Source organism: Peromyscus maniculatus, chromosome 17 (assembly GCF_049852395.1).
Source record: "Peromyscus maniculatus bairdii isolate BWxNUB_F1_BW_parent chromosome 17, HU_Pman_BW_mat_3.1, whole genome shotgun sequence".
In the NCBI taxonomy this organism is placed as follows: Eukaryota; Metazoa; Chordata; class Mammalia; order Rodentia; family Cricetidae; genus Peromyscus; species Peromyscus maniculatus.
The window spans coordinates 51,079,709-51,151,797 of NC_134868.1; positions in this window are offsets into that span (position 1 = coordinate 51,079,709).

Sequence of the window (72,089 nt, forward strand, 5' to 3'; positions counted from 1 at the left end):
ATGACTTTGGGCTTTGGGTCAGAATCTTTGTGCTCTGGGTTAGGCATCAGGGAAGACTGTACAGACCTGCCTTTAAGCAAGGAGAATGGTATTATTAGCAGCCTGGCAGGGTATGTGCTGTGTGGTCTCTATTACGGTGGATCACTGAGCCTATCTCAGGGTGAGCTTTGAAGCACAGACACCACATTCTGGCTTGACATACTTCATTTAAGAGAAAGCAGTAAGTCCTAAGCAAGGGCAAGTGGAGTCCATTTACCGGCCGTCCCGGAACTATGGACTTGGAAGGATTAAATCTTGGCTTATACTTTATTGGTGCATCTCATAGTGGTTTACAATTCATCTGTACCTTTGTTTGGATTGATTGGTTTTTCTTCATTTACATTTTATTTGTCTCTATTTGGTCACCCGGTAGCGTCAATTGGCTGAGTGCTGTGGCCTGAATTGGTGTTTCCAATGCAGTCAGTTATGCTGATATCTGGGGGTCATGTGTGGTCTCCAGCCCTGTCCCTCTTCCATTTGTCCCATTGATCTGTGACCCTGACCAGGGCAGAGAGGCAGGCTAGGGGACCTACAGGGAGAGACCGGGAAGTAGGTGAGCTCCTCTTCCACAGGAGTGGTCCTCTGGCTGAGAGAGGACTCACTCTCATCACCCCTGCACGTCTCGTGGATGCTTGACCATTGCAGGTTCAAAGAAACAACTGTTTTGGTGTTGAAAGCCACTCTGTGGTGTGTGTCTCCTCTCCAGAGAGGATCCTGAAGGGCATTCAGACCTTGAGAAGCCCTGAGGATTCAGAGGTCCCCGCGTCCCTATTGGGACTCACTGATTTCTCCTTTGTCACTCACAGGTGAAATGCAGAGACTGTGGGGCCTTTGGCCACAGATCGAGGAGCTCAAGGTGCCCCGTCAAGTGTGGCTCTGGACTCCTAGTGCCACAGCCTCTGGAGGCCCGGGAGGAGAAAGAGAACCAGGATCCTCACAGGGCCCCGGCCCTCCGGAACCCAGGGACCATAAGGCAGACTGAGAGAGACAAGAAACGGAGGCAGCACACTGCCATCCACGAGGACAGACAGATCCCAACCGTCAGCCTCTGGGCCCCAGGGAAGAAACCTCCCCAGGGCCCCACACAGACTGGTCCCAATCCCCCAAAGAAACCAAGGCTCGCTCTCTCAAAAACACCAGCGGACTGCAATACGAGGACGGTTTCCAAGTCCTCCTCTCCAGAGAGCCAGTCCCAGAACACCGCAAAAAGCCCTGCAAGGAAAGGGGCACCTGAAAGGAGCAGGAAAGTGGCAGCCCAGGTGCCCAGCACTGGGACTGAACAAGCACTGCTCTGTAGCAATAGAGCTGCCCCGCTCTCAGCCACACCTTGCAATAAGACCCAGGAGCCATGTGCTGCTCATGTAGCAGGCCAACCCCTGAAAATGATCTTCACCAGACTGCATGGGGATTGTTGGTCATCCAGGTTCCTGACAGGGGACCCGGTTCTTCCCAGGGAGAAGAAGACATCTCCACCTGAGACTCCTGCCTCCCAGGAGAGAGGGAATGGAGCACACTCCCGGCACCCATGGGCTGTCCTCTATGAGGACCTTCATTTGTCCTCCACTTCAGAGGACAGTGATGGGGAGTGAGCCATCAGCTGGCAAGAAGATGCCACCTCCCTGCCCTGATACACCCAGAAAACTATGTGATGGACCCTTCGGAAGGGAAAAGAATCACAGCATGCTAGTACATTCCTCCACAGAATGAACTAGGGAGATGACTGGAACCTCTAGCGTTCCAGTCCGAATGCCAGCAACACCGAACACTCCCCTCCTGGCTGGACTTGCATCCCCAAGCAAGTAGCCTCCCCTCACCATGGACTCTGGAGTCTGTTCAATAAACTCGATGTACAAAATTGTTCTACTTGTCATATTGTGTGACCTGATCCATTTCAGCAATAAAATAGATCTAGAAATGATGCCTAGGCAGAGTTTTCATCTTGTGGGGAGAACATGGGTAGTTTTTTTCCCATTAATTGACAGTCAATAACCATCCACACAACATTTGAGTGGCATTTAACCTACCTCATCAGTGTGCCAAACAGGCACTGTGCACACCCACACCCACACCTACCATACTTTGTTAAGAATGTTGAGAGATAGGACAATCTGTAGTCCTCCTCTTCCAAACTATTGCTGTGTGGCTGAAGGTCTGGGCCAGAAAGTCAGGTACATGTATTCCACAAGGAATGAAACTCAGAGGACTAAAACTCAGGCATTCTTGGAGAATGTCCACTTATACTTAACCTAGATGAGCCCTATTTCTCCCTGACACAGGACAGTGTTGAACATACATAGTAGCGGCAGAGCTGTTTCTCTCTCTCTCGTTGTGGGTGTGTGTTCTTCTATGTGTGTGATTGTGTCCATCTCTCCATATGTCCACACTCCTCTCAGGGCTGCTCTCTCTGACACTTAATTCTCACTATGTGTCCCCAGCTGATGTCACTCCAAAAAAAGCCATATTAGGAGTCATTAGAGAATTCTTTGTGGGCATCCCTCCTTTTGTGATGCGATTGGCTGTTTACTTGATCTGATGCCAAGTCCACCTCTGTATGGATAAACACTTAGAAAATAGAGTGTGGGTTGAAGGTCATTTGGAGATTGAGAAGTATCTCCATGCTTACCTATTTGGATTAGATCCCAAGAATTAGATGTCAAGGTGGCCACAATGAAGGTTTGTTGTGCACGGGCTAGCCAGACAGATTTCCACCTTCTCTCCATGCATAGAAGGTGGAATGTCTAGACATGTCTGTGTAAAGCACAGCCATCCAAAAACATGGATGGGTTGGCCATCCACACAGTGTACAGCTTCACTGTGTTGAAGTACTTTCCTGTAGATGCCTTGAGCCCTGGCTTCAAGGTGCTGCTGGGTTGGAAGTGGAATTTGCCCTTTAAGGCCCTGTCCATGGTCCTGCAGCCTCACAGAGCCTCTCACTAACAAAGCCATGAAAGATTCATGCCCAGTTTAGAAGAGCGACTTTCCCAGTGGAGTTTCGGATTAAAGGGGGTGTCCTTCTTCATTGCTCACATTCCGGATTTCCTCCCAATGAGATCTCGGGATTGGATCGCAAGACTTCACAGACCTTATAAGAGACCGCAGAACCATTGCGGCTCCAGTCCCACTTGAGCCAGCCTCCTGAAAGCAGCTCCTGCCTGGAGTGAGCACAATTCACAGAACCTGCTGCATAGACCAAGGGAGGACAGCAAGCTCTCAGGTGGGAGTCCTTACCATATTTTTCCTGAGGTGATTGCTAAGGAACAGAGGAGTGTGATGGGGTGCATGTGGGGTTTACCGTAGGGATTTTGGTGTGTCAGGTGTCACTCTATCTGTTGAATGGTGATCTTGAACTGCTTTGGACGGCATTAATCGTCCTGGGAGGGAAAGGGGCCAAGAATGTTTCCACTTCCAGGACTGACATCCCCATCTATTTGAATGTGCTTGGGAGGTCAAAACACAGAAAGGGGATCATTGTGTGATGGCCACTAGCAGCCCCATATTTTTGTGATGTCGTGAAGTTTCATTTCATTGGTTAAAGCTCTGTTCTTTGCTTCCATTCAGCCAATCCAGGCCGACAACACCTGCGGGTGATTGACTCACACTCAGCCATGAGTCAGGAGACACACATGCTGATTCGGGGCCCAAGAGCCACTCCAGCCCAAAGAGCCCAGAGTAATCCCACAGGGCCCATGGCTCTGAAGGTTCCCCCACCGGAGGAGGAGAACCCTAGGGTAAGTGGACTTTTATATGTGTCAGCAGCCACTGGGACTAGGTGAGACATGACTTTGGGCTTTGGGTCAGAATCTTTGTGCTCTGGGTTAGGCATCAGGGAAGACTGTACAGACCTGCCTTTAAGCAAGGAGAATGGTATTTTTAGCAGCCTGGCAGGGTATGTGCTGTGTGGTCTCTATTACGGTGGATCACTGAGCCTATCTCAGGGTGAGCTTTGAAGCACAGACACCACATTCTGGCTTGACATACTTCATTTAAGAGAAAGCAGTAAGTCCTAAGCAAGGGCAAGTGGAGTCCATTTACCGGCCGTCCCGGAACTATGGACTTGGAAGGATTAAATCTTGGCTTATACTTTATTGGTGCATCTCATAGTGGTTTACAATTCATCTGTACCTTTGTTTGGATTGATTGGTTTTTCTTCATTTACATTTTATTTGTCTCTATTTGGTCACCCGGTAGCGTCAATTGGCTGAGTGCTGTGGCCTGAATTGGTGTTTCCAATGCAGTCAGTTATGCTGATATCTGGGGGTCATGTGTGGTCTCCAGCCCTGTCCCTCTTCCATTTGTCCCATTGATCTGTGACCCTGACCAGGGCAGAGAGGCAGGCTAGGGGACCTACAGGGAGAGACCGGGAAGTAGGTGAGCTCCTCTTCCACAGGAGTGGTCCTCTGGCTGAGAGAGGACTCACTCTCATCACCCCTGCACGTCTCGTGGATGCTTGACCATTGCAGGTTCAAAGAAACAACTGTTTTGGTGTTGAAAGCCACTCTGTGGTGTGTGTCTCCTCTCCAGAGAGGATCCTGAAGGGCATTCAGACCTTGAGAAGCCCTGAGGATTCAGAGGTCCCCGCGTCCCTATTGGGACTCACTGATTTCTCCTTTGTCACTCACAGGTGAAATGCAGAGACTGTGGGGCCTTTGGCCACAGATCGAGGAGCTCAAGGTGCCCCGTCAAGTGTGGCTCTGGACTCCTAGTGCCACAGCCTCTGGAGGCCCGGGAGGAGAAAGAGAACCAGGATCCTCACAGGGCCCCGGCCCTCCGGAACCCAGGGACCATAAGGCAGACTGAGAGAGACAAGAAACGGAGGCAGCACACTGCCATCCACGAGGACAGACAGATCCCAACCGTCAGCCTCTGGGCCCCAGGGAAGAAACCTCCCCAGGGCCCCACACAGACTGGTCCCAATCCCCCAAAGAAACCAAGGCTCGCTCTCTCAAAAACACCAGCGGACTGCAATACGAGGACGGTTTCCAAGTCCTCCTCTCCAGAGAGCCAGTCCCAGAACACCGCAAAAAGCCCTGCAAGGAAAGGGGCACCTGAAAGGAGCAGGAAAGTGGCAGCCCAGGTGCCCAGCACTGGGACTGAACAAGCACTGCTCTGTAGCAATAGAGCTGCCCCGCTCTCAGCCACACCTTGCAATAAGACCCAGGAGCCATGTGCTGCTCATGTAGCAGGCCAACCCCTGAAAATGATCTTCACCAGACTGCATGGGGATTGTTGGTCGTCCAGGTTCCTGACAGGGGACCCGGTTCTTCCCAGGGAGAAGAAGACATCTCCACCTGAGACTCCTGCCTCCCAGGAGAGAGGGAATGGAGCACACTCCCGGCACCCATGGGCTGTCCTCTATGAGGACCTTCATTTGTCCTCCACTTCAGAGGACAGTGATGGGGAGTGAGCCATCAGCTGGCAAGAAGATGCCACCTCCCTCCCTGCCCAGATACACCCAGAAAACTATGTGATGGACCCTTCGGAAGGGAAAAGAATCACAGCATGCTAGTACATTCCTCCACAGAATGAACTAGGGAGGCGACTGGAACCTGTAGCGTTCCAGTCCGAATGCCAGCAACACCGAACACTCCCCTCCTGGCTGGACTTGCATCCCCAAGCAAGTAGCCTCCCCTCACCATGGACTCTGGAGTCTGTTCAATAAACTCGATGTACAAAATTGTTCTACTTGTCATATTGTGTGACCTGATCCATTTCGGCAATAAAATAGATCTAGAAATGATGCCTAGGCAGAGTTTTCATCTTGTGGGGAGAACATGGGTAGTTTTTTTCCCATTAATTGACAGTCAATAACCATCCACACAACATTTGAGTGGCATTTGACCTACCTCATCAGTGTGCCAAACAGGCACTGTGCACACCCACACCCACACCTACCATACTTTGTTAAGAATGTTGAGAGATAGGACAATCTGTAGTCCTCCTCTTCCAAACTATTGCTGTGTGGCTGAAGGTCTGGGCCAGAAAGTCAGGTACATGTATTCCACAAGGAATGAAACTCAGAGGACTAGAACTCAGGCGTTCTTGGAGAATGTCCACTTATACTTAACCTAGATGAGCCCTATTTCTCCCTGACACAAGACAGTGTTGAACATACATAGTAGCGGCAGAGCTGTTTCTCTCTCTCTCGTTGTGGGTGTGTGTTCTTCTATGTGTGTGATTGTGTCCATCTCTCCATATGTCCACACTCCTCTCAGGGCTGCTCTCTCTGACACTTAATTCTCACTATGTGTCCCCAGCTGATGTCACTCCAAAAAAAGCCATATTAGGAGTCATTAGAGAATTCTTTGTGGGCATCCCTCCTTTTGTGATGCGATTGGCTGTTTACTTGATCTGATGCCAAGTCCACCTCTGTATGGATAAACACTTAGAAAATAGAGTGTGGGTTGAAGGTCATTTGGAGATTGAGAAGTATCTCCATGCTTACCTATTTGGATTAGATCCCAAGAATTAGATGTCAAGGTGGCCACAATGAAGGTTTGTTGTGCACGGGCTAGCCAGACAGATTTCCACCTTCTCTCCATGCATAGAAGGTGGAATGTCTAGACATGTCTGTGTAAAGCACAGCCATCCAAACACATGGATGGGTTGGCCATCCACACAGTGTACAGCTTCACTGTGTTGACGTACTTTGCTGTAGATGCCTTGAGCCCTGGCTTCAAGGTGCTGCTGGGTTGGAAGTGGAATTTGCCCTTTAAGGCCCTGTCCATGGTCCTGCAGCCTCACAGAGCCTCTCACTAACAAAGCCATGAAAGATTCAGGCCCAGTTTAGAAGAGGGGCTTTCCCAGTGGAGTTGCGGATTAAAGGGTGTGTCCTTCTTCATTCCTCACATTCCGGATTTCCTCCCAATGAGATCTCGGGATTGGATCGCAAGACTTCACAGACCTTATAAGAAACCGCAGAACCATTGCTGCTCCAGTCCCACTTGAGCCAGCCTCCTGAAAGCAGCTCCTGCCTGGAGTGAGCACAATTCACAGAACCGGTTGCATAGACCAAGGGAGGACAGCAAGCTCTCAGGTGGGAGTCCTTACCAGATTTTTCCTGAGGTGATTGCTAAGGAACAGAGGAGTGTGATGGGGTGCATGTGGGGTTTACCGTAGGGATTTTGGTGTGTCAGGTGTCACTCTATCTGTTGAATGGCGATCTTGAACTGCTTTGGACGGCATTAATCGTCCTGGGAGGGAAAGGGGCCAAGAATGTTTCCACTTCCAGGACTGACATCCCCATCTATTTGAATGTGCTTGGGAGGTCAAAACACAGAAAGGGGATCATTGTGTGATGGCCACTAGCAGCCCCATATTTTTGTGATGTCATGAAGTTTCATTTCACTGGTTAAAGCTCTGTTCTTTGCTTCCATTCAGCCAATCCAGGCCGACAACACCTGCGGGTGATTGACTCACACTCAGCCATGAGTCAGGAGACACACATGCTGATTCGGGGCCCAAGAGCCACTCCAGCCCAAAGAGCCCAGAGTAATCCCACAGGGCCCATGGCTCTGAAGGTTCCCCCACCGGAGGAGGAGAACCCTAGGGTAAGTGGACTTTTATATGTGTCAGCAGCCACTGGGACTAGGTGAGACATGACTTTGGGCTTTGGGTCAGAATCTTTGTGCTCTGGGTTAGGCATCAGGGAAGACTGTACAGACCTGCCTTTAAGCAAGGAGAATGGTATTATTAGCAGCCTGGCAGGGTATGTGCTGTGTGGTCTCTATTACGGTGGATCACTGAGCCTATCTCAGGGTGAGCTTTGAAGCACAGACACCACATTCTGGCTTGACATACTTCATTTAAGAGAAAGCAGTAAGTCCTAAGCAAGGGCAAGTGGAGTCCATTTACCGGCCGTCCCGGAACTATGGACTTGGAAGGATTAAATCTTGGCTTATACTTTATTGGTGCATCTCATAGTGGTTTACAATTCATCTGTACCTTTGTTTGGATTGATTGGTTTTTCTTCATTTACATTTTATTTGTCTCTATTTGGTCACCCGGTAGCGTCAATTGGCTGAGTGCTGTGGCCTGAATTGGTGTTTCCAATGCAGTCAGTTATGCTGATATCTGGGGGTCATGTGTGGTCTCCAGCCCTGTCCCTCTTCCATTTGTCCCATTGATCTGTGACCCTGACCAGGGCAGAGAGGCAGGCTAGGGGACCTACAGGGAGAGACCGGGAAGTAGGTGAGCTCCTCTTCCACAGGAGTGGTCCTCTGGCTGAGAGAGGACTCACTCTCATCACCCCTGCACGTCTCGTGGATGCTTGACCATTGCAGGTTCAAAGAAACAACTGTTTTGGTGTTGAAAGCCACTCTGTGGTGTGTGTCTCCTCTCCAGAGAGGATCCTGAAGGGCATTCAGACCTTGAGAAGCCCTGAGGATTCAGAGGTCCCCGCGTCCCTATTGGGACTCACTGATTTCTCCTTTGTCACTCACAGGTGAAATGCAGAGACTGTGGGGCCTTTGGCCACAGATCGAGGAGCTCAAGGTGCCCCGTCAAGTGTGGCTCTGGACTCCTAGTGCCACAGCCTCTGGAGGCCCGGGAGGAGAAAGAGAACCAGGATCCTCACAGGGCCCCGGCCCTCCGGAACCCAGGGACCATAAGGCAGACTGAGAGAGACAAGAAACGGAGGCAGCACACTGCCATCCACGAGGACAGACAGATCCCAACCGTCAGCCTCTGGGCCCCAGGGAAGAAACCTCCCCAGGGCCCCACACAGACTGGTCCCAATCCCCCAAAGAAACCAAGGCTCGCTCTCTCAAAAACACCAGCGGACTGCAATACGAGGACGGTTTCCAAGTCCTCCTCTCCAGAGAGCCAGTCCCAGAACACCGCAAAAAGCCCTGCAAGGAAAGGGGCACCTGAAAGGAGCAGGAAAGTGGCAGCCCAGGTGCCCAGCACTGGGACTGAACAAGCACTGCTCTGTAGCAATAGAGCTGCCCCGCTCTCAGCCACACCTTGCAATAAGACCCAGGAGCCATGTGCTGCTCATGTAGCAGGCCAACCCCTGAAAATGATCTTCACCAGACTGCATGGGGATTGTTGGTCGTCCAGGTTCCTGACAGGGGACCCGGTTCTTCCCAGGGAGAAGAAGACATCTCCACCTGAGACTCCTGCCTCCCAGGAGAGAGGGAATGGAGCACACTCCCGGCACCCATGGGCTGTCCTCTATGAGGACCTTCATTTGTCCTCCACTTCAGAGGACAGTGATGGGGAGTGAGCCATCAGCTGGCAAGAAGATGCCACCTCCCTGCCCTGATACACCCAGAAAACTATGTGATGGACCCTTCGGAAGGGAAAAGAATCACAGCATGCTAGTACATTCCTCCACAGAATGAACTAGGGAGATGACTGGAACCTCTAGCGTTCCAGTCCGAATGCCAGCAACACCGAACACTCCCCTCCTGGCTGGACTTGCATCCCCAAGCAAGTAGCCTCCCCTCACCATGGACTCTGGAGTCTGTTCAATAAACTCGATGTACAAAATTGTTCTACTTGTCATATTGTGTGACCTGATCCATTTCGGCAATAAAATAGATCTAGAAATGATGCCTAGGCAGAGTTTTCATCTTGTGGGGAGAACATGGGTAGTTTTTTTCCCATTAATTGACAGTCAATAACCATCCACACAACATTTGAGTGGCATTTGACCTACCTCATCAGTGTGCCAAACAGGCACTGTGCACACCCACACCCACACCTACCATACTTTGTTAAGAATGTTGAGAGATAGGACAATCTGTAGTCCTCCTCTTCCAAACTATTGCTGTGTGGCTGAAGGTCTGGGCCAGAAAGTCAGGTACATGTATTCCACAAGGAATGAAACTCAGAGGACTAGAACTCAGGCGTTCTTGGAGAATGTCCACTTATACTTAACCTAGATGAGCCCTATTTCTCCCTGACACAAGACAGTGTTGAACATACATAGTAGCGGCAGAGCTGTTTCTCTCTCTCTCTCTCTCTCTCTCTCTCTCTCTCGTTGTGGGTGTGTGTTCTTCTATGTGTGTGATTGTGTCCATCTCTCCATACGTCCACACTCCTCTCAGGGCTGCTCTCTCTGACACTTAATTCTCACTATGTGTCCCCAGCTGATGTCACTCCAAAAAAGCCATATTAGGAGTCATTAGAGAATTCTTTGTGGGCATCCCTCCTTTTGTGGTGCGATTGGCTGTTTACTTGATCTGATGCCAAGTCCACCTCTGTATGGATAAACACTTAGAAAATAGAGTGTGGGTTGAAGGTCATTTGGAGATTGAGAAGTATCTCCATGCTTACCTATTTGGATTAGATCCCAAGAATTAGATGTCAAGGTGGCCACAATGAAGGTTTGTTGTGCACGGGCTAGCCAGACAGATTTCCACCTTCTCTCCATGCATAGAAGGTGGAATGTCTAGACATGTCTGTGTAAAGCACAGCCATCCAAACACATGGATGGGTTGGCCATCCACACAGTGTACAGCTTCACTGTGTTGACGTACTTTGCTGTAGATGCCTTGAGCCCTGGCTTCAAGGTGCTGCTGGGTTGGAAGTGGAATTTGCCCTTTAAGGCCCTGTCCATGGTCCTGCAGCCTCACAGAGCCTCTCACTAACAAAGCCATGAAAGATTCAGGCCCAGTTTAGAAGAGGGGCTTTCCCAGTGGAGTTGCGGATTAAAGGGTGTGTCCTTCTTCATTCCTCACATTCCGGATTTCCTCCCAATGAGATCTCGGGATTGGATCGCAAGACTTCACAGACCTTATAAGAAACCGCAGAACCATTGCTGCTCCAGTCCCACTTGAGCCAGCCTCCTGAAAGCAGCTCCTGCCTGGAGTGAGCACAATTCACAGAACCGGTTGCATAGACCAAGGGAGGACAGCAAGCTCTCAGGTGGGAGTCCTTACCAGATTTTTCCTGAGGTGATTGCTAAGGAACAGAGGAGTGTGATGGGGTGCATGTGGGGTTTACCGTAGGGATTTTGGTGTGTCAGGTGTCACTCTATCTGTTGAATGGCGATCTTGAACTGCTTTGGACGGCATTAATCGTCCTGGGAGGGAAAGGGGCCAAGAATGTTTCCACTTCCAGGACTGACATCCCCATCTATTTGAATGTGCTTGGGAGGTCAAAACACAGAAAGGGGATCATTGTGTGATGGCCACTAGCAGCCCCATATTTTTGTGATGTCATGAAGTTTCATTTCACTGGTTAAAGCTCTGTTCTTTGCTTCCATTCAGCCAATCCAGGCCGACAACACCTGCGGGTGATTGACTCACACTCAGCCATGAGTCAGGAGACACACATGCTGATTCGGGGCCCAAGAGCCACTCCAGCCCAAAGAGCCCAGAGTAATCCCACAGGGCCCATGGCTCTGAAGGTTCCCCCACCGGAGGAGGAGAACCCTAGGGTAAGTGGACTTTTATATGTGTCAGCAGCCACTGGGACTAGGTGAGACATGACTTTGGGCTTTGGGTCAGAATCTTTGTGCTCTGGGTTAGGCATCAGGGAAGACTGTACAGACCTGCCTTTAAGCAAGGAGAATGGTATTATTAGCAGCCTGGCAGGGTATGTGCTGTGTGGTCTCTATTACGGTGGATCACTGAGCCTATCTCAGGGTGAGCTTTGAAGCACAGACACCACATTCTGGCTTGACATACTTCATTTAAGAGAAAGCAGTAAGTCCTAAGCAAGGGCAAGTGGAGTCCATTTACCGGCCGTCCCGGAACTATGGACTTGGAAGGATTAAATCTTGGCTTATACTTTATTGGTGCATCTCATAGTGGTTTACAATTCATCTGTACCTTTGTTTGGATTGATTGGTTTTTCTTCATTTACATTTTATTTGTCTCTATTTGGTCACCCGGTAGCGTCAATTGGCTGAGTGCTGTGGCCTGAATTGGTGTTTCCAATGCAGTCAGTTATGCTGATATCTGGGGGTCATGTGTGGTCTCCAGCCCTGTCCCTCTTCCATTTGTCCCATTGATCTGTGACCCTGACCAGGGCAGAGAGGCAGGCTAGGGGACCTACAGGGAGAGACCGGGAAGTAGGTGAGCTCCTCTTCCACAGGAGTGGTTCTCTGGCTGAGAGAGGACTCACTCTCATCACCCCTGCACGTCTCGTGGATGCTTGACCATTGCAGGTTCAAAGAAACAACTGTTTTGGTGTTGAAAGCCACTCTGTGGTGTGTGTCTCCTCTCCAGAGAGGATCCTGAAGGGCATTCAGACCTTGAGAAGCCCTGAGGATTCAGAGGTCCCCGCGTCCCTATTGGGACTCACTGATTTCTCCTTTGTCACTCACAGGTGAAATGCAGAGACTGTGGGGCCTTTGGCCACAGATCGAGGAGCTCAAGGTGCCCCGTCAAGTGTGGCTCTGGACTCCTAGTGCCACAGCCTCTGGAGGCCCGGGAGGAGAAAGAGAACCAGGATCCTCACAGGGCCCCGGCCCTCCGGAACCCAGGGACCATAAGGCAGACTGAGAGAGACAAGAAACGGAGGCAGCACACTGCCATCCACGAGGACAGACAGATCCCAACCGTCAGCCTCTGGGCCCCAGGGAAGAAACCTCCCCAGGGCCCCACACAGACTGGTCCCAATCCCCCAAAGAAACCAAGGCTCGCTCTCTCAAAAACACCAGCGGACTGCAATACGAGGACGGTTTCCAAGTCCTCCTCTCCAGAGAGCCAGTCCCAGAACACCGCAAAAAGCCCTGCAAGGAAAGGGGCACCTGAAAGGAGCAGGAAAGTGGCAGCCCAGGTGCCCAGCACTGGGACTGAACAAGCACTGCTCTGTAGCAATAGAGCTGCCCCGCTCTCAGCCACACCTTGCAATAAGACCCAGGAGCCATGTGCTGCTCATGTAGCAGGCCAACCCCTGAAAATGATCTTCACCAGACTGCATGGGGATTGTTGGTCGTCCAGGTTCCTGACAGGGGACCCGGTTCTTCCCAGGGAGAAGAAGACATCTCCACCTGAGACTCCTGCCTCCCAGGAGAGAGGGAATGGAGCACACTCCCGGCACCCATGGGCTGTCCTCTATGAGGACCTTCATTTGTCCTCCACTTCAGAGGACAGTGATGGGGAGTGAGCCATCAGCTGGCAAGAAGATGCCACCTCCCTCCCTGCCCAGATACACCCAGAAAACTATGTGATGGACCCTTCGGAAGGGAAAAGAATCACAGCATGCTAGTACATTCCTCCACAGAATGAACTAGGGAGGCGACTGGAACCTGTAGCGTTCCAGTCCGAATTCCAGCAACACCGCACACTCCCCTCCTGGCTGGACTTGCATCCCCAAGCAAGTAGCCTCCCCTCACCATGGACTCTGGAGTCTGTTCAATAAACTCGATGTACAAAATTGTTCTACTTGTCATATTGTGTGACCTGATCCATTTCGGCAATAAAATAGATCTAGAAATGATGCCTAGGCAGAGTTTTCATCTTGTGGGGAGAACATGGGTAGTTTTTTTCCCATTAATTGACAGTCAATAACCATCCACACAACATTTGAGTGGCATTTGACCTACCTCATCAGTGTGCCAAACAGGCACTGTGCACACCCACACCCACACCTACCATACTTTGTTAAGAATGTTGAGAGATAGGACAATCTGTAGTCCTCCTCTTCCAAACTATTGCTGTGTGGCTGAAGGTCTGGGCCAGAAAGTCAGGTACATGTATTCCACAAGGAATGAAACTCAGAGGACTAGAACTCAGGCGTTCTTGGAGAATGTCCACTTATACTTAACCTAGATGAGCCCTATTTCTCCCTGACACAAGACAGTGTTGAACATACATAGTAGCGGCAGAGCTGTTTCTCTCTCTCTCTCTCTCTCTCTCTCTCTCTCTCTCTCTCTCTCTCTCTCGTTGTGGGTGTGTGTTCTTCTATGTGTGTGATTGTGTCCATCTCTCCATACGTCCACACTCCTCTCAGGGCTGCTCTCTCTGACACTTAATTCTCACTATGTGTCCCCAGCTGATGTCACTCCAAAAAAGCCATATTAGGAGTCATTAGAGAATTCTTTGTGGGCATCCCTCCTTTTGTGGTGCGATTGGCTGTTTACTTGATCTGATGCCAAGTCCACCTCTGTATGGATAAACACTTAGAAAATAGAGTGTGGGTTGAAGGTCATTTGGAGATTGAGAAGTATCTCCATGCTTACCTATTTGGATTAGATCCCAAGAATTAGATGTCAAGGTGGCCACAATGAAGGTTTGTTGTGCACGGGCTAGCCAGACAGATTTCCACCTTCTCTCCATGCATAGAAGGTGGAATGTCTAGACATGTCTGTGTAAAGCACAGCCATCCAAACACATGGATGGGTTGGCCATCCACACAGTGTACAGCTTCACTGTGTTGACGTACTTTGCTGTAGATGCCTTGAGCCCTGGCTTCAAGGTGCTGCTGGGTTGGAAGTGGAATTTGCCCTTTAAGGCCCTGTCCATGGTCCTGCAGCCTCACAGAGCCTCTCACTAACAAAGCCATGAAAGATTCAGGCCCAGTTTAGAAGAGGGGCTTTCCCAGTGGAGTTGCGGATTAAAGGGTGTGTCCTTCTTCATTCCTCACATTCCGGATTTCCTCCCAATGAGATCTCGGGATTGGATCGCAAGACTTCACAGACCTTATAAGAAACCGCAGAACCATTGCTGCTCCAGTCCCACTTGAGCCAGCCTCCTGAAAGCAGCTCCTGCCTGGAGTGAGCACAATTCACAGAACCGGTTGCATAGACCAAGGGAGGACAGCAAGCTCTCAGGTGGGAGTCCTTACCAGATTTTTCCTGAGGTGATTGCTAAGGAACAGAGGAGTGTGATGGGGTGCATGTGGGGTTTACCGTAGGGATTTTGGTGTGTCAGGTGTCACTCTATCTGTTGAATGGCGATCTTGAACTGCTTTGGACGGCATTAATCGTCCTGGGAGGGAAAGGGGCCAAGAATGTTTCCACTTCCAGGACTGACATCCCCATCTATTTGAATGTGCTTGGGAGGTCAAAACACAGAAAGGGGATCATTGTGTGATGGCCACTAGCAGCCCCATATTTTTGTGATGTCATGAAGTTTCATTTCACTGGTTAAAGCTCTGTTCTTTGCTTCCATTCAGCCAATCCAGGCCGACAACACCTGCGGGTGATTGACTCACACTCAGCCATGAGTCAGGAGACACACATGCTGATTCGGGGCCCAAGAGCCACTCCAGCCCAAAGAGCCCAGAGTAATCCCACAGGGCCCATGGCTCTGAAGGTTCCCCCACCGGAGGAGGAGAACCCTAGGGTAAGTGGACTTTTATATGTGTCAGCAGCCACTGGGACTAGGTGAGACATGACTTTGGGCTTTGGGTCAGAATCTTTGTGCTCTGGGTTAGGCATCAGGGAAGACTGTACAGACCTGCCTTTAAGCAAGGAGAATGGTATTATTAGCAGCCTGGCAGGGTATGTGCTGTGTGGTCTCTATTACGGTGGATCACTGAGCCTATCTCAGGGTGAGCTTTGAAGCACAGACACCACATTCTGGCTTGACATACTTCATTTAAGAGAAAGCAGTAAGTCCTAAGCAAGGGCAAGTGGAGTCCATTTACCGGCCGTCCCGGAACTATGGACTTGGAAGGATTAAATCTTGGCTTATACTTTATTGGTGCATCTCATAGTGGTTTACAATTCATCTGTACCTTTGTTTGGATTGATTGGTTTTTCTTCATTTACATTTTATTTGTCTCTATTTGGTCACCCGGTAGCGTCAATTGGCTGAGTGCTGTGGCCTGAATTGGTGTTTCCAATGCAGTCAGTTATGCTGATATCTGGGGGTCATGTGTGGTCTCCAGCCCTGTCCCTCTTCCATTTGTCCCATTGATCTGTGACCCTGACCAGGGCAGAGAGGCAGGCTAGGGGACCTACAGGGAGAGACCGGGAAGTAGGTGAGCTCCTCTTCCACAGGAGTGGTCCTCTGGCTGAGAGAGGACTCACTCTCATCACCCCTGCACGTCTCGTGGATGCTTGACCATTGCAGGTTCAAAGAAACAACTGTTTTGGTGTTGAAAGCCACTCTGTGGTGTGTGTCTCCTCTCCAGAGAGGATCCTGAAGGGCATTCAGACCTTGAGAAGCCCTGAGGATTCAGAGGTCCCCGCGTCCCTATTGGGACTCACTGATTTCTCCTTTGTCACTCACAGGTGAAATGCAGAGACTGTGGGGCCTTTGGCCACAGATCGAGGAGCTCAAGGTGCCCCGTCAAGTGTGGCTCTGGACTCCTAGTGCCACAGCCTCTGGAGGCCCGGGAGGAGAAAGAGAACCAGGATCCTCACAGGGCCCCGGCCCTCCGGAACCCAGGGACCATAAGGCAGACTGAGAGAGACAAGAAACGGAGGCAGCACACTGCCATCCACGAGGACAGACAGATCCCAACCGTCAGCCTCTGGGCCCCAGGGAAGAAACCTCCCCAGGGCCCCACACAGACTGGTCCCAATCCCCCAAAGAAACCAAGGCTCGCTCTCTCAAAAACACCAGCGGACTGCAATACGAGGACGGTTTCCAAGTCCTCCTCTCCAGAGAGCCAGTCCCAGAACACCGCAAAAAGCCCTGCAAGGAAAGGGGCACCTGAAAGGAGCAGGAAAGTGGCAGCCCAGGTGCCCAGCACTGGGACTGAACAAGCACTGCTCTGTAGCAATAGAGCTGCCCCGCTCTCAGCCACACCTTGCAATAAGACCCAGGAGCCATGTGCTGCTCATGTAGCAGGCCAACCCCTGAAAATGATCTTCACCAGACTGCATGGGGATTGTTGGTCGTCCAGGTTCCTGACAGGGGACCCGGTTCTTCCCAGGGAGAAGAAGACATCTCCACCTGAGACTCCTGCCTCCCAGGAGAGAGGGAATGGAGCACACTCCCGGCACCCATGGGCTGTCCTCTATGAGGACCTTCATTTGTCCTCCACTTCAGAGGACAGTGATGGGGAGTGAGCCATCAGCTGGCAAGAAGATGCCACCTCCCTCCCTGCCCAGATACACCCAGAAAACTATGTGATGGACCCTTCGGAAGGGAAAAGAATCACAGCATGCTAGTACATTCCTCCACAGAATGAACTAGGGAGGCGACTGGAACCTGTAGCGTTCCAGTCCGAATTCCAGCAACACCGAACACTCCCCTCCTGGCTGGACTTGCATCCCCAAGCAAGTAGCCTCCCCTCACCATGGACTCTGGAGTCTGTTCAATAAACTCGATGTACAAAATTGTTCTACTTGTCATATTGTGTGACCTGATCCATTTCGGCAATAAAATAGATCTAGAAATGATGCCTAGGCAGAGTTTTCATCTTGTGGGGAGAACATGGGTAGTTTTTTTCCCATTAATTGACAGTCAATAACCATCCACACAACATTTGAGTGGCATTTGACCTACCTCATCAGTGTGCCAAACAGGCACTGTGCACACCCACACCCACACCTACCATACTTTGTTAAGAATGTTGAGAGATAGGACAATCTGTAGTCCTCCTCTTCCAAACTATTGCTGTGTGGCTGAAGGTCTGGGCCAGAAAGTCAGGTACATGTATTCCACAAGGAATGAAACTCAGAGGACTAGAACTCAGGCGTTCTTGGAGAATGTCCACTTATACTTAACCTAGATGAGCCCTATTTCTCCCTGACACAAGACAGTGTTGAACATACATAGTAGCGGCAGAGCTGTTTCTCTCTCTCTCTCTCTCTCTCTCTCTCTCTCTCTCTCTCTCTCTCTCGTTGTGGGTGTGTGTTCTTCTATGTGTGTGATTGTGTCCATCTCTCCATACGTCCACACTCCTCTCAGGGCTGCTCTCTCTGACACTTAATTCTCACTATGTGTCCCCAGCTGATGTCACTCCAAAAAAGCCATATTAGGAGTCATTAGAGAATTCTTTGTGGGCATCCCTCCTTTTGTGGTGTGATTGGCTGTTTACTTGATCTGATGCCAAGTCCACCTCTGTATGGATAAACACTTAGAAAATAGAGTGTGGGTTGAAGGTCATTTGGAGATTGAGAAGTATCTCCATGCTTACCTATTTGGATTAGATCCCAAGAATTAGATGTCAAGGTGGCCACAATGAAGGTTTGTTGTGCACGGGCTAGCCAGACAGATTTCCACCTTCTCTCCATGCATAGAAGGTGGAATGTCTAGACATGTCTGTGTAAAGCACAGCCATCCAAACACATGGATGGGTTGGCCATCCACACAGTGTACAGCTTCACTGTGTTGACGTACTTTGCTGTAGATGCCTTGAGCCCTGGCTTCAAGGTGCTGCTGGGTTGGAAGTGGAATTTGCCCTTTAAGGCCCTGTCCATGGTCCTGCAGCCTCACAGAGCCTCTCACTAACAAAGCCATGAAAGATTCAGGCCCAGTTTAGAAGAGGGGCTTTCCCAGTGGAGTTGCGGATTAAAGGGTGTGTCCTTCTTCATTCCTCACATTCCGGATTTCCTCCCAATGAGATCTCGGGATTGGATCGCAAGACTTCACAGACCTTATAAGAAACCGCAGAACCATTGCTGCTCCAGTCCCACTTGAGCCAGCCTCCTGAAAGCAGCTCCTGCCTGGAGTGAGCACAATTCACAGAACCGGTTGCATAGACCAAGGGAGGACAGCAAGCTCTCAGGTGGGAGTCCTTACCAGATTTTTCCTGAGGTGATTGCTAAGGAACAGAGGAGTGTGATGGGGTGCATGTGGGGTTTACCGTAGGGATTTTGGTGTGTCAGGTGTCACTCTATCTGTTGAATGGCGATCTTGAACTGCTTTGGACGGCATTAATCGTCCTGGGAGGGAAAGGGGCCAAGAATGTTTCCACTTCCAGGACTGACATCCCCATCTATTTGAATGTGCTTGGTAGGTCAAAACACAGAAAGGGGATCATTGTGTGATGGCCACTAGCAGCCCCATATTTTTGTGATGTCATGAAGTTTCATTTCACTGGTTAAAGCTCTGTTCTTTGCTTCCATTCAGCCAATCCAGGCCGACAACACCTGCGGGTGATTGACTCACACTCAGCCATGAGTCAGGAGACACACATGCTGATTCGGGGCCCAAGAGCCACTCCAGCCCAAAGAGCCCAGAGTAATCCCACAGGGCCCATGGCTCTGAAGGTTCCCCCACCGGAGGAGGAGAACCCTAGGGTAAGTGGACTTTTATATGTGTCAGCAGCCACTGGGACTAGGTGAGACATGACTTTGGGCTTTGGGTCAGAATCTTTGTGCTCTGGGTTAGGCATCAGGGAAGACTGTACAGACCTGCCTTTAAGCAAGGAGAATGGTATTATTAGCAGCCTGGCAGGGTATGTGCTGTGTGGTCTCTATTACGGTGGATCACTGAGCCTATCTCAGGGTGAGCTTTGAAGCACAGACACCACATTCTGGCTTGACATACTTCATTTAAGAGAAAGCAGTAAGTCCTAAGCAAGGGCAAGTGGAGTCCATTTACCGGCCGTCCCGGAACTATGGACTTGGAAGGATTAAATCTTGGCTTATACTTTATTGGTGCATCTCATAGTGGTTTACAATTCATCTGTACCTTTGTTTGGATTGATTGGTTTTTCTTCATTTACATTTTATTTGTCTCTATTTGGTCACCCGGTAGCGTCAATTGGCTGAGTGCTGTGGCCTGAATTGGTGTTTCCAATGCAGTCAGTTATGCTGATATCTGGGGGTCATGTGTGGTCTCCAGCCCTGTCCCTCTTCCATTTGTCCCATTGATCTGTGACCCTGACCAGGGCAGAGAGGCAGGCTAGGGGACCTACAGGGAGAGACCGGGAAGTAGGTGAGCTCCTCTTCCACAGGAGTGGTCCTCTGGCTGAGAGAGGACTCACTCTCATCACCCCTGCACGTCTCGTGGATGCTTGACCATTGCAGGTTCAAAGAAACAACTGTTTTGGTGTTGAAAGCCACTCTGTGGTGTGTGTCTCCTCTCCAGAGAGGATCCTGAAGGGCATTCAGACCTTGAGAAGCCCTGAGGATTCAGAGGTCCCCGCGTCCCTATTGGGACTCACTGATTTCTCCTTTGTCACTCACAGGTGAAATGCAGAGACTGTGGGGCCTTTGGCCACAGATCGAGGAGCTCAAGGTGCCCCGTCAAGTGTGGCTCTGGACTCCTAGTGCCACAGCCTCTGGAGGCCCGGGAGGAGAAAGAGAACCAGGATCCTCACAGGGCCCCGGCCCTCCGGAACCCAGGGACCATAAGGCAGACGGAGAGAGACAAGAAACGGAGGCAGCACACTGCCATCCACGAGGACAGACAGATCCCAACCGTCAGCCTCTGGGCCCCAGGGAAGAAACCTCCCCAGGGCCCCACACAGACTGGTCCCAATCCCCCAAAGAAACCAAGGCTCGCTCTCTCAAAAACACCAGCGGACTGCAATACGAGGACGGTTTCCAAGTCCTCCTCTCCAGAGAGCCAGTCCCAGAACACCGCAAAAAGCCCTGCAAGGAAAGGGGCACCTGAAAGGAGCAGGAAAGTGGCAGCCCAGGTGCCCAGCACTGGGACTGAACAAGCACTGCTCTGTAGCAATAGAGCTGCCCCGCTCTCAGCCACACCTTGCAATAAGACCCAGGAGCCATGTGCTGCTCATGTAGCAGGCCAACCCCTGAAAATGATCTTCACCAGACTGCATGGGGATTGTTGGTCGTCCAGGTTCCTGACAGGGGACCCGGTTCTTCCCAGGGAGAAGAAGACATCTCCACCTGAGACTCCTGCCTCCCAGGAGAGAGGGAATGGAGCACACTCCCGGCACCCATGGGCTGTCCTCTATGAGGACCTTCATTTGTCCTCCACTTCAGAGGACAGTGATGGGGAGTGAGCCATCAGCTGGCAAGAAGATGCCACCTCCCTCCCTGCCCAGATACACCCAGAAAACTATGTGATGGACCCTTCGGAAGGGAAAAGAATCACAGCATGCTAGTACATTCCTCCACAGAATGAACTAGGGAGGCGACTGGAACCTGTAGCGTTCTAGTCCGAATTCCAGCAACACCGAACACTCCCCTCCTGGCTGGACTTGCATCCCCAAGCAAGTAGCCTCCCCTCACCATGGACTCTGGAGTCTGTTCAATAAACTCGATGTACAAAATTGTTCTACTTGTCATATTGTGTGACCTGATCCATTTCGGCAATAAAATAGATCTAGAAATGATGCCTAGGCAGAGTTTTCATCTTGTGGGGAGAACATGGGTAGTTTTTTTCCCATTAATTGACAGTCAATAACCATCCACACAACATTTGAGTGGCATTTGACCTACCTCATCAGTGTGCCAAACAGGCACTGTGCACACCCACACCCACACCTACCATACTTTGTTAAGAATGTTGAGAGATAGGACAATCTGTAGTCCTCCTCTTCCAAACTATTGCTGTGTGGCTGAAGGTCTGGGCCAGAAAGTCAGGTACATGTATTCCACAAGGAATGAAACTCAGAGGACTAGAACTCAGGCGTTCTTGGAGAATGTCCACTTATACTTAACCTAGATGAGCCCTATTTCTCCCTGACACAAGACAGTGTTGAACATACATAGTAGCGGCAGAGCTGTTCTCTCTCTCTCTCTCTCTCTCTCTCTCTCTCTCTCTCTCTCTCTCTCTCTCTCGTTGTGGGTGTGTGTTCTTCTATGTGTGTGATTGTGTCCATCTCTCCATACGTCCACACTCCTCTCAGGGCTGCTCTCTCTGACACTTAATTCTCACTATGTGTCCCCAGCTGATGTCACTCCAAAAAAGCCATATTAGGAGTCATTAGAGAATTCTTTGTGGGCATCCCTCCTTTTGTGGTGCGATTGGCTGTTTACTTGATCTGATGCCAAGTCCACCTCTGTATGGATAAACACTTAGAAAATAGAGTGTGGGTTGAAGGTCATTTGGAGATTGAGAAGTATCTCCATGCTTACCTATTTGGATTAGATCCCAAGAATTAGATGTCAAGGTGGCCACAATGAAGGTTTGTTGTGCACGGGCTAGCCAGACAGATTTCCACCTTCTCTCCATGCATAGAAGGTGGAATGTCTAGACATGTCTGTGTAAAGCACAGCCATCCAAACACATGGATGGGTTGGCCATCCACACAGTGTACAGCTTCACTGTGTTGACATACTTTGCTGTAGATGCCTTGAGCCCTGGCTTCAAGGTGCTGCTGGGTTGGAAGTGGAATTTGCCCTTTAAGGCCCTGTCCATGGTCCTGCAGCCTCACAGAGCCTCTCACTAACAAAGCCATGAAAGATTCAGGCCCAGTTTAGAAGAGGGGCTTTCCCAGTGGAGTTGCGGATTAAAGGGTGTGTCCTTCTTCATTCCTCACATTCCGGATTTCCTCCCAATGAGATCTCGGGATTGGATCGCAAGACTTCACAGACCTTATAAGAGACCGCAGAACCATTGCTGCTCCAGTCCCACTTGAGCCAGCCTCCTGAAAGCAGCTCCTGCCTGGAGTGAGCACAATTCACAGAACCGGTTGCATAGACCAAGGGAGGACAGCAAGCTCTCAGGTGGGAGTCCTTACCAGATTTTTCCTGAGGTGATTGCTAAGGAACAGAGGAGTGTGATGGGGTGCATGTGGGGTTTACCGTAGGGATTTTGGTGTGTCAGGTGTCACTCTATCTGTTGAATGGCGATCTTGAACTGCTTTGGACGGCATTAATCGTCCTGGGAGGGAAAGGGGCCAAGAATGTTTCCACTTCCAGGACTGACATCCCCATCTATTTGAATGTGCTTGGGAGGTCAAAACACAGAAAGGGGATCATTGTGTGATGGCCACTAGCAGCCCCATATTTTTGTGATGTCATGAAGTTTCATTTCACTGGTTAAAGCTCTGTTCTTTGCTTCCATTCAGCCAATCCAGGCCGACAACACCTGCGGGTGATTGACTCACACTCAGCCATGAGTCAGGAGACACACATGCTGATTCGGGGCCCAAGAGCCACTCCAGCCCAAAGAGCCCAGAGTAATCCCACAGGGCCCATGGCTCTGAAGGTTCCCCCACCGGAGGAGGAGAACCCTAGGGTAAGTGGACTTTTATATGTGTCAGCAGCCACTGGGACTAGGTGAGACATGACTTTGGGCTTTGGGTCAGAATCTTTGTGCTCTGGGTTAGGCATCAGGGAAGACTGTACAGACCTGCCTTTAAGCAAGGAGAATGGTATTATTAGCAGCCTGGCAGGGTATGTGCTGTGTGGTCTCTATTACGGTGGATCACTGAGCCTATCTCAGGGTGAGCTTTGAAGCACAGACACCACATTCTGGCTTGACATACTTCATTTAAGAGAAAGCAGTAAGTCCTAAGCAAGGGCAAGTGGAGTCCATTTACCGGCCGTCCCGGAACTATGGACTTGGAAGGATTAAATCTTGGCTTATACTTTATTGGTGCATCTCATAGTGGTTTACAATTCATCTGTACCTTTGTTTGGATTGATTGGTTTTTCTTCATTTACATTTTATTTGTCTCTATTTGGTCACCCGGTAGCGTCAATTGGCTGAGTGCTGTGGCCTGAATTGGTGTTTCCAATGCAGTCAGTTATGCTGATATCTGGGGGTCATGTGTGGTCTCCAGCCCTGTCCCTCTTCCATTTGTCCCATTGATCTGTGACCCTGACCAGGGCAGAGAGGCAGGCTAGGGGACCTACAGGGAGAGACCGGGAAGTAGGTGAGCTCCTCTTCCACAGGAGTGGTCCTCTGGCTGAGAGAGGACTCACTCTCATCACCCCTGCACGTCTCGTGGATGCTTGACCATTGCAGGTTCAAAGAAACAACTGTTTTGGTGTTGAAAGCCACTCTGTGGTGTGTGTCTCCTCTCCAGAGAGGATCCTGAAGGGCATTCAGACCTTGAGAAGCCCTGAGGATTCAGAGGTCCCCGCGTCCCTATTGGGACTCACTGATTTCTCCTTTGTCACTCACAGGTGAAATGCAGAGACTGTGGGGCCTTTGGCCACAGATCGAGGAGCTCAAGGTGCCCCGTCAAGTGTGGCTCTGGACTCCTAGTGCCACAGCCTCTGGAGGCCCGGGAGGAGAAAGAGAACCAGGATCCTCACAGGGCCCCGGCCCTCCGGAACCCAGGGACCATAAGGCAGACTGAGAGAGACAAGAAACGGAGGCAGCACACTGCCATCCACGAGGACAGACAGATCCCAACCGTCAGCCTCTGGGCCCCAGGGAAGAAACCTCCCCAGGGCCCCACACAGACTGGTCCCAATCCCCCAAAGAAACCAAGGCTCGCTCTCTCAAAAACACCAGCGGACTGCAATACGAGGACGGTTTCCAAGTCCTCCTCTCCAGAGAGCCAGTCCCAGAACACCGCAAAAAGCCCTGCAAGGAAAGGGGCACCTGAAAGGAGCAGGAAAGTGGCAGCCCAGGTGCCCAGCACTGGGACTGAACAAGCACTGCTCTGTAGCAATAGAGCTGCCCCGCTCTCAGCCACACCTTGCAATAAGACCCAGGAGCCATGTGCTGCTCATGTAGCAGGCCAACCCCTGAAAATGATCTTCACCAGACTGCATGGGGATTGTTGGTCATCCAGGTTCCTGACAGGGGACCCGGTTCTTCCCAGGGAGAAGAAGACATCTCCACCTGAGACTCCTGCCTCCCAGGAGAGAGGGAATGGAGCACACTCCCGGCACCCATGGGCTGTCCTCTATGAGGACCTTCATTTGTCCTCCACTTCAGAGGACAGTGATGGGGAGTGAGCCATCAGCTGGCAAGAAGATGCCACCTCCCTGCCCTGATACACCCAGAAAACTATGTGATGGACCCTTCGGAAGGGAAAAGAATCACAGCATGCTAGTACATTCCTCCACAGAATGAACTAGGGAGATGACTGGAACCTCTAGCGTTCCAGTCCGAATGCCAGCAACACCGAACACTCCCCTCCTGGCTGGACTTGCATCCCCAAGCAAGTAGCCTCCCCTCACCATGGACTCTGGAGTCTGTTCAATAAACTCGATGTACAAAATTGTTCTACTTGTCATATTGTGTGACCTGATCCATTTCAGCAATAAAATAGATCTAGAAATGATGCCTATGCAGAGTTTTCATCTTGTGGGGAGAACATGGGTAGTTTTTTTCCCATTAATTGACAGTCAATAACCATCCACACAACATTTGAGTGGCATTTAACCTACCTCATCAGTGTGCCAAACAGGCACTGTGCACACCCACACCCACACCTACCATACTTTGTTAAAAATGTTGAGAGATAGGACAATCTGTAGTCCTCCTCTTCCAAACTATTGCTGTGTGGCTGAAGGTCTGGGCCAGAAAGTCAGGTACATGTATTCCACAAGGAATGAAACTCAGAGGACTAAAACTCAGGCATTCTTGGAGAATGTGCACTTATACTTAACCTAGATGAGCCCTATTTCTCCCTGACACAGGACAGTGTTGAACATACATAGTAGCGGCAGAGCTGTTTCTCTCTCTCTCGTTGTGGGTGTGTGTTCTTCTATGTGTGTGATTGTGTCCATCTCTCCATACGTCCACACTCCTCTCAGGACTGCTCTCTCTGACACTTAATTCTCACTATGTGTCCCCAGCTGATGTCACTCCAAAAAAGCCATATTAGGAGTCATTAGAGAATTCTTTGTGGGCATCCCTCCTTTTGTGATGCGATTGGCTGTTTACTTGATCTGATGCCAAGTCCACCTCTGTATGGATAAACACTTAGAAAATAGAGTGTGGGTTGAAGGTCATTTGGAGATTGAGAAGTATCTCCATGCTTACCTATTTGGATTAGATCCCAAGAATTAGATGTCAAGGTGGCCACAATGAAGGTTTGTTGTGCACGGGCTAGCCAGACAGATTTCCACCTTCTCTCCATGCATAGAAGGTGGAATGTCTAGACATGTCTGTGTAAAGCACAGCCATCCAAACACATGGATGGGTTGGCCATCCACACAGTGTACAGCTTCACTGTGTTGAAGTACTTTCCTGTAGATGCCTTGAGCCCTGGCTTCAAGGTGCTGCTGGGTTGGAAGTGGAATTTGCCCTTTAAGGCCCTGTCCATGGTCCTGCAGCCTCACAGAGCCTCTCACTCACAAAGCCATGAAAGATTCATGCCCAGTTTAGAAGAGGGGCTTTCCCAGTGGAGTTGCGGATTAAAGGGTGTGTCCTTCTTCATTCCTCACATTCCGGATTTCCTCCCAATGAGATCTCGGAATTGGATCGCAAGACTTCACAGACCTTATAAGAAACCGCAGAACCACTGCGGCTCCAGTCCCATTGAGCCAGCCTCCTGAAAGCAGCTCCTGCCTGGAGTGAGCACAATTCACAGAACCTGCTGCATAGACCAAGGGAGGACAGCAAGCTCTCAGGTGGGAGTCCTTACCAGATTTTTCCTGAGGTGATTGCTAAGGAACAGAGGAGTGTGATGGGGTGCGTGTGGGGTTTACCGTAGGGATTTTGGTGTGTCAGGTGTCACTCTATCTGTTGAATGGCGATCTTGAACTGCTTTGGACGGCATTAATCGTCCTGGGTGGGAAATGGGCCAAGAATGTTTCCACTTCCAGGACTGACATCCCCATCTATTTGAATGTGCTTGGGAGGTCAAAACACAGAAAGGGGATCATTGTGTGATGGCCACTAGCAGCCCCATATTTTTGTGATGTCGTGAAGTTTCATTTCATTGGTTAAAGCTCTGTTCTTTGCTTCCATTCAGCCAATCCAGGCCGACAACACCTGCGGGTGATTGACTCACACTCAGCCATGAGTCAGGAGACACACATGCTGATTCGGGGCCCAAGAGCCACTCCAGCCCAAAGAGCCCAGAGTAATCCCACAGGGCCCATGGCTCTGAAGGTTCCCCCACCGGAGGAGAACCCTAGGGTAAGTGGACTTTTATATGTGTCAGCAGCCACTGGGGCTAGGTGAGACATGACTTTGGGCTTTGGGTCAGAATCTTTGTGCTCTGGGTTAGGCATCAGGGAAGACTGTACAGACCTGCCTTTAAGCAAGGAGAATGGTATTATTAGCAGCCTGGCAGGGTATGTGCTGTGTGGTCTCTATTACGGTGGATCACTGAGCCTATCTCAGGGTGAGCTTTGAAGCACAGACACCACATTCTGGCTTGACATACTTCATTTAAGAGAAAGCAGTAAGTCCTAAGCAAGGGCAAGTGGAGTCCATTTACCGGCCGTCCCGGAACTATGGACTTGGAAGGATTAAATCTTGGCTTATACTTTATTGGTGCATCTCATAGTGGTTTACAATTCATCTGTACCTTTGTTTGGATTGATTGGTTTTTCTTCATTTACATTTTATTTGTCTCTATTTGGTCACCCGGTAGCGTCAATTGGCTGAGTGCTGTGGCCTGAATTGGTGTTTCCAATGCAGTCAGTTATGCTGATATCTGGGGGTCATGTGTGGTCTCCAGCCCTGTCCCTCTTCCATTTGTCCCATTGATCTGTGACCCTGACCAGGGCAGAGAGGCAGGCTAGGGGACCTACAGGGAGAGACCGGGAAGTAGGTGAGCTCCTCTTCCACAGGAGTGGTCCTCTGGCTGAGAGAGGACTCACTCTCATCACCCCTGCACGTCTCGTGGATGCTTGACCATTGCAGGTTCAAAGAAACAACTGTTTTGGTGTTGAAAGCCACTCTGTGGTGTGTGTCTCCTCTCCAGAGAGGATCCTGAAGGGCATTCAGACCTTGAGAAGCCCTGAGGATTCAGAGGTCCCCGCGTCCCTATTGGGACTCACTGATTTCTCCTTTGTCACTCACAGGTGAAATGCAGAGACTGTGGGGCCTTTGGCCACAGATCGAGGAGCTCGAGGTGCCCCGTCAAGTGTGGCTCTGGATTCCTAGTGCCACAGCCTCTGGAGGCCCGGGAGGAGAAAGAGAACCAGGATCCTCACAGGGCCCCGGCCCTCCGGAACCCAGGGACCATAAGGCAGACTGAGAGAGACAAGAAACGGAGGCAGCACACTGCCATCCACGAGGACAGACAGATCCCAACCGTCAGCCTCTGGGCCCCAGGGAAGAAACCTCCCCAGGGCCCCACACAGACTGGTCCCAATCCCCCAAAGAAACCAAGGCTCGCTCTCTCAAAAACACCAGCGGACTGCAATACGAGGACGGTTTCCAAGTCCTCCTCTCCAGAGAGCCAGTCCCAGAACACCGCAAAAAGCCCTGCAAGGAAAGGGGCACCTGAAAGGAGCAGGAAAGTGGCAGCCCAGGTGCCCAGCACTGGGACTGAACAAGCACTGCTCTGTAGCAATAGAGCTGCCCCGCTCTCAGCCACACCTTGCAATAAGACCCAGGAGCCATGTGCTGCTCATGTAGCAGGCCAACCCCTGAAAATGATCTTCACCAGACTGCATGGGGATTGTTGGTCGTCCAGGTTCCTGACAGGGGACCCGGTTCTTCCCAGGGAGAAGAAGACATCTCCACCTGAGACTCCTGCCTCCCAGGAGAGAGGGAATGGAGCACACTCCCGGCACCCATGGGCTGTCCTCTATGAGGACCTTCATTTGTCCTCCACTTCAGAGGACAGTGATGGGGAGTGAGCCATCAGCTGGCAAGAAGATGCCACCTCCCTCCCTGCCCAGATACACCCAGAAAACTATGTGATGGACCCTTCGGAAGGGAAAAGAATCACAGCATGCTAGTACATTCCTCCACAGAATGAACTAGGGAGGCGACTGGAACCTGTAGCATTCCAGTCCAAATGCCAGCAACACCGAACACTCCCCTCCTGGCTGGACTTGCATCCCCAAGCAAGTAGCCTCCCCTCACCATGGACTCTGGAGTCTGTTCAATAAACTCGATGTACAAAATTGTTCTACTTGTCATATTGTGTGACCTGATCCATTTCGGCAATAAAATAGATCTAGAAATGATGCCTAGGCAGAGTTTTCATCTTGTGGGGAGAACATGGGTAGTTTTTTTCCCATTAATTGACAGTCAATAACCATCCACACAACATTTGAGTGGCATTTGACCTACCTCATCAGTGTGCCAAACAGGCACTGTGCACACCCACACCTACCATACTTTGTTAAGAATGTTGAGAGATAGGACAATCTGTAGTCCTCCTCTTCCAAACTATTGCTGTGTGGCTGAAGGTCTGGGCCAGAAAGTCAGGTACATGTATTCCGCAAGGAATGAAACTCAGAGGACTAGAACTCAGGCATTCTTGGAGAATGTCCACTTATACTTAACCCAGATGAGCCCCATTTCTCCCTGACACGAGACAGTGTTGAACATTCATAGTAGCGGCAGAGCTGTTTCTCTCTCTCTCTCTCTCTCTCTCTCTCTCTCTCTCTCTCTCTCGTTGTGGGTGTGTGTTCTTCTATGTGTGTGATTGTGTCCATCTCTCCATACGTCCACACTCCTCTCAGGACTGCTCTCTCTGACACTTAATTCTCACTATGTGTCCCCAGCTGATGTCACTCCAAAAAAAGCCATATTAGGAGTCATTAGAGAATTCTTTGTGGGCATCCCTCCTTTTGTGATGCGATTGGCTGTTTACTTGATCTGATGCCAAGTCCACCTCTGTATGGATAAACACTTAGAAAATAGAGTGTGGGTTGAAGGTCATTTGGAGATTGAGAAGTATCTCCATGCTTACCTATTTGGATTAGATCCCAAGAATTAGATGTCAAGGTGGCCACAATGAAGGTTTGTTGTGCACGGGCTAGCCAGACAGATTTCCACCTTCTCTCCATGCATAGAAGGTGGAATGTCTAGACATGTCTGTGTAAAGCACAGCCATCCAAAAACATGGATGGGTTGGCCATCCACACAGTGTACAGCTTCACTGTGTTGAAGTACTTTCCTGTAGATGCCTTGAGCCCTGGCTTCAAGGTGCTGCTGGGTTGGAAGTGGAATTTGCCCTTTAAGGCCCTGTCCATGGTCCTGCAGCCTCACAGAGCCTCTCACTCACAAAGCCATGAAAGATTCATGCCCAGTTTAGAAGAGGGGCTTTCCCAGTTGAGTTGCGGATTAAAGGGTGTGTCCTTCTTCATTCCTCACATTCCGGATTTCCTCCCAATGAGATCTCGGAATTGGATCGCAAGACTTCACAGACCTTATAAGAAACCGCAGAACCACTGCGGCTCCAGTCCCATTGAGCCAGCCTCCTGAAAGCAGCTCCTGCCTGGAGTGAGCACAATTCACAGAACCTGCTGCATAGACCAAGGGAGGACAGCAAGCTCTCAGGTGGGAGTCCTTACCAGATTTTTCCTGAGGTGATTGCTAAGGAACAGAGGAGTGTGATGGGGTGCGTGTGGGGTTTACCGTAGGGATTTTGGTGTGTCAGGTGTCACTCTATCTGTTGAATGGCGATCTTGAACTGCTTTGGACGGCATTAATCGTCCTGGGTGGGAAATGGGCCAAGAATGTTTCCACTTCCAGGACTGACATCCCCATCTATTTGAATGTGCTTGGGAGGTCAAAACACAGAAAGGGGATCATTGTGTGATGGCCACTAGCAGCCCCATATTTTTGTGATGTCATGAAGTTTCATTTCATTGGTTAAAGCTCTGTTCTTTGCTTCCATTCAGCCAATCCAGGCCGTCAACACCTGCGGGTGATTGACTCACACTCAGCCATGAGTCAGGAGACACACATGCTGATTCGGGGCCCAAGAGCCACTCCAGCCCAAAGAGCCCAGAGTAATCCCACAGGGCCCATGGCTCTGAAGTTTCCCCCACCGGAGGAGGAGAACCCTAGGGTAAGTGGACTTTTATATGTTTCAGCAGCCACTGGGGCTAGGTGAGACATGACTTTGGGCTTTGGGTCAGAATCTTTGTGCTCTGGGTTAGGCATCAGGGAAGACTGTACAGACCTGCCTTTAAGCAAGGAGAATGGTATTATTAGCAGCCTGGCAGGGTATGTGCTGTGTGGTCTCTATTACGGTGGATCACTGAGCCTATCTCAGGGTGAGCTTTGAAGCACAGACACCACATTCTGGCTTGACATACTTCATTTAAGAGAAAGCAGTAAGTCCTAAGCAAGGGCAAGTGGAGTCCATTTACCGGCCGTCCCGGAACTATGGACTTGGAAGGATTAAATCTTGGCTTATACTTTATTGGTGCATCTCATAGTGGTTTACAATTCATCTGTACCTTTGTTTGGATTGATTGGTTTTTCTTCATTTACATTTTATTTGTCTCTATTTGGTCACCCGGTAGCGTCAATTGGCTGAGTGCTGTGGCCTGAATTGGTGTTTCCAATGCAGTCAGTTATGCTGATATCTGGGGGTCATGTGTGGTCTCCAGCCCTGTCCCTCTTCCATTTGTCCCATTGATCTGTGACCCTGAGCAGGGCTGAGAGGCAGGCTAGGGGACCTACAGGGAGAGACCGGGAAGTAGGTGAGCTCCTCTTCCACAGGAGTGGTCCTCTGGCTGAGAGAGGACTCACTCTCATCACCCCTGCACGTCTCGTGGATGCTTGACCATTGCAGGTTCAAAGAAACAACTGTTTTGGTGTTGAAAGCCACTCTGTGGTGTGTGTCTCCTCTCCAGAGAGGATCCTGAAGGGCATTCAGACCTTGAGAAGCCCTGAGGATTCAGAGGTCCCCGCGTCCCTATTGGGACTCACTGATTTCTCCTTTGTCACTCACAGGTGAAATGCAGAGACTGTGGGGCCTTTGGCCACAGATCGAGGAGCTCGAGGTGCCCCATCAAGTGTGGCTCTGGACTCCTAGTGCCACAGCCTCTGGAGGCCCGGGAGGAGAAAGAGAACCAGGATCCTCACAGGGCCCCGGCCCTCCGGAACCCAGGGACCATAAGGCAGACTGAGAGAGACAAGAAACGGAGGCAGCACACTGCCATCCACGAGGACAGACAGATCCCAACCGTCAGCCTCTGGGCCCCAGGGAAGAAACCTCCCCAGGGCCCCACACAGACTGGTCCCAATCCCCCAAAGAAACCAAGGCTCGCTCTCTCAAAAACACCAGCGGACTGCAATACGAGGACGGTTTCCAAGTCCTCCTCTCCAGAGAGCCAGTCCCAGAACACCGCAAAAAGCCCTGCAAGGAAAGGGGCACCTGAAAGGAGCAGGAAAGTGGCAGCCCAGGTGCCCAGCACTGGGACTGAACAAGCACTGCTCTGTAGCAATAGAGCTGCCCCGCTCTCAGCCACACCTTGCAATAAGACCCAGGAGCCATGTGCTGCTCATGTAGCAGGCCAACCCCTGAAAATGATCTTCACCAGACTGCATGGGGATTGTTGGTCGTCCAGGTTCCTGACAGGGGACCCGGTTCTTCCCAGGGAGAAGAAGACATCTCCACCTGAGACTCCTGCCTCCCAGGAGAGAGGGAATGGAGCACACTCCCGGCACCCATGGGCTGTCCTCTATGAGGACCTTCATTTGTCCTCCACTTCAGAGGACAGTGATGGGGAGTGAGCCATCAGCTGGCAAGAAGATGCCACCTCCCTCCCTGCCCAGATACACCCAGAAAACTATGTGATGGACCCTTCGGAAGGGAAAAGAATCACAGCATGCTAGTACATTCCTCCACAGAATGAACTAGGGAGGCGACTGGAACCTGTAGCGTTCCAGTCCGAATGCCAGCAACACCGAACACTCCCCTCCTGGCTGGACTTGCATCCCCAAGCAAGTAGCCTCCCCTCACCATGGACTCTGGAGTCTGCTCAATAAACTCGATGTACAAAATTGTTCTACTTGTCATATTGTGTGACCTGATCCATTTCGGCAATAAAATAGATCTAGAAATGATGCCTAGGCAGAGTTTTCATCTTGTGGGGAGAACATGGGTAGTTTTTTTTCCCATTAATTGACAGTCAATAACCATCCACACAACATTTGAGTGGCATTTGACCTACCTCATCAGTGTGCCAAACAGGCACTGTGCACACCCACACCCACACCTACCATACTTTGTTAAGAATGTTGAGAGATAGGACAATCTGTAGTCCTCCTCTTCCAAACTATTGCTGTGTGGCTGAAGGTCTGGGCCAGAAAGTCAGGTACATGTATTCCACAAGGAATGAAACTCAGAGGACTAGAACTCAGGCATTCTTGGAGAATGTCCACTTATACTTAACCTAGATGAGCCCTATTTCTCCCTGACACAAGACAGTGTTGAACATACATAGTAGCGGCAGAGCTGTTTCTCTCTCTCTCTGTCTCTCTCTCTCTCTGTCTCTGTCTCTGTCTCTCTCTCTCTCTCTCTCTTTTTCTCTCTTGTTGTGGGTGTGTGTTCTTCTATGTGTGTGATTGTGTCCATCTCTCCATATGTCCACACTCCTCCCAGGGCTGCTCTCTCTGACACTTAATTCTCACTATGTGTCCCCAGATGATGTCACTCCAAAAAAGACATATTAGGGGTCATTAGAGAATTCTTTGTGGGCATCCCTCCTTTTGTGATGCGATTAGCTCTTTACTTGATCTGATGCCAAGTCCACCTCTGTATGGATAAACACTTAGAAAATAGAGTGTGGGTTGAAGGTCATTTGGAGATTGAGAAGTATCTCCATGCTTACCTATTTGGATTAGATCCCAAGGATTAGATGTCAAGGTGGCTACAATGAAAGTTTGTTGGGCACGGGCTAGCCAGACAGATTTCCACCTTCTCTCCATGCATAGAAGGTGGAATGTCTAGACATGTCTGTGTAAAGCACAGCCATCCAAAAACATGGATGGCTTGGCCATCCACACAGTGTACAGCTTCACTGTGTTGAAGTACTTTCCTGTAGATGCCTTGAGCCCTGGCTTCAAGGTGCTGCTGGGTTGGAAGTGGAATTTGCCCTTTGGGGCCCTGTCCATGGTCCTGCAGCCTCACACAGCCTCTCACTAACAAAGCCATGAAAGATTCAGGCCCAGTTTAGAAGAGGGGCTTTCCCAGTGGAGTTGTGGATTAAAGGGTGTGTCCTTCTTCATTCCTCACATTCCGGATTTCCTCCCAATGAGATCTCGGGATTGGATCGCAAGACTTCACAGACCTTATAAGAAACCGCAGAACCATTGCTGCTCCAGTCCCACTTGAGCCAGCCTCCTGAAAGCAGCTCCTGCCTGGAGTGAGCACAATTCACAGAACCGGTTGCATAGACCAAGGGAGGAGAGCAAGCTCTCAGGTGGGAGTCCTTACCAGATTTTTCCTGAGGTGATTGCTAAGGAACCGAGGAGTGTGATGGGGTGCATGTGGGGTTTACCGTAGGGATTTTGGTGTGTCAGGTGTCACTCTATCTGTTGAATGGCGATCTTGAACTGCTTTGGACGGCATTAATCATCCTGGGAGGGAAATGGGCCAAGAATGTTTCAACTTCCAGGACTGACATCCCCATCTCTTTGAATGTTCTCGGGAGGTCAAAACACAGAAAGGGAATCATTGTGTGATGGCCACTAGCAGCCCCATATTTTTGTGATGTCGTGAAGTTTCATTTCATTGGTTAAAGCTCTGTTCTTTGCTTCCATTCAGCCAATCCAGGCCGACAACACCTGCGGGTGATTGACTCACACTCAGCCATGAGTCAGGAGACACACATGCTGATTCGGGGCCCAAGAGCCACTCCAGCCCAAAGAGCCCAGAGTAATCCCACAGGGCCCATGGCTCTGAAGGTTCCCCCACCGGAGGAGGAGAACCCTAGGGTAAGTGGACTTTTATATGTGTCAGCAGCCACTGGGGCTAGGTGAGACATGACTTTGGGCTTTGGGTCAGAATCTTTGTGCTCTGGGTTATGCATCAGAGAAGACTGTTCAGACCTGCCTTTTAGCAAGGAGAATGGTATTATTAGCAGCCTGGCAGGGTATGTGCTGTGTGGTCTCTATTACGGTGGATCACTGAGCCTATCTCAGGGTGATCTTTGAAGCACACACACCACATTCTGGCTTGACATACTTCATTTAACAGAAAGCGGTAAGTCCTAAGCAAGGGCAAGTGGAGTCCATTTACGGGCGGTCCCAGAACTATGGACTTGGAAGGATTAAGTCTTGGTTTATACTTTATTGGTGCATCTCATATTGGTTTATATTTCATCTGTGAGTTTGTTTGGAACGATTGGTTTTTCTTCATTTACATTTTATTTGTCTCAACTTGGTGACTGGTAGCATCAATTGGCTGAGTGCTATGGCCTGAATTGGTGTTTCCATTGCAGTCAGTTATGCTGATATCTGGGGGTCAGGTGGGGTCTCCACCCTAGGCCCTCTTCCATTTGTCCCACTGATCTGGGACCCTGACCATAGCAGAGAGGCAGGTCTGGGGACCTAAAGGGAGAGCCTGGGAAGTAGGTGAGCTCCTCTTCCACAGGAGTGGTCCTCTGGCTGAGAGAGGGCTCACTATCATCACCCCTGCATCTCTCACGGATGCTTGACCATTGCACGCTCAAAGAAACAGCTGTTTTGGTTTAGAAAGCCATTCTGTGGTGTGTGTCTCCTCTGGAGAGAGGACCGTGAAGGCCATTCGGACCTTGAGAGGCCCCGAGTGTTCAGAGGTCCCAGGATCCCTATTGGGATTCACTGATTTCTCCTTTGTCACTCACAGGTGAAATGCAGAGACTGTGGGGCCTTTGGCCACAGATCGAGGAGCATGAGGTACCCCATCAAGTGTGGCTCTGGGCTGCTAGTGCCACAGCCGCTGGAAGCCCGGGAGGAGAAAGAGAACCAGGATCCTCACAGGGCCCTGGTCCTCCAGAACCCAGGGGACATAAGGCAGACTGAGAGAGACAAGAAACTGAGGCAGCACACTGCCATCCAAAAGGACAGACAGATCCTAAACATCAGCCTCTGGGCCCCAGGGAAGAAACCTCCCCAGGGCCCCACACAGCCTGGGCCCAATCCACCAAAGAAACCAAGGCTCGCTCTCTCAATAAGACCAGCGGACTGCACATCAAGAATGCTTTCCAAGGCCTCAGGGCCAGGAAGCCAGTCCCAGAACACTGCAAAAAGCCCTGCAAGGAAAGAGGCACCTGAAAGGAGCAGGAAAGTGGCAGCCCAGGTGCCCAGCAGTGGGACTGAACAAGCACTGCTGAGTAGCCATAGAGCTGCCCCGCCCTCAGCCACACCTTGCCATGAGACCCAGGAGCCCTGTGCTGCTCCTGTAGCAGGCCAACCCCTGAAAATGATCTTCACCAGACTGCATGGGGATTGGTGGACGTCCAGGTTCCTGACAGTGGACCCGGTTCTTCCCGCTGAGAAGAAGACATCTCCACCCGAGACTCCTGCCTCCCAGGAGAAAGGGGATGGAGCACACTCCCAGCTCCCAAAGAGTGTCCTCTATGAGGACCTTCACGTCTCCTCCTCGTCAGAGGAGAGTGAAGAGGATGGAGCACACTCCCGGCACCCATGGGCTCTCCTCTATGAGGACCTTCATTTGTCCTCCACTTCGGAGGACAGTGATGGGGAGTGAAGCATCAGCCGGCAAGAAGATGCCACCTCCCTGCCCAGATACACCCAGAAAACTATGTGATGGAACCTTCGGAAGGGAAAACAATCCCAGCGGACTAGTACATTCCTTCCCAGAATGAACTAGGGAGATGGCTGGAGCCTGTGGGTTCATTCGAATGTCAGCAACACCAAACACTCCCCTCGTGCCTGGACTTGCATCTCCAAGCAAGTAGCCTCCCCTCACCATGGACTCTGGGGTCTGTTCAATAAACTCGATGTACAAAATTGTTCTACTTATCCATTTCAACAATAAAATAGATCTAGAAATGATGCCTCTGCAGAGTTTTCATCTTGTGGGGAGAACATGGGTTGTTGTTTTCTTTTCACATTACTTGAGTGTCAATAACAATCCACAGAGCCGAGTGGCAGTTGACATACCTCATCAGTGGGCCAGACAGACACTGTGGATACCCACACCCACAACCACACCCACCTTGCAATCTTAAGAATATTGAGAGATAGGACACTCTGTAGTCCTCTCCTTCCAAACTATTCCTGTGTGACTGAAGGTCTGGCCTAGAAAGTCAGGTACACGTAAACCACAAGAAATGAAACTCAGAGGGCTAGAGCTCAGACATTCCTGGAGAATGTGCACTTATACTTACCCTAGATGAGCCCTATTTCTCCCTGACACAAGAGAGTGTTGAAAATACATAGTAGCAGCAGAGCTAATTCTCTGTCTCTCTCTCTCTCTCTCTCTCTCTCTCTCTCTCTCTCTCTCTCTCTCTCTCTCTCTCTGTTTCTCTTTCTCTCACTCTCTGTGTGTAGCGGTGTGTATGTGTGTTTGTGTTTGTGTGTGTGTGTGTGTGTGTGTGTTCTTCTCTGTGTGTGATTGTGTCACTCTCCATGTGTCCACTCTCCTCCCAGGGCTGCTCTCTCTGACACTTAGATTCTCACTATGTTTCCCCAGCTGATGGCACTCCAAAAAATCCATTCTAGGAGTCAAGAGAGAATTCTTTGTTGGCATTGCTCCTTTTGAATTCGCTTGGCTGGTGACGTGCTCTGATGCCAAGTCTTCTTCTATAAGGATAAACACTTAGAAAACAGAGTGTTGATTGAAGGTCATTTGGAGATTGAGAAGTATCTCCATGCTTATCTACCTCCCTGCTCACACTGTCCAGATACTTCCAGATAGCTACATGATGCACCCTTCAGGGGTAAAAGTTTTCCCGTGGACCAATCTCTTCTTCCCCAGAATGATCTAAGTAGATGATTGGAACCTGTAGTGTTCACCCCAAATGGTGGCAACTTTGAACACTCCTCTCACGGCTGAAATTTCATCTCCAAGCAAGTATCCTCCCCTCACCACGGTCTATGTTTAACTTGTCCTAGTGTGTGGCTTTATCCATTTCAGCAATAAAAACATCCTTCAAATGATGCCTAATCAGGGTTATCTTTTTGTGTTTAGAACATGAGGTTTTTCACACTATCTGGGGTTCAATAACAATCCACAAACCCAAGTGGCATTTCTCCTACCTCATCAGTTTGCCAGACAGGCCCTGTGCACACCTACACCCTCCTTGTGATCTTAACCAACCTGAGAGATTGGACAATCTGTAGGCCTCCCCTTCCAAACTAATGCTGTGTAGCTGAAGAAACCTAGGTACACACCTACCACAAAGTAGCAAACTCTGCAGATTCAAGCTCAGGCTTCCCTGGACGATGTTCCCTGTGCACTTATACTTACCCTAGATGTGCCCTTTCCTCCCTGAAACAAGAGAGTGTTTAAAATACAGAGTAGCAGCAGGCCTGGTGGTCACACACACACACACACACACACACACACACACACACACACACATCTATGACATGTTATCCCAGTCGTAGACAAAGGCCCGATGACTGGTCAGGTTCAGGGCTCCATCGCCTACTTACTGGGCTCCCCTACATTTTTTTCCCTTGATGGTCAAACAATGTCCTGCCCTACACTGTACCTTCAGCTTACAGCTAATCATGCCAATATCTACTGTATAGTCTCAGTGCTAGTGTTTTTCTGGAATTGATGTGCTTGAGACACTGTCTCAAACTGACTGGAAGCTCAACAGCTTGGATCTCCCTGCTGGTTAGCAGGCTGCAGTGATTTGCCCTCCTTGGGCTACTGAGCTGGGTGAGCCATTCCTTGTGTGGGTTTTGCCCCCAACTAAGAGCAGCTCAACTAAATTGTCTCGGCTTCCCCTGCTCTACCCTCCATTCTGGCATCATATCTTCAGTTCCCCTAGAGTGCTACACATGATCTGTGTTCCTCCGGGTCTCTCACTTGAGGTCATTTCCTCTAGATCAATTCTTTACTTCTTGTCCAATCGCTCTCTTTTGCTTCATGCTCCATTCCTCTCTTCCCCGTGCTAGAGTAAAAATGTTGGAGACCGACTCTGGACAGCTGTGTCTTGAACCTTGTGTTACCTGCCAAGATTTATCAAGCCTCGTGTAAATAAGAGGCTTTTAGTCTAACCTAGGAATGTAGGATTAAATAAACCTCTTTAAATCAGCTAGCTGCAGGGGCCTGGGACCAAAGCGACCTCCTGCTGACCCTCCTTAGGAATTTTCTTTGTCCTCTCCTCACTCCTGCTCCCCCTCCCTACCTGAAGCCCTGTTTATAAGCTCTAACACCAGTCAATAAAGTGAGACCTTGACGCAACTCAGACTGACTCTGTCTTTCTTCATGCGCTTGGTCTCCTTTCCCTCTCGCCCCCCATTGATTCACAGGTGGTCCCTCTTCGAGACCCTCGAATAACCTGGCCTGCTGGACGGGTCAAGAGGCACCCGAACGTGGGGCTCGAGGCACGGCGGCTCACTACTGGACGGCAAAGAGAAAACGTGGTCTGGCCAGACTCACTAGGGTAGAGGTGCCCCAACAGCATCACTCGTGCGCCGTGGGCAGCCTTGAGGTAAGTGCCGTTCATCAATCAATGGGTAAAGCACTCTCTAAAGAGGCTCTCTTCATTAAGGAAATGAAGATTTCAGGGAGAGGGGAATAAGAGTCAAAAAGAAAGGAAAAAAAAAGATTTAATTAAGTTTTTCTATTTTGTGGAAGAAAAATGTCCCTGGCTGGTTATTAATGGCCCGGGCATCCACCCTTTGATGTGGAATAAAGTCAGAAAGGATATCAATAACTTGCTTAAGGACAGAGAGAATGTCCCCGATGCATTCTTTAGTTTCTATGGAGTAATCAGAGATGTTTTATAGGATTCAGAAAAGGATAGTAGGGTGTTACATCTTCTGGCACTTGCTGAGGACCTATTAAATGATGTGTCCATCCCAGAAGATGGTAAGAGTGAGGTTGTCACAAATCACATTGAACAAAAGACCAAAAAGACCCCACCGGGACCCTCAAGGGTCCAGAGGTTTATTGACATCTACCGGTAAGAGCGCTCTCTGTCTTGTCTCTGTCTCTGTCTTGTCTCGTTACATTTTGTACCAGTCGACTGATTTGTACTTTGCAGGCTCTCACTGGGACAGACGTGTCCGGACAGTGATCCTGGGAGGGAAAGAGAGACGTCTCATTCCCTGATTTGGGCAAGGGACCCCCTAGTTCCGAGCCATTTGGGGCCACCTCAGAGGTGACCATTTGATTTTAGGAGTCTCCTCCAGGGAGTGCTCAGGAGAGGAGCATCTTTGGGTACCTTTCCCCATGGTGGGAGGAAGGGTCATAGTTTTAAAAATGTCTGTCTGTTCTACAGGTATGAATGAAAATGTGGCCACATGTATGTTTGGTTTTGAATGTCTGAGTTTGCATGCATGTCCTTCTGTGTTAAGGAATACAAGTTAATACTAGTCATCTGGCTATCCAGATACTAGATTTGTTTGGCTCAGATACATTTAATAGATAATGGTCCTCAAACCTGTCAATGATCTGATGAATATGACATTTAAATTATTTGATTAAAAACTTACTATCGGAAACAGAGACTCCTAGCTCCCCAGCTCCTAGCAATGACTCCCAAGGTCTCCAAAGAAGATATGGAATGACAAAAAGATGCCACCTGAATTTCGAACGACACTGACCACAGGGCAAGATGCCCCAATGCAACGCCTGCCTCCAGGACCCAGCCCAGACTGTGGACAAGTAGTAGGACACTGTCAGTCATCCGTGTCCCTATTCCACAGAAAAGGTACTCTGCCTTATGGGTTTGATGGTGGTAGAAGATTGATGTTGTTCTGACTGGTACCTCCAACGCTATAGAGACCTGGGTAGGGATTGATCACTGTAATTTATAGGATTGAAAGCTTCTTGGTCTGCACTCAGATATAGTTTATCCTTCTCAGATTTCTGATAGTACTGATGGCTAGCTCTAATTTTGTCAGCATGGCAGCATCAACCAGATCCTTCTGCAAGGCCATAGCTAGCCTTTTAGCTCATTTTAAAAGAAAATGTTCTAAGATGTAAAAATTTAAATAAATCATAAAGGTTTGGATATGAGTCTAAAATAAGATATGTTTCAGATTACTCTCCTGTTCTATGGTTCAGAGCTTAACATTTAGGAGTCCTGATGAGCTAATAGAGCAATGACCACTTACTGTTCAGTCACAAGCTCAACGTTTTGGATTTGTTTTAGATGTCATCTAGATATATCTAAATGTAAACCTAAAAGTGCTTTTCACCAGGCTTAAAATCTCTGTCTAATTTATACCTGGCATTCTGGACAAAAGGAAAATGCCCAAATTTGTAGTTCTTGTTGGTACTCAAAGGTATAAGTCTACTTCTGCTGTTTTACAGATACCCATTATCTGCTTTGTCTACAATATGGATTTCAGTACAGATTGGTAATACTAATGTATCTAAAACTTTTATGTCATTCTGCAAAAAGGCCTCAAAGGATTAAAAGAGTCATAAAAACATAGACCCACTCCACAGAGGTCGAAAGAACCCAGATAAGTATTCCTAAAGATGGCATTTTTCCTCTCTCGTCTTGGGATTAGTGCTTTTCCTATTACTAAGGGTATAAACCTAAGGGTTCCAAATAAATTCATAAATTTTAACCTCTGTTCCTAGTTTAAATCTGTCTCAACAGATTTCTACTTGGCTGGCAGACACCTCCAAGTTTCAGTTGCTGACTCCAACACTCCAGACGACTGTGGACTCTGGACGTGCTAAAGGCTAACATGGACCAGCCCAGCTAACATGATTCTTCTCTGTCCCGATGGGGCCAGGCAGCTACATGCTACTGACAAATGCCCCCTGCCCAGTCTTTGACCAGCTTTTCAGCCTTTTGGGGGAAGGGCCCTGATAACGACACCCCAATGCCAGCTTGAAGCAGTTCCAGAAGAGAATACATCGCCCCATTTTCCTTGTTCAAAAAAGGCTGAAATGCTGGGTCAAAAGAAAACTCCCTGACATAGAGACAAGATGGCTAATTGTACATGAACTATGCATGGCCATTACAGGCCATGAGTTACTAAAATAGGCCATGAGGTACCAAATGTAATGCCATAATTTTAAGATTAAAATTTGCCAAAAAGAAATGGAGGAATGAAAGACCCTAGCCCTTCAGGCTTACATCCCCAAGCCTCAGGAAAAGAGAAAACTTCAAGCACCAGGAAATGAGAAACTAAAAATCTAGTTCCAAGAGCAACCTAACTTAGCCATTGTTCAATCTCCCCTGCAACCATATAACAATGTAAAGAGACTTCTGTTAAGAGATGTGCTCAACTGTGACTGGGATAGTTGCAGGTGTTCCAGAAAGGACCACTGTGACCTTTGTGTAAACTCCACTCCCGCCTTGATACCCCATCCCCCTTGAGGTTTCAGGAAAAATGTACCTGATGATGCAAATTACCCATCTGTGATCACTCGGTACCCAGACCATGATCTTGTGAAACGAAATTGTATGGGAATTGTAATCTTATGGGTTTTTCCTTTATTAGCCTTTATGGGGCTGCAGTAAGATGCGGCTCTTGCTCTTAGGAGCAGGATTTGCCCTTCTATATAGAAGCTTTAAAGAATCCCCTTGGCTTTCTACCCTGATCCCCACCCTCCTGGCCCCCCTGATTATTTCCTTCTCCTTCTCATTACCTTTGGTCCCTGGGCCTTTCAGCAGTTGACTCGGTTTATCAAAAATCAGATTGATTCGGCCTTACCACGACACGTCTCAATTCATTATCACAGAGTAGATTCCAAGGAGGCTGGCCAGGAGCCCCATCAAGGACTCAGATTCAGTGTCCTAAAGCCCTAACGTCCCCACGGTCTTGCTAGAGAGTACTCAATGACGGGAATAGTACAGGGCCCATGCAGGAGACAACAGTGTACAGAGGTCATTGAGACCGGCTCAACATGGCACCTGCCATGCGTGGGAGTCCCCCTGTATAGCCTAAGACAGAGGCTCTCTCGGACCTCCACAACCCCGATCACATGGACTTGGTCCATTTTTGAGAAAAGAGGGGGAACTGTTGGAGACCGACTCTGGACAGCTGTGTCTTGAACCTTGTGTTACCTGCCAAGATTTATCAAGCCTCATGTAAATAAGAGGCTTTTAGTCTAACCTAGGAATGTAGGATTAAATAAACCTCTTTAAATCAGCTAGCTGCAGGGGCCTGGGACCAAAGCAACCTCCTGCTGACCCTCCTTAGGAATTTTCTTTGTCCTCTCCTCACTCCTGCTCCCCCTCCCTACCTGAAGCCCTGTTTATAAGCTCTAACCCTGCTGGACGGGTCATAAGAATCTTCTCCTGACCTTATTTGTTAGGGGTTTAGTGTCATGATGCAAACTGTGGGGTCTGCCTACCTGTTTTCCCCATTTGCCAAACTCCTGGGTGTGCAAAGACTAGAGAGCTGGGGATATCTTGATGGACAGGCACTTGCTATGTCTAAATCTGCCATTTCAGACAGATTTTATACACCTTAATTTAAGGCCAGGTTCTCTGCAGAGAACTATCTTTGCAACTATGATGCAAAGTCATTGAGCTCAGCAGCTTAAACCACCCCAGGGAGAGTGCAAGCTTTTAGTTCAGTATCAGCCATATGTGAACTCACTGGAAAGACATACACAAAAGTAGCATTTACTTAGTGTTGTCTATCTAAACATCCATCTTCTCTCTTTGGAGAGAGAAGCAAAAAGTCTGTTCAAAGGATCATCGCTGACTGCACCACCTGGTAAATTCCAGGCAACAATGTCTTGGATTGGAGACCTGACTAGATCATAATCACTAATCACTTCATTATTCAGTCACCAGTCTTTGTAAAAATGCATATTGAATGGACATATTTTCCATCCTGTCTTCATGGCTTCCAAGTCCTATGTTGTTGTTTCCACAGTGTGTTCAATTCCTTCTCTCTCTCTCTCTCTCTCTCTCTCTCTCTCTCTCTCTCTCTCTCTCTCTCTCAGAGTTTGTCTATGTGTTTTGTGCCAAATTCTGAAGCAACCTTCCTGCAAATGACATTGGACACAGAATACGTGTGATGCTGTACCCTTCCTAGTTTTAAACTAATGAAAAGTAAATAAATAAATGTGGATTTATGTAAAACAAAAAGATTAATTCACTCCAATGCTTTTCAAGGGTTTATTTCTTCAGTGAAAATATAGAGACTTCTGAAAAATTATTTGGACAATGTCCTATTCATTGTTATGTTGCTGTGAAAAGACTTCATGGCCATGGCAACTCCTATAAGAGACACTTTTATTTGGGGCTTGCTTACATTGTCTGAGGTTTTATATATGGTAAGGGGGAGAGCAGGAAGCAGGTATACATGATGCTGGAGAAGTAGCTGAGAGTTCTACATACATTCAGGCAGCAGGATGGGAGTGACATTGGGCTTGACTTAGCAACTGGATCCTGAAAGCCCAACCTCATTGACATATTTCCTTGAACATCAAGACCTGCTTTAATAAGACTGACTCTCCTAAATCTTCTTTAGTCCTGCCCCTCTATTATGTCTGGTCATTCAAATATCTGATTATATGGGTTCCATTCCTCTTCCACAGTCTTCAAATGGACAATGAGAGAAGTAAGATAGAAGTTGGAAACCTTGAAAAGGCTGTACATGATGTAAATTCAATACTCATGTGTAAAGTTATTAATATAGTAATGTTTAGAGAAAAGAATACTGATATCTTCAGTGATTATCCTAAAGTGGGGTCTGATATTCTAGACTAAGCTTGCCTGAAATCCACTGTCTATTGTAAAACAGCAGTATTTCCTTTAGCAGTCTTCATGCCTCAGACTCCAAAGAGATAATATTAATATTATGTAACATTAATATTTAGATGGACCACACCTGCCAATGTTACTTTTGTGATTCTTTCTGAGACAAGATCTCTAAGGGCAGATACTGCTCTTGAAGGAAGTGTCTATGTAGTATTGGTTGAACTCTTGACCACCTGCTGGGTTTGGTTCCTAAATCAGCATAAAATAATTAAGTTTTAACCACTGAGATAAAATCACTTGGCATATAAAGAATACCTGGCCTGCTAATGGTCATCACACAATGATACTGTTCCTGTGTTTCCATCTCCCCAGGATAATAAAACTGGAACTTGTGACTTCATGTTGGGACATTTTGAAATATTTCACTTTAAGAATGATTAATGCTGCAAAACTCTTTTGAATCAAGTAGGTAAAATTCTGTTATGATCACATAATTTTGTCAGTGAACCCCACATTCAATCCTAAACACTTCTATATTTGTAACCACTGGTCTTAAGAAAATTCTGATGAAGACTCCCACCGGAGAGCCGGTTGTCTCCTATCATCTATCTATTGGTTTTTCTGAGCTGTGGAATGTGGACCTGCACACCAGACAGGAGGCTGCTTCCAGGAGCCTGGCTGACATGGCACTGAAAAGGCATTGCGTCATGGGCTCTCCTACACGTCAGAGTCCAGGTCATGAGATCCATGATGTCATCTAATCCTGTTAGTAGACTGCTGTTTGTATTTAGACCTTAATGTCAAAAATTACCTACAACCCAGTTGGTTTCTCTACTACATATCAGGAGGGAAGGGACCTAGCATTTCACCAACAGTATCCAGGAAATTAATGAAGGAGCTATACCCTGACAGAAATAGCTAGTTAGATATAAAAGCATTTATGTAATGCCATCAGCCCATGGCTCAGTTCCTTCTTGAGGTGATAAAGTCAGTAGCTAACCACACCATGTTGCTACAGTCACACTGGATTTCATCTCCTTTTCATGCAATGAAGCTCAGTTCCAGTTTTTCCCTTTCTAAGAACAGCAAACACCGTTCATACCACAATGTTGTTTGCTTTTGCCCCAAGTTGTGTCCTCATGCTCTTTTCTGGATACATTCACTACTTTAGTTGTTTATCCAATGTGTGCATACTGATTTTGTCACTTTATTAAATTTATGCATTTTTACATCCTGACCATTTTCCCCTCCTCACTCTCCTCCCCTCCCCCACCTCCTCTCTGCCTCTTCCCCAGCCATCCCTGCTTTGTTCCTGTTATTGAAAGGGCAGGCATCCCATGGGTGTCAACAAAGCATGGCATATCAAGTTGAGGTAGGACTAAGCTCCTCCCCTTTTATTAAGGCTGGGCAGGGCAACCTAGTATGGGGAATCATTTCCCAAAAGCCAGCCAAAATTGTAGGACAGACCATGCTCCCACTTCTCAGAATACCACAAGTAGACTACGCTACACAACTGTCACAGATATGTAGAGGCACTAGGTCACTTCCAAGCAGGCTTCCCAATTATTAGTCCAGAGTCTGTGAGCTCCTATTAGCCCAAGTTTCTGTGGGTTCCTCTATGATGACATTGACCCCATGGCTAGTATAATCCTTCCTCCACTTTCTTCACCATGATTCCCCAGGCTCAGTCCAATGCTTGACTGGGGGTCTCTACATCTGTTTCCATCAGTTCCTGGATGAAGGTTCTCTGATGACAACTGAGGTAGTTATCAATCTGATTACAGTAGATGGCCAGTTCAGATATTTACTATTTCTAGGCACCTTACCTGGGATCATCTTTGTAGCTTCAGGGGAATTTCCCAATTCAAGTTTAAGCACTTGCTGAGGATGTTCTGAGCACGGATACATATCTGGTATTGGGCTGGAGATGGAAATTTCCCTTTAATCTGTTCTTAAAGTGAAACATTTCATCGGGCTTCTACCTGACCCCAAAATGCACTCCCCTTCTAGGCATCTCTTTCAGTACTTTCCCCCTCTACCCACCCCCTCCAACCTGATCCTTCATGTTCCCATACCCACCTGCCCCTAGTCTACCCAGGAGATCTCATGTGTTTTCCCTTCCAAGGACATCTGTGCCTCCCCTCCTCAGGCCCTCCTTGTTACCTAGCTTCTCTCAGGCTATGGGTTTTAGCATGGATATCCCTTAGTTTACAGTTCATATACACTTAGAAGTACATATGTTTGCCTTCTGGATCTTTTTAACAGATGAGTAATATTCCATTGTGTAAATGTATGTGTTCTTTATCCATTCTTCTTTGATTGAGGGGCATCTAGATTATTTCCAAGTCTTGGCTATTACAAATAAAGACGCTATGAACATAGCTGAGCAAGTTCCCTTGTGGTATGATTGAGCATCTTTTGGGTATATGTCCAAGAGTGGTATTACCTAGACTTTCACCAGTGGATTTTTACCACCCAGTGGATTCTCTTCCCCAACACCCACTCTGCCATCCAATCCTACCCACCTCAATATCCTGTCTCCAGACCTTCCCCACAACTCAAGAAGATTACATAGATGCAGGTATAGACCACGCAGCTAGGCAGAATGGGTGAGGGAGTAAATGGCCTCCCAGCTAAGCTGCCCCAGTCTATAGACAGTAAGCTCCAAGGTACATCTTGTGCCCCTCCCATCTCAGGACCAACAAGGCTGCTAGGCCCTGCTGCCAATTGTGGTGGAATTCTACTGCTCTGGAATAGTCCCCACCAGCCTGCAAACAGGTGAGTGACCCATCTACCAGCTGGACTGTAGCCACCACCACCATTGATATCTGTCCCTTCATCATCCTCTCCACCACCCTAGCCCATTCACCTTAACAACCTTCCCTTGGCGAGACTTTCCCCAATACTCCAGAAGGCTGCATAGGCCCAGTTATTGCCCATACCAGTCAGAAGAGCAGCACCCCTTCCACTGAGATCCATATTCTGGTCTACAACTTTGGTAGAAGACTTGGGCTTTACAGGAGGCCAGGATGGATCTAGGAAGCCAAGGTCCCATGAACCTCAGCTGGGAGACACCTAACTGGACTGGAAGACTTGCCAGGCACACAACCCTTCATCATTTAGGTCAGAAGACAAGAAATGAAACGGAAGACTAAGGAACAAAACATCCATCCCACAAAGACAAATACAAGAATCAAAACCTAAATATTATCACTTTTTTTGTGTGTGTGCCTATGAGTAGGGAGCTTGCCCTCTGTCATGGAACACCAGTCTCGTTACATTTTCACTTTTAGTCAGGATCTGCCTGTTTCCAGAATGCGCTAGAACTCAAGATATATACAGGATAAGAATTAGTTTTTCTCTACTTTAAAAAACAAGTAAAGTTCTATTTTTTTAAATTATAGAAATACATTTTACTGAGATAGTTCAAAATGCTAAATCATTAGGTCATCAATACATTATATTCAAATGACATTTTATTACCTATCAGTCATAAACATCATTTCTCATATAAAATTCAGAAGACAGGAACAACCAGGCGGTGGTGGAGCACACCTCTAATCCCAGTACTTGGGAGGCAGGGCCAGATGGATCTCTGTGTGTCCAAGGCCAGCCTGGTACACAGACCAAGATCCAGGACAGGCACCAAAACTACACAGAGAAACCATGTCTCAAAAAATAAAAGACATGGACAAAGGGTTCCAGTTTGATGCAAGGTGGTCAGTGTGAGTGCTTTGGTGTCTATGTATGGGCTAGTCTGGCAGGTTGCCACCTTCCATCCAAACACAGAGTGTTTGGTGGAAGCCAAGGCTCTGACCTTCCTCCTATGGCCTCTAAAGATATGTCTGCCCAAACACAGCCACACAAAGCATTCCCGATTCACCGAATTATGCACTTCCTGAGGATGTTCTGAGCACTGATATATATCTGTTATTGGGCTTGAAATGGAAATTTCCCTTCAACCTGTCCAGGCTGGCCCTGCAGCTTCAGTAACCAGGAATTAGTTCTGTTTAGTAATCAGTTTTAATTTCAGAGATTATTGATACTGGAAGATGTTCATTGCTCTTCCTCCATGGAGAGGGAACATTTTCATTACAAAGAGCACAGTTTGTCATCTCCCAGGGAAATGACAGGCTTAGAAATGGTGTGGAGAGTGTGACCTAAGGGCACAGGGATACTGATGTAGTGTACTGCAGTGCCATGGCCCCTGAGTGTCCCACAGCAGAGTTTTCCAGTGGCCTATGTTGAACACGTTAAGTCACAGGTACTGACCTTCACCCTTTATGTTTCAGCCTCACACCCAGAGAGTTCAAATGAGTCCAAAGACCAGGCTTTCTGTTCAGCCAGTGACCTCACTACCAAAATGATATCGGTTGGCTTTAAGTCCCTGTAAATGAAGACTCCTTACTAAAAACTTATGGGTGCCAACCTAGGGTCTACATTTATGATGGTGATGTGAATGTAACTCTCAATAAGCATTTTAATAATATTCAATATCAATTTGCATTCATGACCAACACTGATAGAGTGTCAAGAAACAGACTTAATTTGTTGCAAGGAATGACAGCTCAAGAACAATGAATATAAAATCCCCAAAGTATACTCTAGACTGTAGCACAATCCCTAAAAGGTTTATTAATAAAGACAAACCCAGAGCCAGGTATTGTGGTGAACACTGAAAATCAGAGAAACAGAACCAGCCGCAGCTAATCTCACCTCGCCAATTCCTTAGCTCATCTCGTTTTTTCACATTGGAAGCAACTGTGTCCTCATCCTGGTGGATCTCAGCTAGACTGCGGCTCAAAAGCCTAAAAGCTTAAAAGACCCTAGTTCATAGTTTTCATGCCTCATATCTTTCTGCTTCCTGCCATCACTTCCAGGGATTAAAGGTGTGTGTTACAAGGCATGGCTGTTTCCAGTGTGGCTTTGAACTCAGAGATCCAGATGGATCTCCACCTCTGGAAAGCTAGGATTAAAGTTGTGTATGCCACCATTTTCTGGCCTCTATATCTTTCTGGTGGCTGTTCTGTTCTCTTACCCCAGACAAGTTTATTAAGGTGCACAATATATTGGGATACATAATATCACCACATTATTCCACAAACTAAACAGACAGTTTTCAGAGGAAATAGGTATAAAAGCAGGTTTTCCCAGCACCTAATGGACTGAGTGGAAATCCTGTATCCACAGCTGGTAGGTAGTGATTTAGAGTCTGCCTTGCTTAGTCTCCATGAGCTCCAGCAGAGGGTGCTGCAAACCCCTCCCCCTATAAGACATAAAAAATGAATCTGGTTTAACCAGTCCTAAAACCCTGGGCAGATTCTAACACATCTATTTGTCTTACAGATTTATTTGCCTCTAAGGCACTAAGGTAGTGGTCTCAACTCATGGGATTTTTGAGAAGTGGCCTTCAAGAGATTTAGAAGCAGGCTAAGCTTGTCCAAAGTCCTCTCCAGATATCTAGCTTTTGCAAACATGGAAGTCTTCTTAATGGGGACAACAGGCCCACAAACCTGACTGGTGTGACAATCAAACTAAAAACATAACAAGTAACCCCAGGAGAGGATTCTTAACTAGTCAATGATGAAAAGAATGGAGCCTGCTGTAAAGGAAACCCATTAGATAAGGAGAGCTGATATAGAGGAAATGAGCTCAGCAGAGGTCCTATGAGGAATACATAGTACCCCAGGATGAACAGAGAGTGTCAGTGCTGAGGAGAGGAGAGGCCCAGAGAGACCTAGGCTCAGGTAAGGTTGGAGCCCACCACACACACAGAGATATAGACCTGGATTGCAAGACCTAGCTATGCTATGGGGTGGAATAAGGCAAATCACTGATGCTTCCTTAAGCAACCAGGCAAGGAAAGATGTTGAACTTCTAGTCCTTGTGAGACACCATCTAAAGCTCATAAAGTACAAAAAATGCAGAATGAAACTAACACCAAGAAGGACTACAAGACATTGCTGTGAAACTTCAGGTTCCTTGATTTTCCCATGATGCTACACAAATACACACACTGCCACAGAGACTAACAAGGAACTAACCAGAGACTGGGGGCATCCAGCCAACAGTTGCTGTCTTTGCTAAAACCACAAATGGCAGGAAACTCCAAGGGGTGTTGACCTGAAAGGGTGTACTGCAGAAAGCAGGATACAGAATTTGTGAGAATGTTTGCAAAGTCCTTGACTCAGATTTACAATGAGGTTAAGTTGAGGTATCAGGAAGAAATAGTCAAACTTGGAGGAAAGCTTTTATAGGAGCCGGCTATGTAGATAATGAAGCCCTGAAATAGAGGCAATCCCCTAGCCTTTGTTCACCACTGGGATAACATGTCATAGATTTCTCTCTCTCTCCTCTCTCTCTCTCTCTCTCTCTCTCTCTCTCTCTCTCTCTCTCTCTCCTTCTCTCTCTCCTTCTCTCTCTCTTTCTCTCTCTCTCTCTCTCGTGTGTGTGTGTGTGTGTGTGTGTGTGTGTGTGTGTGTGAGAGAGAGAGAGAGAGAGAGAGAGAGAGAGAGAGAGAGAGAGAGAGAGAAAGAGAGAGCACACCAGGCCTGCTGCTACTCTGAGTTATGAACACTCTCTTGTTTTGTGGAGAAAAGGGCTCAGCTAGGTAAGTGTAAGTGTACAACATCCAGGAAAGCCTGAGCTTGAGTCCCCAGAGTTTCCTCCCTTGGGGTAGGTGTGTGCCGGGATTTCTGGCCCAAGCCTTCAGCAACACAGCAATAATTTGGAAAGGGAGGCCTATGGATTGTCCCATCTCTCAAAGTTATTAAGATCACAAGGTGGCTGTTGGTGGGCACACGCAGATGTGAGGCTACCTGCATGGAGATAAAGGAATTTTCAGTGTTGCTGCCCTTTAGAAGTTAACCTGACAGGTTACAGTCATCTTCCAAGTTCATCTACTCTCATTCTTTTTACTCTCCAAAGATCTATCGTGTAGCAATCTGAAAGTTTTATGGGCAGTCTGAGCAGCCAGGTGGCCTTGTCTCTCCAGATGGTGGCTTATTCCCCATCACTACTCTCTGAAGAGGAGGACATCTGACGGTCATCACACAGAACACTCAGTGGGAACTGAGACCTTGCACCCTCCCCTTTTCTCAGGAAGGCAGGGCTCTCAGAAGCAGGTGTTTAATGATAAGTGGGAAGTACTGGAGACACCTTGCTGAACATCATGCCATAGCAATCACCATCATGTCTAGTAAAGATCACCATCAGGGAATGGCATACAACGTGGGTAGCTGATGGCTCCTGAGACTCAATACAAGGCACCAGATAAAATCAGGTTTGGCAGCAGCAAACTCTGTGGACAATGAGAAAGGTCACTAACAAAAAGCTAACAAGAAGAAGCAAAGTCACCCAGGAAGAATAGATGCCAGGAAAAAATCAAATTGAGAACTGAAATCAATAAATACAAACCAAGAGAATACAAAAAATTAATGACACAAAGAGTTGGTTCTTTGAGAAAATCAACAAGATACACAAACCCTTATCCAAACTAACCAAAAGGCAGAGAGAGAGAGCATCCAAATTAACAAAATCAGAAATGAAAAGGAAGACATAACAACTAACACTGAGGAAATCCAGAACGTCATCAGGTCATATTTCAAAAACCTCTAATCCACAAAACTGGAAAATCTAAAAGAAATGGATAATTTTCTGGATAGGTACCACATACCTAAGTTAAATCAAGACCAAATAAACTATTTAAATAATCCAATAACCCATAAGGAAATATAATCAAACATTAAAAGTCTCCCAGGCCCTCTAAATAAGTGAGAAAGTTGATTAGCTTGTACTGTTTGGGAGGCTCCCAGGCAGTGGGACTGGGACCTGTCCTTAGTGCATGAGCTGGCTGTTTGGAGCCTGGCGCCTATGCAGGGACACTTTGCTCAGCCTTGGTGAAGGGAGGAGGGGATGGGACCTGCCTTGACTGAATCTACCAGGCTGAGTTGAATCCCCAGGGGAGTCCTTGTCCTGGAGGAGATGGGAATAGGGGGTGAGATGGGGGGATGGCTGGGCAGGAGGAGAGAGGACAGGGGAATCAGTGGCTGATATGTAAAATTAAATTAAATTGTAAAATTAAAAAAAAAATAATCAGTTGAACATACTCCGGCATGTTTTCCCTACTTGGTATTTGGTGGCAGGGGCCCTGTTCACTCTCCCTACTGTGGCATAGAAACTGTCCTTTTTGAGAGCAGTCAGCCAAAGATAAAGCACATAGAAAGACATACCAAAGACAGAGTCCCATCACACCCTGTGACCCTAAAATCATCAATCCTCTACCAGTGGCCATTGCCAGCTTTGACATAACAGATGTAAAGTCTACTGTGATGAGCCATACAATCATGGACCAGCACAGCATAGAGGGCATATACCAATGGTGCTCTATATTGCTGAGACTGTATGACTAAAGGGACTCAGGGTAGCTCACTTCCCTGTCCACTTTGTCACCTCTGAACTCTGAGAATTCATTCAACACCAGCAATAGAAGCTCTGAGGCAGTTTGCACAGTCTGGGTCTTAAACACTGTCATCCTTTCCTGACAATGGCCACAGTGGTAGGCATTTTCCCTACACAGCTCTTCATTGCTGTGGATATTGTTCTGTATAAGTAAATATGGATTGGCCAGTGGCCAGGCAGGACGTATAGGCAGGACAAGGAAAGGGGAGAATTCTGGGAAGTGGAAGACTGAGTGGGAGAGACACTGCCAGCCACCGCCATGGAAAGCAGCATGTGAAGATGCCGGTAAGCCAAGAACCACATGGCAAGGTATAGGTTTATAGAAATGGATGAATTAAAGATATAAGAACAGCTAACAAGAAGCCTGCCACAGCCATACAGTTCGTAAGCAATATAAGTCTCTTGTTTACTTGGTTGGGTCTGAGCAGCTATGGGACTGGCAGGTGATAGAGATTTGTCCTGACTGTGGGCAAGGCAGGAAAACTCTAGCTACACTTCTTCACTCTATTCTACAAGGCTTGTTTCACACTCTGAACTGCTAACAAGTCCATTTCTTCACTAGCATTAGAAGCTATTACTCTGGGATATCATCATCTAATGAAGACAAGCAGAGACATCGGGCCTTGTAGAGGGAAGAAATGGGCATTTGTAGAAGAGGATCCTTCCATCCCGTGAAAGGAAGCAAGGACTGATTCTGGAAGGGGTTCCTGAAGACATGAAACTGCTACAATGTTCTCACTAGGTGAGTCAATTACACCTTACATGGTCTCGGGCTGAGCTGTTAGCCCTGAAGTCTATTTGTGTTCTTGCCCTGCCACAGATCCCACCCTGTCATCTGCTGACCAATCAGCATCAGAATGACCCTCAGGTAGCAAGCAGAGTGACTTCAAGGAGAATGCACACTCTGACTTGGGAGAGGACCCATGGCATGGGAGCTGGGATCCAGACATGGGTAACAGCTGCTACCTGAACACAGCCCAGCAGTGTCTGTCACACACAACATGTGCTGCCCACTAAATGCTGTTCCCCAGAGGATTCTGAGCTAATCTCACTTTGGAGGCTGCATGATATGTGCTAGGGAAGCTCATGTAACCCAGAGTTTTCTCCACTCCAGGGATGACATCAAGCCCTCAGAGAATTGATGGCTGTCTTCCACAACACAAGCAGGAAGACTTCCATGTGTTTCTAATGTTCTCCTTGAATTTCATGCACACATCCTATCTGTAAGTAAGAAATTACTTGGGATGCACATCTGCCCAGAATGCCCTGACCTAGGGTCTGATCAACTGTACCCAGAACATAAATGAAGGAGCTGCACATAGGCAGACACACAAAAAGCAATGTCAGTATGAACAGAGTGAGTAAACAACTAAAGAATTGGATTGGTCTAGCAAGAAGCAAAGGTAATATAATGAGGGGGAAGGAAACAAGTAATACTGTGGAGTGAATGTTCCTTACTGTGCTTAGAAAGGGAGGAGGATGAACTTGGCTTCAACAGTGCAGGAGGAGATGAAATCCAGTGTGATTGAGTCAAATTGTTTGGGCTAGCTTGCTGAATATCACCTCAGGAAGTAATTCAGGCATGAGTGATGGCATTGTATAAATGCCATTATATCTAATCAGATAGTTCTATGAGGATATAGCTCCTCCCTTAATGTGCTGGGTACAGTTGGTCAAACTAGGCGCCCTCCTTAATGATATATACTAAAGAAACAGAGAGTGGGTTGCAGATTTTGATATTGATGTAGATCTCAATGCAGACAGAAGTCTACTAATTGAATGACATCATGGATCTCATGAGCTTGACTGGTATTTGGAAAAGAGTGTTGAAGCAATGCATTTTAAGTGCCCATTAAGCCAGCCTCCTGGAAGCAGTATCCTGGTACATGTGTGGGTCCTGATTCTACAACTCAGAAACCAATGGATCGACCACAGGTGAGACAGCTAGTTCTCCAATGGGAGTCTACAGATTTTTCTCCAGAGGAGTGGTTAGAAGAAAAGGATTATTTCAGGATGAATGTGGGGATCACTGATAAAGCTGTTGTAATGGTAACAGGATTTTATTTCAAAACATATTTTATTGAACAGAGATTGATAGCATTATTCTTAAAGTGAAACACCCACACAATGATGCAATATCAGGTCACAAATACTGGTTTAAACATGGTTGGGAGGTAGAGACACAGGAATAATATGGTAGTGTGATGGCCATTATCAGGCCAGATATTATTCTCATGTTAAGCAATTCAATTTTATTGGTTAAAACTATTTGTTTTCTGGTGATTCAGGAACTAAAGCCAGCAGGTGGTTAAGAGTTCCACCTACCCTACTTAGATACTTCTTTCAAAACCAGTAATTGCCTATAGAGATTTTTGTCTCAGAAACAATCACAAAAGTAGCATTGGCCAGGTGTGGTCCATCTAAATATTAAGGTTATTTAAATATTAATGCTATCTCTTTGGAATATGAGGCATGAGGATTGCTAAAGGAATACTGCCATTTTACAGTAGAAATTGGATTTCAGGCAAACCTAGTCTAGGATATCAGACTCCACTTTAGGAAATCACTGATGATACAGCATTCTCTTTTCTCTAAACACTTTTATATTAATAACTTTAACATGAGTATTGAATTTACATCATGTACATCTTTTCCATTGCCTCCAGCTTCTATCCAGCTCCCCATAGTGTCCATTTGAAGACTGTGGAGGTTTGGATAAGAATGGTACCCCAAAAAATCAGATAGTTGAATGATTAGTCATAATAGAGTGGCACTAAACAAGGATTAGGAGAGTCAGTCTTGTTGAAGTAGGTCTAGATGTTCAAGGAAGTATGTCAATGAGGTTGAGCTTTGAGGTTTCAATTGCTAAGTCAAGCCCAATGTCATTCCCATTCTAATGCCTGAACATTTAGATGTGGAACTCTCAACTACTTCTCCAGCATCATGTATGCCTGCTTCCTGCTCTGCTTCCTATGCTGACAATAGATAAAACCTCAGAACCTATGAGCAAGCCCCCCAAAAAGCTTTCTCTTATAGGAGATGCCATGGCCATGAACTCTCTTCAGAGCAATATAACAATGAACAAGACAGGTGCTAAATAATTTTCCAAAGTCTCTATTTTTCACTAAAGAAATAAACCCTTGAACATAGTTTGAGAGAATGAATCATTATTAAATTCAAAAGTGTCCCAGTGAGGCAGGATACTAATATGAAGATTTGAGGATACAGGGGGTTTCAAAGACAGAGAAGTTGGAGTACCCCCAAGAAGTCACAAGCACCAAAGATTCTCCTACTAGAACAGGGAGCCCTGAGGTAGTAAGTAGGATTTCAGAAACAAGCATCAGAAAACCTAATGCATCAAAAGACACAAGGTACCTCACATCAGTTTCTCATTGCTGTCTCTAAAAGGAATGGAATTGGTCAAGTGCTCCACTTGCAGTCAAAAGACCAGGTGTCCAGTAGGAAAACACAACCCAGCCAGCATCCTGTCCTCCACAAAGACAGACAATTCCCAAAGTCAGCTTCTGGGACTTAGGCAAGAAACCATCACAGGGCCTACCATTCCAGAGCCAGAATCTCCTGAAGAAACTAAGGGCCACTTCCTGAAAAACACCAGAGGGCAACGGGCCAAGAACATTTCAACTTCTAGGACTGACATCCCCATCTATTTGAATGAGCTTGGGAGGTCAAAACACAGAAAGGGGATCATTGTGTGATGGCCACTAGCAGCCCCATATTTTTGTGAAGCCGTGAAATTTTATTTCATTGGTTAAAGCTCTTTTCTTTGCTTCCATTCAGTGAATCCAAGCCAACAACATCTGCGGGTGATTGCCTCACACTCAGCCATGAGTCAGGAGACAGACATGCTGAATTGGGGCCCAAGAGCCATTCCAGCCCAAAGAGCCCCGAGTAAGCCCAGAGGGCCCATGGCTCTGAAGGTTCCCCCACCAGAGGAGGAGAACCCTAGGGTAAGTGGACTTTTATATGTGTCAGCAGCCACTGGGGCTGGGTGAGACATGACTTTGGGCTTTGGGTCAGAATCTTTGTGCTCCGGGCTATGCACCAGAGAAGACTGTTCAGACCTGCCTTTAAGCAAGGAGAAAGGTATTATTAGCAGCCTGGCCGAGTGTGTGCTGTGTGGTTTCTATCCCGGTGGATCACTGAGCCTATCTCAGGGTGATCTTTGAAGCACAGACACCACATTTTGGCTTGACATGCTTCATTGAAGAGAAAGCAGTAAGTCCTAAGCAAGGGCAAGTGGAGTCCATTTACGGGCCGTCCCAGAACTATGGACTTGGAAGGATTAAGTCTTGGTTTATACTTTCTTGGTGCATCTCATATTGGTTTATATTTCATCTGTGTGTTTGTTTGGAACGATTGGTTTTTCTTCATTTACATTTTATTTGTCTCATTTTGGTGACTGGTAGCATCAATTGGCTGAGTGCTATGGCCTGAATTGGTGTTTCCATTGCAGTCAGTTATGCTGATATCTGGGGGTCATGTGGGGTCTCCAGCCCTGGCCCTCTTCCATTTGTCCCATTGATCTGGGACCCTGACCATAGCAGAGAGGCAGGTCTGGGGACCTAAAGGGAGAGCCTGGGAAGTAGAAGTAGGTGAGCTCCTCTTCCACAGGAGTGGTCCTCTGGCTGAGAGAGGGCTCACTATCATCACCCCTGCATCTCTCACGGATGCTTGACCATTGCACATTCAAAGAAACAACTGTTTTGGTGTTGAAAGCCACTCTGTGGTGTGTGTCTCCTCTGGAGAGAGGATCCTGAAGGCCATTCAGACCTTGAGAGGCCCTGAGTGTTCAGAGGTCCCCGTATCCCTATTGGGACTCACTGATTTCTCCTTTGTCACTCACAGGTGAAATGCAGAGACTGTGGGGCCTTTGGCCACAGATCGAGGAGCATGAGGTGCCCCATCAAGTGTGGCTCTGGGCTGCTAGTACCACAGCTGCTGGAAGCCCGGGAGGAGAAAGAGAACCAGGATCCTCACAGGGCCCAGGTCCTCCAGAACCCAGGGGACATAAGGCAGACTGAGAGAGACAAGAAACTGAGGCAGCACACTGCCATCCACAAGGACAGACAGATCCCAAACATCAGCCTCTGGGCCCCAGGGAAGAAACCTCCCCAGGGCCCCACACAGCCTGGGCCCAATCCACCAAAGAAACCAAGGCTTGCTCTCTCAACAAGACCAGCGGACTGCAATACAAGGATGCTTTCCAAGGCCTCAGGGCCAGGAAGCCAGTCCCAGAACAATGCAAAAAGCCCTGCAAGGAAAGGGGCACCTGAAAGGAGCAGGAAAGTGGCAGCCCAGGTGCCCAGCACTGGGACTGAACAATCACTGCTGCGTAGCAATAGAGCTGCCCGGCCCTCAGCCACACCTTGCCATGAGACCCATATTGTCCTATGCATTGGTGTTCTTCTTCTGAGTATTCAGGATTTTTCACATTTCCTATGGTCCAATAAAATCCCATCAGCCCAATTGTCATTCATCTAACTGCTTCAACTGTGCCATGTATATACCATGCTCATGTAGACCCATCTTGTGTTCTTAAGACCATAAATAATGGGAAAATCTGTAGGACTTCCCTTCCTAATTACTGCTCTGTTACGTGAAGGAAACACGAGTATTGCTGAAGCTTTACTGCCATTTACATGGCAATGTGGAATTCAGGCAAGCCTAGTCTAGGAACAAACTGTAAGATTAATGCTAATAACACCAGTATTCTCTATTGATTAAACATTACTCTCTTAATAATCTCAAACATGAGTATTGAATTTATATCATTTACATACTTTTCCATGGCTTCCAACTCCTACCTTGCTCCCAATATTGTCCAGCTGCAAATGTTGGAGGTTGGAATAAAATTGTGCCCATAGCATCAGATATTTGAATGATTAGTCATAATGGAATGGCACTACTAAACAAAAATTAGGAAAGTAATTCTTGTGTAATTCTTGTTTAAGTAGGACTAGCATCTTCAAGGAAGTGAATCAATGCGGTTGGACTTTGAGGTTTCAATTGCTAAGTCAAGCCCAATGTCAGTCCCATGTTGTTGCCTGAACATTTAGATGTGGAACTCTCAGGTGCTTCTCCAGCATCATGTAGGCCTGCTTCCTGCCACCCTCTCTATGATGTCCATAGGGAAAAAAACCCTCAGACATTGTAAGCAACCCCCAAATAAAAGCTTTCACTAATAGGAGAAGCCATGACCATGAAGTCTCCTCATAGCAATATAAAAATGAAAAGGATAGTGGCCAAATAATTTTCCAGAAGTCTCTTTCATTTCACTGAAGAAATAAACCCTTGAACAGAGTTTGAAAGAACTAATCATTATTAAAGCGAAAATTGTCCTACGTGAGGCAGGATTTCAACATGAAGAGTTCGGGATGCTGAGGGTTTCAAACACAGAATCAGAGTACCCCAAGAAGTTCCAGGCACAAAAGATATGTCCACCAGAAGAGGGTGCCCTGAGGTAACTGACAGGATGGCAGAAATAAGCATCAGAAAACCTAGTGATTCAAAAGACACAAGGTACCTCACATCAATTTCCCATTGTTATCCTTAAAAAAAATGGAATCGGTCAAGTGCTCCACATGGAGTCAAAAGACCAGTTGCCCAGTAGAAAAAAAAACACAATGTAGCCAGCATCCTGTTCTTCATGACGACAGACAGATCCCCAATGTCATCTTCTAGGCCCCAGGCAAGAAACCATCACAGGGTCACACACAACCTAGGCTGAATCCCCAAAAGAAACCAAGGATCATTTACAGGAAAAACACTAGTAAGCAGAGCAATGCTAAGACTCTTTCCAAAATCTCCTCTCCCAGATAGTCCATTCCAATCCACTGCAAAGAGAACTAACTGGTTGAAAAGAGGCAGCTGAAAGGAACAAGAATATTGCAGCTCAGTTTGACAAAATTGACCACACACAGCTACAAAGCAGAGTTGCTCTGGTCTCAGCTAGACCTTGTATTGAGTACCAGGAGCATGCCATTGGCTGCCCATGTTGCAGGCCAAACCCTGAGGATGATCTTTACTAGACATGCTTGTGATTGCTGGAAATACAGGTTCCTGAGAGTGCCCCCCAGGACTTTCTACTGAGAAGCAAATACCTACTTCTGAGTCCCCTGCCAGACTGGACATGGGGGTGCAGGCTCTGACGTCCCATAAAATGTCCTCTATGAAGATGAGCAGACCTGGAGGTCCTCGCAGGACAATAATGGGTTGTGAGTCACCACCTAGAAAGGAGATGCCACCTCCATTCTCAGACTACCCAGGTACTTTCTGATTACCACATGACAGACTCTTCGGAAGTGAAAAGAACCCCAGTGGAGCAGTATGTTTCTCTCTAGAATGAACTAGGGAGATAACCTGTCAGGTTCACTTCCAAATGAACACCAAACACTCCTCTCATGGCTGGATTTACATCTCCACGCAAGTAGCCTCACCTCAGTATGGACTCTGGACTCTGAACTCTGAGGTATGTCACTGAGAATCACTGAGAAGAAACGTCACCTGTCCTCTTCCATGTCATTTCAGTGGCCTCTAGTAGATCCATTCAATAACCTTAATGTTCATAACTCTTTGAGTTGTCATATTATACATGAGGTTTTCAACTTTCAGGAATAAAATTGTCCTAGAAATTATATCTATGCATGGATGTTTTTAGGCTGAGGACACAGGATTCTTCATCTTTCCTATTGTCCAATAAAGATTCATCAGCCCAAGTGGCATTATCCTACTGCATCAGGTGTCCCATATATATATGTACCATGCCCATGCAGAACCATCATGTGTTCTTAAGACCATAAATAAGGGGAAAATCTGTAATACTCTGCTTTCAAATTACTGTGCTGTTACTCAAGGTTTTGGCCAGATTGACATTCAGAAATCTAGGAAAACTTACCACAAGTTATGAAATTCTGTGGACCTAGTATCCTGAGGGTACTGCAGTTAGAGTTACCCTAAATTTGCCCTTCACTGAAACAAGAGCATGTTCAACAACATAGAGTAACATCATGGCTTGTGGCCTCTTATGTCATGTTCGCCTCCTGGTAGACAAAGGTAGAATTTTTCAATTTCAGAGCTTCATTGGCTACATACTATGCTCCTAGACAAGCTTTGCTGCAATGTGAGACTGTGGAAATCTACAGAGGTTTCCTAGTGAGAACTTACTCAGTGTCCAAGTTTCTGAGCTTGCTTTACCCAGCAGGAGTGCATAAGGGGATGATTTGACCCCCAGCATGGTTACCAGGTATTTGGAAGAGTCCACACTTTGTCTGTGCAGAGTGCTTCCTTGGAATTGTTATGAAAAGCCCTTTTGAATAAATAGAAAGGGCTGTTGGGTATTGACCCAGGTCCCACTGAAGCTATCCTGTGTTTATTTTTCATCTTCACTTTCTCTATAATATTTTTTCTCTCCCCTAAGAGTCCTTGAAAAGGTGGAAGTTGGCATCCCACATGAGATAATACCCTGCCTCTGTACCTCCATTTTACCTAGGTATCAATATTTGAGCCTAGAATATTACATAATTTCTCAACCTCGCTATTGCCTTAGACCTTTTCATTTCAATACCCATTGTAATGCCTGTATTATTTAAAACCTGTGTTTGAGACACTGTCTCACACTAACTGGCAGCTCAACCACTTGGATTTCTTTGATGGTTGGCAAGCTTCAATGATTTCCCTGTCTTGAGATCCTTAGCTAGCTGAGGGCTATCATTCTGTAGCTTTTTGCTCAAACCAAGAGCAGGTCAGGTAATTCTGTTTGTGTATTCCCTGGCAGCCTTCCTCTCTAGTATTATATCCTCAATTTCTCCTTGGCTGATTTATACACACTATCTGTGTTCCTTCTGGGCTCTAATTGAGGTCATTTCCTGTAGATCAACTATTTTAACTCGTCCAATACCTCTCTTTTGCTTCATACTCCATACCTCTTTTCACTTGCCAGTGTAAGAATTCTCTTCTGACTTTACTTGTTAGGGTTTAGTTTCCTGGAACCACATATAGGGACCTCTGTGACTGTTGTTAAATCCACACATCTAAGAACACCTGACTTTTGACAAAGAAGCCAAACTTACACAATGGAAAAGAGAAAGCATCTTCAACAAGTGATGCTGGCATAACTGCATGCAGAAGAATGCAAATAGAACCATATCTATCACCCTGCACAAAACTCAAGTGGATCAAAGACCTCAAAATAAATCAAGTTGCACTGAACTTGATAGAAGAGGAAGTGGAAAGTAACCTTGATTGCAAGGGCACAGGACATCACGTCGTCCTAAATACAACACCAGTAGCATAGGCACTAGGATCACAATAATCGGGACGTACTGAAACTGAAAAGTTTCTGTAAGGCAAAGGACACTGACAAGAATACAAAATGGAAGGCTACAGAATGGGAAAAGATATTCACCAACCCCACATCTGACAGATGACTCATCTCCAAAATATTGAAAGAACTCAAGAAACTAGACATCAAAACACAAAGTAATCCAATTGTAAACTAGGGTCCAGATTTAAACAGAATTCTCAACAGAAGAATCTCCAATGGCCAAGAACTGTTCAATGTCCTTAGCTATCAGGGAAATACAAATGAACTGATACAAATGATTCTGAGATAGCATTCCACACCTGTCAGAATAGCCAAGACTAATATTGCTAAGGACATCCTATATTGGAGAAGATATGAAGTAAGGAGAACACACCTCCACTGCTCGTGCGAGGGCAAACAGGTACAGCCACTTTGGAAATCAGGATGGTGGTTTCTCAGAATATTGGAAATCAGTGTAACTCAAGACCCAGTGATACCACTCTTGAGCATATACCCATGGGATGTTCAATCAATCCACAGGAAACTTGCTCACCTATGTTTATAGCAGCATTATTTAAAATAGCTAGAATCTGAAAACAACCTAGATTGCCCTCAATTTAAGAAATGGATAATGTGGTACATTTACACAATGGAGTATTACTCAGCAGTAAAAAACAATGACATCATGAAATTTTCAGGCGGATGGATCTAGAAAAAAGTCATCCTGAGTGAGGTAACCCAGACCTAGAAAGACAAACATGGTATGTACTCACTCACAAGTAGATTTTTTATGTAAAGCAAAGGATAACTTGGCTTGAATCCACAGCCCCAGAGAAGCTAGGTGACAATGAGAAACCTAAGAGGGACACATGGATTTCACTGGAAAGGGAAAATAGATTAGATCTCCTGGGTAAACTGGGGATAGGAGAGGGATGGGGGAGGTAAACACGATTGATCAGATTGGTCCACTTGGGGGCAGAATGGATGGGGAGAGTAATGGAAGAGGTATCTTGATAGAGGGGAACAATTTGGTGTTAGGGAAAAACCTAGTACCAAAAAATTCACCCATAAATCCATAAAGATGACCCCAGCTAAGACTCCTAGCAATAGTGGAAAGGATACCTGAACAAGTCTTCTCCTGGAATCAAATTGGTGACTTCCCTAATTGTTAACAGAGGGCCTTTTATCCAGAAACTGATGAAGCAGATGAGGAGATACACAGCCAAGCACTGGGCAGAGCTCCAGAATTCCAGTTGAGTAGAGGGAGGAGGAGGGTTAATGGAGCAAAGGGGGTCAAGATCATGACAGGGAAACCTACAGACAGCTGACCTGAGCTAATGGGAGCTCATCAAATCTGGAACAACATCTGGGAGCCTGCATGGGACTAACCAAAGCCTTGTGCATGTGGGTGACAGTCATGTTGCTTGCTCTGTTTGTGGGGCTCTTAAAAGTGGAATCAGGACCTGTCTCTTCCACATGAGATGGCTTTTTAGAACCTATTACCCACGCAGGGATGCCTTGCCCAGACTTAATGCAGAAGGAGCTTGAGTTTGGTTCTGATCAACATAATAGGACATGCTTTTTTGACTCCCATGGAGGCCTACCACCTTCTGTATGAGGGAGGAGTGGATAAGGGGGATAGATTAGAGGTGGGGGGGGAATAAAGGGGACCAGAGGAGGAAAAGAAAACTGGTCTGTATGTAAAATAATTTTTTAAAAATAATTTAAAAAAATCTGCCAAATGAGATTATGCACCCCATGAGTTGAGGCCAGGCTCTCTGTGCAGAGGACTATCTTCAGCACCTTGGAGGCAAAGGTATTGTGCTCGGCAGCTGCAAACAGCCCAGGTAGATTTCAAGCTCAATGTTAGTATGGCCCACATGAGAATTTGCCCTAGAAACATACAAAAAGTATCAGTTGCTTAGTGTTGTCTATCTGAGCATCCATCTTATTGCTTTGGAGTGGGAAGCAGGAGGACTGATGAAGGAATCATGCCAGTATAGACCACAAACTGACTTCTGGGGAACACTGGCCTAGGATTTGAGACACAACTCCAGCATGAACACTAATCACTTCATCATTCAGTTTCTTGGTTTAAACTGAGGAATTTAGTTATCATAATTTACCCCCTTCTTTCATTGCTTCCAAGTCCTATGATGTTATCACACATGGTTCAATTCATGACCTCATAATTTTCTAGGAGTCTCATTCTTTTCTCAAATCATGATTTCAGTACATCACGTTTTCTCCTGAATGTTCCTGCATTTTCCAAAAGAATAACTATAGGAATTTGATATATTCTCACATTTACCAAAGGAAATCAATCACCATTTCAAAAGAAATTCTCTTTCTCAATATATCCCTATGTCTATCTCATTCTCTAAATGTATCTCCCTGTGTCCACTCTGCCCTCTCAGGTCTACTCCTGCTCCATGGATTCTCATTTTGAATTCCTGACAGATGGCACTATTAAAATGATACTATTAGTAATTAGAGAAATTGTCCAGGTGTAGCTCCTCCATTAATGTGTTTTTTGAGTGAGCTGGTCAATTGACAACTGCCCTCCATATTGATAAACACTGAGGAAACATACAGTAGGTTGAAGGTCATTTGGCATTGAGGAATATCTCAATATGCAAAACTAACTGGATTAGATAACCAGGATTAGACATCAAGGTAGACAGAATGAATGATTGGCATGCATGAACCGGTCATACAGATTTCCACCATCTCTCCACACATAAACCATAGGGTGTCTAAAGATAAGTCTCTGAAAAACACAGCCACCCAAAGGCATTTACATTGTTTGGCCATCTACATCCTTTCCAGATTCACTATGTTGAAGCACCTCCCAGTAGATAGTCTGGGCACTGATATACAATTGTTTCAAGATTTGTAATACAATTTTTGATTGAAAAATCTGTCCATTGTGGCCCTATAGCTTCACTTGACCAGTAATGAAGACATGGAGCCTTGCAGAAGGAGGTATGGCCCAAGTTAGAGGTGCGTCCTTCCCCCTCAATTCCGGATTAAAGGCACTTGTCCTCACACACTCAAGATCCAGTTTCTCCTCAATCTGCTAATTGGATTAGATGAGATTATGGACCTTGTAATCTACCTGTGAAGCAACTTTGAAGTCTCCATTGAGCCTACATCAGTGAGCAGCCTCCTGCCTGGTGTGTGGGTCCAGATTCCACAGCTCACAGAACCTGCTGGGTAGACCAGAGGGACACAGTTACCTCTCAGGTGAGAGACCTATCAGATTGTTGCGGAGGTGAATGCATGGAAACATAGAAGTGTTTTTGCAATGTTTGTGGGGGTTCCCTGGAGCTATTATGGTGGTTACTAACAGTATTTCACTTAAATATTTTACTGAACTGAGTTAGACAGCATTATCAATCCTAAAGTGAAATATTCCCAGAATGTTCCAATTTCAAGTCCCTAAGACCCAGTTTGAATATGCTTGGGAGGTCTAAACAAAAAGGGGATCATACTGTGATGGCCATTTGCAGGCCACCTGTTTATGTCATGTCAGGAAATTTCACACCTCAAGATCCCATTTTCTTCTGAATCTGTTAACTGGGTTAGATGACATGATGCATCCTGACCTTGAGTGGATCTTGTGAAAAGCTTGGGGAGTAACTTCTCCTCAGTCCTGTTTGGGTCAGCCTCCTGCCTGGACTAATGTCACAGCTCAGGAAATCTGCTGGATAGACCAGGGAGAGAAAGTTAGCTCTCAGAGGGGAGTCCATATCAGATTTTTCTTGAGCTGAGTAGGTAGAAAATAGAATTTTCCCCAATCATAAAAAAGCATTCCTCCCCCTACACTCTCCTGCCTCTGCTCTCTATCTCCTTTCTATTCTGCTCCTCCTCCCCTCCCTCTTCCTAAACTCTCTCCCTCTCCCAAAATGTATCCAGTATACCCTCCTTATTCTGCAAATTCCCCCTCCCCTGCTTTTAATTCCCTCTCCCTGCACCGTGGCAGCCATCTCTAAATGTATCCTGCCCCACACCCAGCTCACCAGCCCAGGTAGAGAACAAGGTCAAGGTCAGTGTCTTACTTAGGATTTCTATTGCTGCAATGAAATTTCATGGCCAAAATGCAAGTTGAGAAGAAAGGGTGTTTCAGCTTGCGCTTCCATGTTGCTGTTCACCACTGAAGTGGTCGGGCAGGAACTGAAACAGGACAGGATCCTGGAGGTAGAAGCAGATGCAGGTGCCATGGAGGGTTGTAGCTTACTCTCTTGCATCCCTGGCTTGCTCAGACTGCTTTTATATGGATCTCAGGGCCACTAGCCCACCATGGGCTGGACCTTCACACATTGATGGTTAATTGAGAAAATGCCCTGCAGCTGGATCTCAGGGCTGGATTTGACACACAAATCCAGCCAGTAAAACAGACCCCTCGGAAATTTGACACAGGAATACATCACTATTGAGCTACCAAGCCGTGCTTTCTTTCTCATTCCCCGGATCTCACACAAAAAGATAAACTTTAAACGGTTCACAGTCTTTACAGATCCAAACACATTGAAATTTCAGTCACATTAAAATAGCCAATCTCTTTTAAAATCCAAAGTCTCTCAACTCCTTTGAGTTGGGCTCCAGTAAAGTACTATCTTACTAAAGAGAAAAATCAGGACACAGTCACCATCAAATCAAAGCAAAATTAATTCCAGCCATATAATATCTGGTATCTACTCACAATCTTCTAGACTCCTCTGAAGAGTTGGATCACTTCTCGGGCTCTGCCCTCTGCCGCAAACACAGCTTATATTCTCGGCTCCAGCTCACTCCACTCCACTGCTGCTGCTCTTCATGGTGGTCAACCCATGCTCCACAGGCATCTCCAAATGCTGGGCTCTTCTCCTGCAATGGGGCTGCCCTTTTCCCAATAGTCTCTTGTTGGCTCTCTTCATGGTGCCCAGCCTCAACTTCTTTGCATGACCCCTGCAATCCTGGGCCTTCACCTGGCAGTGAGGTTGCACCTCCACCAATATTTTCTCCTGATCCTCTCGGTGCCAAACCCCAGCTGCTTTCCATGACCCCTTCATGCCTTCAAAACCAGTACCACATGGGTGACTCCTATTCATTACCAAGTCTTGCTACCAGCAGGAGGTATAACCTTGGCTCCCTCTGGAACATAGCTTTTCTGTGCTCTCTGGAAACACTTTCTAGAACATTTCACTACAGTGACTCTGGTCTCTTCTTAATCATCACTAATTTCTTAGCTTCAGCTGAGCAGCAGCAAGTATGCCAGCAAAGTTTCCACTTAGTAGTGCTGGTATCTTGTTAATCACAGCTGATTTGTCAGCCCCAGCTAACCAGAACTTCAGAACCTTAATTCAAAATAGCAAACAGCCCTGACAGAGTCTTTAAACTTCCCTCTGAATCATCACAAGGCAGGCCTTCATCTTCTGGATTGTTCTTAGCATTCTTACCTTCCAAGTTCCTAAAGAACACCCCACTGAGCTCCTGACACTCTGGTTCTTCTAGCCCAAAGTTCCAAAGTCCTTCCACAATCCTGCCCAAAACATGGTCAGGTCTGTCACAGCAATTCCCAAGCATACTGGTACCAACTTGTCTTAGGTAGGGTTTCAACTGCTGAGATGAAACACCATGCCTAAAAAAGCAAGGTTGGGAGGAATAGGTTTATTCAGCTTGCTCTTCTGTTTAGCTGTTCACCATTGAAGGAAGTCAGGAGAGGAACTCAAACAGGGCAGGATCCTGAAGGCTGGAGCTGATGCAGAGATCAGAGAGAAGAGCTGCTTATTGGCTTGCCTCCCTTGGCTTGCTGGGCCTCCTTTCTTATAGAACCCAGAACCAGCAGCCCTGGGAAGGTACCACCCACCATGGTCTGGACCCTCCCCCATAGATCTCAAATTGAGAAAATACCTTACAGATGGATATTATGGAGCATTTTCCTCAACTGATTCTCCTTTTTCTCTAATGACTCTAGCTTATGTCAAACTGATACACAAAATTGACCAGTACAATCAGTACAGGCCACAAAATATCTTGTCTCAGAAACAAACACAAAAGTAGCATCTGCTTAGAGATTTCTACCTAAGCATTCATCTTTATCCTGTTGGTTTGGGAGACAGGACTGTTTTTGAAGAAATTTAGGCCAGTTTACACCACAAAGTAAACCCCAGAGAACCCTACCCTTGGATTAAAATAAACATCTTGATGAACAATCATCATCTTAGACTTTTTGTTTAAATATTCTAATTATAATCATTCTTTGTGAAATTTACTTTATTACCATAACACTTCTTCTCCCTTATTATTAATACTGTTATTAATTATTAATTATTATTATTATTGGTGGTGGTGGAGGTGGTAGTAGTTTTTCAAGACAGGGTTTGTCTTTGAGTAGTTCTGGCTGTCCTTGAACTGGCTCTGTAGACCAGGATGGCCTCTAACTCATAGAGACCCTTGTGCCTCTGCCTCCTCTGGCCTGGTATTAAAGGCATGTGTCACTAACACTGGGCCAAATTTCAGCCTTTCTTTAGGGAGCAAAACAAGAACAAAAACTAACAAGAAACCACACTACTAAGAAACTAGTAAGAATACTAAGAAACCACACTAAGGAAAGTGCTCTGGTGACCTGAAGCAGGCTGGAGACATGGATGCAGATTCCTCACCACTCAGATGGCACAAAAGCCCCTCTGCCCCAGCCACACTGGATTGCAGTGAGGACTCAGAGGTCACATTAAGTTTTGGTTGCCATCTTAAACCCTTTAGTGAAGCTCCAAGACACCTTCCCCTACCTGAGATCTCCTTTGGGAGATGGCCGGGAGCTCCTGAAGCTAGAGCCTTCCTGATTCACAGCCTAAATGACCACCCTCATAGTCCTGCATAGTGAGGCACATTACAAATAAGTTTGTCTGCTTAGTTGACTGGGGGAGGGTGTCTCTGTGAAATACTGCAGTGAGGAGGAGTCAAAAGAAAATGTTGATTCGGAGGAATCTAATCAAACACACTTTTTCTACTTCAGCCCAAGGAAAGGCCAGTGATTGTCCTAGCCTACTAGCCATGGGGAGACATTAGCCTTGTTTGTTTGATTTTACAGACATATGTATCTTATTATTAATTATACTTCCCTTTTGCTTTAAGAAATTTGAAATCTCACATCCAGGGAATAATGGGAAAAATAGAGTGGTAATTCCCTACGCTGTAGTGTGATAAGGACTAATTTCTCCCAGGTGTGTTGATATCTTCTTGCTTCACCTGGTCCCAAAGGCCTCATTATGGGCAACCCTGCACTCCCAGAATGCCTCTGGTTCAGAGAGATATGTCTCCTATCTAGCAAGCACCCCTATTATTCAATTGGCTATACCCCACCTGGTTAATAACTCTCTAATTTTGACATGCCTTTAAGTCTGTACATAATTCAAACATGTGAACCACTCCCTCCATGGGGGCCCAGGCCTACCACACACCCTTGTTGCTAAAAAGCATGAACCTCATGGTATTGCTGGTTCACTGGGGTCTGCTAAGTTAGCTGCCTGCTTCTGTGCTGGGCTGTGAGGACGTTTGACTGCATGATCTTACCTGTCTGATGTGGGGATCTAGGGTTCCACCATCTCTCACTGATCAAGCCAGGCTACTCGATCTTAATAGTGAGGATACTAAGGAGTGATCAGGATGGAGGGCTACTTGAGCCAAAAGCTTTGAGAAGCCTGCTTAGAACACATTGTGTGCACAGATCCACAGCAATAGAGGCCAGCAGCCTTTCCTGTGCCCAGGAAGCAGAGCTTTACTTCTGGGCAATGCAGTAAGTTTAATCTTGAAAATCTGTGCGATGGAACAAAGAGCATAGTCTGGAGGTCAAAGGGAGAAGATGTCTTTGAGAAACACCCTCTTCCTGTTTCACTTGTGCTCCCAAAGGTGAATTGCTGTCTCCACAGTGTCAAACCTAAGGTTAGTGCTCTGAAATTCGGCTTTCTCTTTTCCCAGCTGGAAAGATGTGGATTAGAGTGTTGTCATTCTGCTTCAAGATCCTGATTACAGATGAATCTTGCTACTTCAAATTAAGGAAAAAAATCTCTTACAGATGTGCCTCCATGCAATCATATCCCAGCCCCACATCTTGAGTAACTTTTTGTAACTCTCTGATTTTAACAGGGTTTTGTGATACTGAAGGAGCCTAGAGGACAGCAAGCTCTTTTGTATGCTAATAAGCACCAAAGAGAGCAATTTGTTTCTTTTCACAGTGAGAGTGATATACCTCCTTTGGTAGAGGAGAACTGGTTTCCTTTGAACCTAAAATTCTACTTTTTTAAAATAAGAAGTGATGGAGTCTCTTCTGTAACTGCTTCTTAGCTGAAATAGGACATTATTGTCAGGCCCAGGAAGGCTCTGTTGGATCATCTGAGGGTAGAGAAGTGCAGGGAGCTTTGGAGCAGTCTGGAATGCTGGTGCAAAGCTGGGCTCAAGATGGTAAAAAAAAACTTTGTTAGAAGCATCTGGTTTACATTGGCTTCAAGTTCCGTGCTTGCTTGTTTTGATGGACCACAAGAGGTTGGTGTGTTTAGTCTTTAGTTGTCTAGAAATCTGCTGGGACAATTAATGGACTAGGAACAAAGTTGAAGTTTAGGAACTTAAAGGAAAAGCAGATATTTGGAACTCTTAGCACATTATTGTGAGTGTTGGAGGGGAGGAGTTCTTAGCCCAGGTGAAACAGATCCCAACACCAGGGATAGGCAGGTGGGGAAACTTAGGCTGTTCTTATCTGGAGTCCATTTGACCCATGAGAGGTGGAACTAAGTCTAACAACTCCCTCACTCCTCTGCACTTCCATGAATTTTTACTTTACAAAATGAGATAAATATTTTAGATACATGAGCCTTACCAATGCTTGTGTTCTTTACTAAAATTGACATTGTAGACAAAGCAGCTAATGGGTATCTGTAAAATAGCAAAAGTACACTCATGCCTTTGAGTCATGGAAAAAGCTTTGGATTTGAATTAAAGACCATGAACTATTTTTCCCTCTTTCCAGAGAGCTGGATATGTACAGATTGGATGTAGATGTCTTAGCCCAATAAGAAGCACGTTAATGTATACATTTATAAGACAAACAAAGGAAACTTAAAATCATGAGCTCATAACTTAATAAATATTCAGTACTCCCCCAGGTTATCAGAATATGATCCATTGATCAATATTAAAAGTACGAATTTCTGAAATCAGAGTATGACAATAACATAGAATTCCCATATTCATTTGTCTTAGCAAAAGGTAGAAGTAGCTGTGGTGGTAATCTAAATGTACTGAATTATTATTTTGATTGTATGTTAATAAATAAAGTTGTCTGGGAGTCAGAGCTATTAGAGCCATAGCAAGAGTGTGGCAGTGGTGGCACACGCCTTTAATCCCATAGATATCTGTGTGTTCAGGGTCAGAGCTATTAGAGCCATAGCAAGAGTGTGGCGGTGGTGGCACACGCCTTTAATCCCATAAGATCTCTGTGTGTTCAGGGATACAGTCAGCATTGGAGACATATGCCTTTAAGACCTAGGGGGCTGTACATTCAGACAGTGACGAGGCAGTCATGTGTTTGGGTTTACAACCAATGAGAAGGCAGAACAACATACTATAAAAAAACGAACCGACAGGAAGTAGGTCTCTTTTCGCGAAGCTGGGACAGCAGGAGGAAGGGTGAGATTTTAGCTCTGAGCTCTGACTTCTCGGCTCTCTCTTTTACATTGTTTCTGTGTTTCTTATTTAATAAGACGGTTGGTTACATCTACAAGTAGCTATGCATATTGTAATTATCTTACACCTGATGTAGTGGGACAGATGTATCTTGGGTTTTTGATTATTATAGGACCACATGTAATGTGAAAATGCCCATTTCCTCGTTGCAAAAGCACTAATACATAGACATAATCTCTAAGTAGA